This window comes from Amblyomma americanum, chromosome 2 (genome assembly GCF_052857255.1).
Source record: "Amblyomma americanum isolate KBUSLIRL-KWMA chromosome 2, ASM5285725v1, whole genome shotgun sequence".
In the NCBI taxonomy this organism is placed as follows: domain Eukaryota; kingdom Metazoa; phylum Arthropoda; class Arachnida; order Ixodida; family Ixodidae; genus Amblyomma; species Amblyomma americanum.
In genome coordinates, this window is record NC_135498.1 from 110,812,123 (window position 1) to 110,884,211 (window position 72,089).

Genomic DNA, 72,089 nt, shown 5'->3' on the forward strand with positions numbered 1-72,089 from the left:
TGCGCAGACCATACTTAGCCCTGTTCTAGCGGATATGTAGGATACAGGCGGCGATTATGTGGGAATTGCGAATGCGCCCATGCCCAGTCTATGTATTTCTATGAAGGACCCCAGTACGCTACAGGATGGAATACTGGTGTTAGCCCACAGACAGCCTAATTGGCTCCGTCAGGGTGCTGCACGGGCAGCATCTATTGGGCGTGCCCGGACTTTACCATCATGTAGCCCCATCTTTTATGCACACGAACTGCAGACGGCCTATGCTTAGCCCCTTTATATACCCGATTTAGAATGCAGGCAGAGACGACGTTGGAATCGCAAATGTGTCCATGCCCAGCCCATGCGGGACCGTCGCCGGTGTTGCTCAGCGTCACAAATTTCGGCGTATATTCGAAAAAAAAACGGCACTGCGCGTAAGCAATCCCGCCCGCGCGCTATAAAATAAAACAAAATTAGCGGAGAAGCAACCCCGGCGAGCGCGTAGCTTTGCGTGTGCTGCTGCCTTTTCCACTCAGCTCGCCGGCGCGGCACCAAGGGAAGCATGGCCACGCGCACCGTCAATTTCTCAAGAACGTCCGAGTAGCTTCTACTCGTCGACGGAGAGGGCGTAGCCTCGGCCGTGCTAAGTGATTCCCTCTTCTTTTTTCACCTCGCGTCGCCGACGGCGCATGACGAGAAAGCCCTCCATGATTCTGGAACCCGGTCCCAGAGCTTGACCAATGAGGCCGCGCGCCGGGTGCGAAGAGGAGAAGGAGCTTGTGCAGTTGATACAGCGTGTATGTGCGCGCTTGCCTTGGGGCAAAGAACGAACAGACGCGGAAACGCCTATAAATAAGGGCTTTAACCGCTGTCTGTTAGCCCGAGCTGCCGCTTAAGCTTCAGAGAAGCGCGCCCGCTCGACTCCCGGGAGAACACCACTCGACTATCCACGGAAATGTTAACAGAAGGCAGAAATGTTAAGAGAAGGCGTGCAGCCTCCCTTCTGCATGTCTGTTTCCACTCGCGTAGACAATGTCCTGAACTGTAGTGTGAAGGGTTCCTGCCTTCTTGAACGAAGCGAACATCACATACCTTTCCGCGTTGTACTCTGAGCAGTACATAATAAAATGTCAGATATCCTCACTCGCCCAACAAGTAACACTTCACGCACACACCACATAAACGACATAAAGGATGATTTCGAAGAAAAAATATAGATAATAGTAACCGCATTACTCCCCTTACGGTCTTTTGCTCGGCCAAGAGACCACTTGAGATGCTTTCTTGCAGCTTATTTGTTGTAATTATTAATTTGAGCGGAACCCGTTCAATATAGAAGTTTGACCACTGATGAGCCCTATAATATCGCTCCACTACAGGGCACAAAATTTTGAAAAATTCAGCTTGACAACGCGGCACTGCAGCGCAATCTTAGGTCCCTGAGATCCGCGCTCGGCGAACTAATGAATCCCCTTCCGCACTCGCCAAACGAATGAATACCCGTGGTTTATTATGCTAAGAAGAGGCGACGTCTATGAATGGTTGCGTACAAAAAAATGATAAATCTTTCGCCTTGGAATAGCTCAGAGTTCTTGCGCAACAAGCGCCCGGCTATAGGATTGTTGTCTAGCGTTCACGTTTTTCGTTGCGTGAGCAGTGTAGTCCACTTCAGAAAAATGATGGTCGATTTGAGTAGTTTGGGCGAATGAGAATTATGTGCGCGAGCTATTCGGTTTACACTTCGGTTTCAGTGTTCACATGCAGTTCTCACAAATGGCAGTTGTTCACATAGTGATACTGGGTAATGTCTATATACGTCATTCGCTCCTTCACATTCATAGATCACTTGTAGTCCTCATCCCACTCCTGGTGCTGTAGCGTAGCGCTCAGGCGATGCTCAAATGCGCGGCCACGGCAAGTGCTGCTGTCCGCGGTAGTTCGGTTGGGTAGCGACCGAGCTTTCTCTTGCCGAGCAGCCTCTGGCGATTAACTGAGCTGCCACCTTTCAGGGAAGAAAGCTTATTAGAATATATATCTATATATAAGCCTGGGCAGGCTGTCGACCACTCAGTGGGCAGGTGAGGAGCCTGCCATGAAATACGCATCAGACAAACACAACGCTGGTACATGCGTGGAATGCCCACCATAAGTGCTACCGCACTAAAGTTTCGTGGTCAGTGCATAAGCGTATGAAAACACAACCCTCAGGTGAGTGTACTCTCCAGAAAGTCTCCAACCCCACGTTCCCAGCAGGCTGTCCGACATTGTAACGAAAAGTCGATTGCGAAATGACGTTCAAAGACGCAGGAGAAATTATTTGCGGTTCATGAATACCTTCTTCCTCGAAAAGAACAACAGGAAGCAGACGTCCAGAACCCCAATGGTGTGCCTAATAATAAAATATACTTCAAACAGTTCCCTCACCCTGGCATTGTGCAGGATGTGAAGGTGCTCGAAAGGTGCGATGTAGCGAGCATAGGATGGTAAGGTCACGAATTAGCCGAGGCATAAAGAGGGAACGAAACAAACTGGTGAGGAAGAAGCCCATCAGCGAGTTTCCAGTAACAAGTAAACTTGAGAAATTCAGGATCTGTGCTGCAAGACAGATATTCGGCTTTAACAGAGCCCCACTACATTAATGTTGGAGCAGTGAGCATTAATCTACAGCAGTCATTGCGGAGTGCGAAGTGGAAACAGACGGTAGAATTTTTATACATGTTCACGAAAATCTCCGTCAGGAGACTGAACATTTTGTTAAGAAACGCCGAAGCATGAAATGTTCTTACGCTATAGGCAGAAGAGAACAGATAAAGCTATCAAAGCTTATCAATAAACTCGAGTTAATCGACTAAAGCTGGTATAATATGAAGAGAATTGAGCATGATGTATTGAATGAAGGTATTCAGATGAAATTGAGCGCAAAAAATTATCACATATATGCACTAAGAAACAAGGAGAGCAATATGATTACCAATATGAAGAACATAGAGGTGCCGAAGTTTTGTACACAAATCTAACCAGCGCCCAATGTAGACAGGCAGTAGCTCAAAGCTATTGAATATCCCGCCAGAAAACAAAGAGGAAGCAGGGAAAGCATTGGGAGAATTGCAAATGGGAAAAATACCTGATAAGAATCCCGTAGCAACAGTGGGTAGAGTGGACCAGTGAAGAAACGCAATGTGTGAGACCCTAGTCGAAATCACTAGAAGAAATAGGCTTGGGGAGGTCTTTCAATTCGAAGGCTAGATATTCGTCGGTCGTTTTTTGATAACGGACTGGTCTTCAAGATTAAGCAAGCGTTGCAAGAGGCGTAAGAATGTTAGGTGGGTGAAAGAGATTAAGAAGTCTTAGTGAAAAAGGTGGCCGCACAGGATATATTGAAAATATAAAGGAGGCCTTTGTCATGAAGTGGGAGTAGTCAGATTGATCATGATGTAATATTTCCTAAGTATAACAAACCCATCGTTATCAGCGTGGTAGAAGCGTCATTCGCGTCAGTAAATTGTTTCCCTGCAAACAATTTGCTATTCTCCTGCTCTGTAATTAATGGATGATTTTGCAAGACTCATATTATATGTTTAAAATAATCATTAGTTTCATTAACACGTTGGTCATAGAAATGAAGCTAAAAGACAGTACAGTGTTGTAGAGGTATTCGATATAGAAATGTCAGGCAGTAATGTGCTAACTTTTAAAATACAAACTTGCAAAAGAGAATATGTAGCATAATTTCGTCCTTATAACACAGAAAGATAATTAGTTCGACACGTGGATATATATTGGATGATACCGTGTAATGAGCTTCAACGTTTCTATACTGAGGCCAAATAACACCATCTATAAAAAGAGAGTTGTGCCTTTAGAAGCAATATATATGTATTCATGAAAGTATTTGGTAGCAGTTCTGCGCCTGCAAATAATGTTCTTTCCAAATGCTGAAAGAATAATGGAGAAAGTAACGTAAATGTGGTTTTGAATGTTGGAATTTTAAAGAATAAATGTGCAGATATGAAATAAAAAAATTTATGAAGCATGCGAGCATCTCACAATAAAAATCATTGATGGATATGCATCTGGTGGATAAGAAGTTACAAGTGAAAGTGGCTATATTAAGCGCAAAAAATACGTGTTTTTCTATGCAATGAGAGGGCCACAAAAATACCCTCATTGGCCAACGGCGAAGCTTCTTGAGTCAAAACGGCTCCTGAATTTTTTGGCACCATACATTCAAAAGCAATATACCGTAGAATGTAGTGCAATGCCTCCGCATGATATGGATGGGAAGTAGAAAACAACACGAGTAGGCGTAGCTCAACAACAGATGTAAGCGTAGGATCTGGACGATGCCCTTCTAAACTTGTAAAGCGTTGAATAAAACGCTTGTGAACAGGTGCCCTTTTTATTCAATAATTTGCTTTCTCATGAGGGCGAAGGCTGAGGATGAGCATCCTGGCATGAATATATATGTTGATCCAAGTTCATTTGCCCCTACTGTTGAAAAAGTTCAAATCATTGATCGATCTCACCATTAATGCACTTCACTTTAAAACGCCATTTCTTCAGTACACAACATTAGACGATGCATATTTTTCCTCAGGCTGAACTGCAGTTCATGAAAGAATGGTATCAACAGATCCTTAATACGTTATGTAGGCAAGTCAGTAACTGGTACAATTCAGCGAAGGTCCATCCCAGACTGCAGCCGGCACGAATTAACCACAAAACTACTCACAGCCGCAAACAGAAAATGAAGGCTCCCGGTGGACAGCAGTCTATGATCTCAGCAGACTCCTTAGTGTGATCATTATTGAGAGCAGAAGCAGCATTCTGTGTCCACTGCAAGACAGTTGCTTCTCCCTCATCTGTATAGTAAACCATGTACTGTGCCAGCTTCGGCCATCTCATCCCGGCAAACTTCCTAATATCATCCACCCACTTTACTTTCTGCCACACCCTTCTGCGCTTCAATCGCTTTGGAGTCGTTCTTTGTCTGATAAAACTATTGGTTATCTTCCATTTGAGTACATGCATGCTCATGGCCCTTTATTCTAGAATCCAACCAAGATGTCAACCACGACCGGTTCGAAAATCACACTCGAACCCAATTATCCTTCATCACCTGGAAATTCCCTAGTCAGCCTCTAAGATGTTTTAGAAGAAGAATACAAATCACACCGAAGCCATCTGCAAAAGGGCCTGCATATTGGCGAGTCTGAAATGACAGCTGAGAACAACTGTATTGTTTAAACAGAGGAGTGAAATGTTTGATTTTATTTTTGTCGTTAGTACTAGACGTTCGGGAATGATATATGGCAGCAAAATTATCCTATTTAGGCACAGAGACCAACTGGTTCGTGACCTCATGGAAGCTCCTTATATACGTTTAAATAGCACTAGTTCTATCAGTCAAACTTTCGTATGATTCACTGTCAGGTAACTTGAATGTTTATCCTCATCACTTAGGTTTCAATGATGATCTTGGTGCTTTCATTTCCACTCGTGGTGCCCACTGTGATGATTTCTGCCCTTGTTTTTTGTAGCGATAGCTACATTACGATAGCATTTCGAGCCTTCAGCGTGACGCCGCCATCGCGGTGGCGGCGCCGTCACCCTGTTACTGCGCCACCACCCCGCGGCTGCGCCGCCACGCTGTCACGTTGTTGGTCACGTGGTGCGAAGCAGCTGTCGGCTGCGCGGGACGAAAATTAAGAAGGAACGCCCAGCGACACGGAGCTGCGAAAGACTGACTTTGCAATTCAACTGAGCAAGTTTCACTCGGCCAGCTGTATCTATAGCGCCACTCATGGTTTAACCAGAGCTAAACCACCGCCGATTTTTTTTTGGTGTGTTAGCCTCAGCTTAATATGCTTTGGAAAGAGGCATCGCAGTCGGGGCTCAATGCCAGCAACCTTCGACAACATGTCTCTGACTTTTTCAACGTGTTCATCCCATGATAATTTTTTTTAAAAGCACTCCTAGGCTTTTGACCGTAGGAACTATTTGAATGAATGAGGAACCCGTTTTTAGACAAATTTGTGAGGCAGCAGAGCCCTGAATACGACGTCTCAAAAGTACAACTTTACTTTTTCCTGTGTTTATGATCAATGAATTCGACTCAGACCATTCGTGAAGTTTCTGCAAGCAATCTGTAGCTTGCTGTTCAAGATCTCGCGCATGTGCGGCTCGGAAGAATGGAGTGGTCTCATCTGCATATATGACAAAAGCTCGAAGTTTGCTTACACAGGCTATGCCATTTACATAAAGAAGGAAAAGCAGCGGTCCCAATGTACGGCCTCGCGGTATGCCAGAAGACCGATGTATAAAGTTTTTTTTTCTCCTTGTTTGCTGTTACTTGTTGCACACGACAACTAAGGCATCATGTAATTATTCGATGTAAATTTCCGCGAAAACCAGTGTTCCCGTTTCGCCAACATTGTGCTGATATTGACGCGATCGAACGCTTTCTAAAAGTCAATAAAAATGCCGACAGTGAAAAGTTTTTGTTCAAATGACTCTAGACATGGTTCGTTTTGGGTTAGAAGTGATTTCTGTTTAAAATGTTTCCTGAAGCCATGCTGGCTAGGCGTTAGTATGTTACATTTTCAGCAGAAACTGGACATTCGCTTGTATAGTATTTTTTTTTCAAAACACTTCGAGAAAATGGGGAGGATAGAAAATGGGCGATAATTCTACAGATAATTTTTGACTCCATCCTTATGAACAACGATTGCTTTGGCAATCTGCAATCGTCGAGGTAACATCGCCATAAGCATAAAGAGATTTTTCACTTCGGCAATATTTGTATGCAATAAAGAAAAAAGTGCCTGCGTGGCATAGCGTTAGCATTTATGACTCGGGTTCGATTTCCCAATCTACAAATTTTTTTTTCATTTACTTTATATACCTTTATATTCTAATCACGTTTTAGACGTTTTGCGAGTTTTTAATGTGACGATCTGTAGTGTTTTAAGGACTTTTTAAATCCGCCGCTCCAAGTCGGCCGTAGCCACATTTCCGACAGATGCGGATTCTTCGCTTACAACGATGTCGGCAATGGCGACAAAGGCTTTTCTTCAGAACGGGACCCTTACACCCTCGCCTAACATATTTGACACCCTTGTCGTCTCCGATCGCGCTTCCAATGCAACGGTACTGGCGTCCAGTTAGGCCTAGCATCGGGCGCTGTCCTGGATCTAATCTTCAAGGTGAACCTATTTTGTCGAAAAACCCTCTTTCATCAATCGAAATTCCGTAAAAAGAGACCTTCCGAACAATTCTTGAACTGTTACCGCGATCCGCCGCAAGCGTACGAAGGCGGATCGGACGTGAAGAGGACGGCTCTCACTTCGTTAAGAGCCGCTACGTTCCACGCCATGTTACTCCGAGAGGTTATTAACATGTCTCTTGAAACGAACTCCATGCTCTCACACATGTGTGCCAGACAAGTTCACATCTGACAGAACCATGTCTTCTCTCTGCGCTAGCGAATCTTGTTCCTATCCGAGACGGTTTATTAACTTCAGCTATTCGCCTCAGTACTGAACCGCCACTTCGAATTCTATTTACAGCCTCCAGCGAACCAGTTTAGGCGCTTCGCTGGTGGATAGTTTCGTGGATACCGTTCGCAAAGTGGGCAGCATAGTGTAATTACTCTTGATTCTCCGAGCTTTGTGGGCCCGATGCACGACGCCCAACCTCAATAAAGTTGAGAACGCCTGCAATGTACTGGGTCTGACGCACTCGCTAGCTTTGTTCAACATTTCTGCAGCATTCACAGACAACGGATTTTTTCAGCATATTATTGTCAGCGGCGTAGTATATCAGAAAGAGCTGAGACAGGCTGACTTGTATGCTGTTTAGGTAATAATGAATTGTTTACTTTTTGGCTTCTTTCTCAGTGACCTTAACTAGTAAGAGGCTTGTAGCCCACCGTAAGTAATATACAAAACATTTTTGGAATTCCGTAAACACCGCAAAACGAAGTTGTGGCTGCACAAATTGTGTCTATATCACATCAAAACACGTGGCCTTTCGAAAAGCTGGCAAGCAGAGCAACCCCACACGTGCCGCTGATATAGCCAAAATTTTTGGGCCACAGTGACAAGGATATCTGCGTTTTAAAAGTCTATAAACTGATAGGGATAAGATTCATGGTGGGCTGCACGCCTCTAAAAAATAACGTCACTAAGAGCAATATTTCAAGGATTATCTACACAATATTAGTTCACCAGAATAACACATAGCTGCTTTCGGATGTGGTACACCGCTGACTACGCTATGGCGAAAAAAGCGTTCTTCAAATTCTGCAAGCCTTTTTTTAATCGCTCAATGCTTTATGAAAAACCTATTATTTAACCACACAACCGATTGAATCGGAAAGGGCCGGTCTCACTGCAAGGAACTCGAGTCGGCGCTGTATTGACTCCTGCGGTCAGGACGCCTTAAAAATCCGGTTCACAGACCCCTCCGATGACATGTTCTTTAGAACAAAACACTGGACGGGACAAACGCGCTTGTCTCATCTAGTTTTCTTGTCCTTGTCTTTCCGAGCACTTTCAACATTTAGAATGCTGTAACAATTAGCCCAGCCGAGAATTTCATTAAACAGATGCGCCTTCGGTCCCTCTCTGATCAAGGAGTGAGAATTGAACCACTCGTTGGGAGTCTGCCCTGAACATCGTGCAACGCACGGCCGACACACACGCATTCAGAGCTACCACCCTAGCTGTTCACAAAACTCACGGGCGTGGAGAAACGAGCATAAGCACCTAGCCCTGTTAAAATTCGTTCAGAATATCCACCTTTACCATATAGATTAATACGATAGCAAGGCGGGCGAGTTGGTGATACATTATTGAAAAATTACAGCGCGGAAAACGGAGACTTCAAGGGTTTTAGAAAACACAGGACAAGCGCTGACTATCAACTAGAGTTTAATCACAGGAAACAGGAAAATATAAGCGAACAGGCAACAACCAAACATTAAAACCACAAGGCACGTGCACTGTGTTGGCTCAAGATAGGCAACCTCACTGACACGCAGGAGCAGCGATGGTTTGCTGACGCACAATATTGATTTCTTTCTCATCTTGTATGCTTCTACGATTTCTCTGGTCAAAATGATCAGGGTGTTTGTACAATATGTCACTGTAATACAAGGCAGGAGAACATGATTTACACTCTCGGCAATGATCAACTAAATTCATGGAGCGGTCAGAATCTAATGTGTATAGATGTTCTCTCAGACATGTGTTAATACACCGTCCTGTTTCAACAATGTAAATTTGACCATAGGACAGCGGTATATTGTACACCACGGCCTCAGAGCACGGTAAAAATTTCTTATCATGCTAAATGCCACAAGACGCTAGAGATTTGTAAGAATTGCGAGCCTTATTTTTAACAATTGAACAATTAATTATTTATCTTAAATGGCGAATTTGAGCAATAAAAACGAGCACTCCATTATTAGGTTCAGGAAGCTGCATGGCGATTGCAGCATTGCAAATGACAAGCTGCTTGATGAACCAGCAGTGCGCTTTGCTTGTGGCTGCGTCGGGAAGATGTGAAAGCAGCCCATGCAACAAAATGCACAAGACAGAGCCGAAGCGTGAAAGGTGACAACCTCTGAAACAGACATTCCTACCACAATGAAACATGCAAGAGTATCGAAAGCTCAAGTTGCAGCTAGTCTTCAGTAATTGGTTGAAACATATCACGGACGATTAATACATTCGCGGCAATAAAAGAGGGATTTGTTGTCTTATTGTCTGCATCCCTTTGGCAAGCTGATGGAAAAGCTTGCTCAAACAAACTATATTTAATTATACGACAATAGTTCACTACATTTTACATTCTTCGTGGCATGTTCTTAAATAATCATTCCACTTTTCTTGTTCTGATTCTGTATTTTCCTGGCATACGCTTCAATCTGGCCGTGTAATTTATGGTAGATCATGTCATCAACAGTGTGCCGCGTGGCGGGAATTACAAGGACGCTGACCTCCAGTGAGTGAACAATGAATCCCATCTTGGGCGCGTCATATATCAAACACGCCCGCCAACGCCGAGAATAGATGGCGGACGAGCACGCCGTCTGGGCTAACAAGGCTTACCCCGTTACAGAGCAAACAAATGTAGTAATGACCCGCCCGCGTCGTCTGGCTTGACACTCGTCGTGAAAGGGCTATGCATCTCGGCGGCCGCTGACAGGTGTGGGCATAGGAGGTTGGTCACCTTGAATAAAGACTGTGTGTCGCTATACTTCAGTTCTGCATCCAGTAAAAGCAGGCTAGCATTGCGGCCGCATGTGATGGCGCGCGAGCTTGCACTCAGGCGCCCTGCTCTACAGTTTTGGATGGCACTGATGGTTTGTTTTTCATGTTCCACAGCCGCTGAAAATGGTCAAGAAATGCGATGGTGTGGTGCGCCGCTAAGTGAGTATTATTGTAATCGCGTATTTATAATATATATTTTTTATGACTGCTGGGGCCTTCCAGCAGTGATTAAGGCGTATGCTGTAGCTTTCTCTTGAATTTTGCTCTTTGCGGTGGCGTAGCCTAGCCAAATGCACCGAAACATGTTTCGCAGCGCTTCTCGCTGTATGAGTCCTATAAATTTACAGATAATGCTCGCGTCGCTTTTGATACTCCAATCGATGCGGCGCCACTGACCCTGGGTCTCTTCGCACAGCACTCCTTCACACCGCTCTCTCAAATGAATTTCTCTTAGTGCACACAACACAAATCCGACATAGATGCAGTTGAAATAAGTCGATACTTGAAACACGTTGATACAAACACTGCAACGACGAGTCGCTTCAATTCTGCATATATAGTTTGCTTTTTAGTAATGCAACTGGTAAGGGCTTGATGGATACGAAATAACAGTACTACCGTGCTGGACAGGACACTTAAATGAAAGTGGAGGGCTGGCTTTATAATGATTCTACCGTTGCTTGCGTGTTAGTGCCCATTGCGAAGAAGAAGAATAAGGAACATGGCAGGACATCCACTACATGTCGTTTACAATACGGTACAGTAAAGTCAGGTTCTGAGGTTTTCAGCGCGCTGTCTTTCCCAGCGAAAAGCGATGGCGAACACACACTCGTCATCTCGGAACTAAAGTGGCAGCAAACAGCAAGAGCCAGAGTAGGCGCGTATGGTTTGTTTATTTGTTTATTATACTTTCAGAGCTGCGAACGTTACAAAGCTGAAAGGGCTAAATGTTTTAAATGATATTGTGTGGAATATTGCGTAACAGGAAAGAACACGCACACAGCAGAAACTAGCAAAACCCAAGAGCACACAGTACAGGCCCAGCCGAGGCACTTATGTTCATGTGGTTATCATTCACAACCGTTCTTGCATGGCACGTCCCTGCAACAACACTTTCCCGGGGTAGATTAGGTGTTTCAGCTCGCAGCGAGTTATTGTGTAAGCCGTGACACGTGTACTTTATCACGTTGGGCTGGATGTGAGGGCAGGCCAAAGTCATCTGATAAGACACCGCACTAACGTGACCAAGCACCTAGTAGGGGCTTCTTTACGGGAAAGTTTTTCGAAGAGTCCGATGCGGTCAGATGGCGACCAAAGCAAGACGATGGACGCAGGTAATAGGGAGGCCATGCGGTGGTGGCGGACGTTGCAGTTTTACTGTGCGCCATCAAAGATTAGTTCACAGGAGCATGCGAGACACAGATAAAAGAAGTTACCAGTACAAATACAACTAGGGCTCAGCACAGTACAAAAAGTATAACGGTGAACAGCCGCCACGGTCATAATATGATATGGTGCAAGCGAATATAGCATATGTGATGCCCTAGTCAGGATGTGTTCTGGTGAAACTTATAACTTATACAGCGAACATAACACCTGCAGTGAGATTTTGGCACTCGTTGACGTCGTTTATTAAGGTTGTGACACGCAGCGTTGACGTTATGTTTACTTATGCATAGTTTCGCAATTTTGTTTACAACGTTGGAATGTGGGTAAGAAGTCGCTGCGGAGTGCCCGGATATAGGAAGAGGTTCTTCAGAAGTCAACCACATTAGTAGCTCTGCGTATGGAGAGTGCCGGGGTGACTCTGTAATGCGTAGCATGAAACGTACAAATTGCCGCTCACCTATTTCAGAGGTCGGCTTCGAAAACGGACCCAGGTGTAATCCGACATGGCAATTGGTTCGGTTGAGACGTCAATAGGTTAGATGATACCCGCTAAGAGAGGGGTAGGGCAGTTCACGGAGCTGTCGTTTGCCGCAAACACCAACACAGTCGCGAACAGAACGATAAAGGTGTGGCCAGAATAATCGATAAGGCATGCTATCGATGATATGGGGACACCAGAAGAGCAGATAAGGTATGAGTTTTTAGGTTTCGAAAGAGAGCTGTTCGATGGTGCTTGGTCGCAATGACCCGGAGGCCAGAGCAAGCAGCGTAAACCTTCCTACGGTATAAAGTGTAACTATGGTGAACAAGTTTGGACACCGAGGTATGAGGTGAGGTTAAGTTGAGCCGGGCAATAATGTAGTGTAGCTAGGCCCCCGGCGCTGTTCGCAATGTCAGTAATGGCGGAAAGCTAGAACAGGCTGGACCGCTGTCACGAAAAGGGTTGTAGGTCAGTCCAATGACGGAGGCAGTGTATCCGGTCTGATTTGACAACAACTGCGTTGTTGTACTCAAGTAGACGTGAAGCTCGACGACTTCGCTGGTGAGGAGGGTTGTTCAGAGCAGGAAGCCAACTGAGGCAATCGTGGTCATTTACAATATTACTACATCGACCGTATAAATATAGCCGCAATTTTCGAAAAACCCCGCAATAGGGCTGACCGCCTGTGCTCAGTGCTTGAGCAATTGAATGCCGATATAGATATCAGCCGAGTGGCATAGCGCACTACACACTCGAGCCTGCAAGGCCAATGGGAAAAGACTGCCTTTGTTTCATGACAATTTACGTCCGTGTGTAGTACATTAACCGGGGTTTCCACAACGAACTTTGCCGAGTCTGGCATGGTCGTAAGCATATTGGCAATACCTTCAACGAATAAACAGAAGTACGAGCACACCCCAGCAAGCTCGGGACGTCGGTGCAGGAATGCGGCAGCGGAGGAGTCATACAGAGCACGGATCATACCCGAATAAAAATGAGCACCAGTTCACGAGAAACACGAGGGCCGAGTGCACCCCACACAAAGTACAGCACTACGATGCGAAGAAAAAGCCGGCAACAGACGCAGGAAGCCTCCCCCGTCGCCACTGCGCAGCGAAGTCTAAGAAACAAGGCCGCCTACTACAAATGTGTTCGCCGCCCGACAAGAGAACATCAGCGAACCCTCCGGAGAACACTAGGCCCGAGTGACGCCGATACAAAATGAAGCAGCAGAATGCGAAGCTACAGTGCCTGCAACAGATGCAGAAAGTGGAATGTCACTGATGCACATGGAAGGCTAATAAACAAAGCCGCCTACACGAACGGTGAATGCCGCCCTAGAAGAACAACTCAGCGCACCCACCGCGCAACACTAAGCACGCGCGCCGCCGATACGCAGTGAAGCAGGACAATACACATTAACAATGCCTGCAACATAAGCAGGAAGTCGAGCGTCGCCGATGAGCTGGGTACGCTGTGGAAGAAGGCCGCCTACAAGAGAAGAGATATGCCGTCCAAAAACAGCACGTCCGCAAACCCGCCAAAGAAAACTTGGCGCGTGCACCGCCGTTACGAAGTTAAGCAGGACAAGCCACCGTGCCTGCAACAGATCTAGGACGTCCTCCGTCGCCGATCCTCACGAAAGTCTGAGAAACAAGAGGGCGTCTGTGAACGCGCCGAGCGACTCTTGTGCTGAGCACCGCCGATACGAACTGAAGCCGCACAATTCCAAGAAGCAGTGCCTGAAACATATGCAGGATATCGATCTTCGCAGATCCACAGCGAACGCTCAGAAACAAGGCCGCCTACTACACATGGGGATGTCACACGACGAAGGCGCGTCCGCGAAGCCGCCGAAGTACACCAGCGTTCAGCGCCGCAGATACGATGTGGAATATCAGAATGCGGAGCGCCTGTGCCTTCAACATATGGAGGAAGTTGCATGTCGCCGATGCGCTGGGAAAGCTGAGAAACAATCTCTTAGAGCCGAGTATCACCATGGGATTTCGGTTGTCAACTCGGGTCCTTGTGACCTCATATTGGCTCGGCTAAACTTCCTGCTGAGCAGAAACGATTGACAGGACTCGCTAAACAAGTTGGAATTTAATGAACAGCAGCTCTCAAACAAACAGCTTGCTGATGCATTTAATAAATTCTTTACCAATATCGCTACAGCTAGTCCCTCATACGATGCCCTAGACTATGTCCACGCCAGAAACAGAAACTCAATCTTTTGGGAACCTGTAAATGAGGAGGAGGTATTGTCTATTACCACCAGTTTAAAAACACTGCTACTCATGACATCGAAGGTTTCCAGATCCCTCCCGTGCAATATGTGGCTCATATTATTGTGCCTGTTCTCCCAGACATTTTCAACAACGGCAAAGAGACGGCTGTCTTTCCAACAAAAATGCAGGTAGTTGGAGTTAGTGTCGGATATAAAAAAATGAACAAATAAAAAAATGAAATTAAGTTCAAATTATGAACCTTTCTCAATACTAAATGTCTTTTCGAAAGCCTTTGAAAAAGTGTTTCATTCCCGCATGTACAGAATTTTTGTTAAGCATAATTTATTGACCGAATCGCAGTTTGATTTCACTAAAAACAGATACACAGAATTATCTTTTGCTTCATGAAAAAGAATATATCCTACAGCAGCATCAACATAAATGCATTGTACTGGGTTCGTTTGTTGAGTTTTGCAAGGCGTTTGACTTAGTGAATCATAGTGTTCTGTTAAAAACACTAGACCACTATGGCATTCGCGGGCACGCATCAAACTTAATAAAATAATATTTATCACACACGACCCAAGTAATTCACATAAATGATGTGCGTTCAACATAAAAGCTTTGCATTGTTGTTTGCCTGAAGAAGGTATATTAGAACCCCTACTGTTTAATTTATATAAGCGATATTATAAATATTAACCCTGACTTAAAATTTACAATCTACGCAGATGACGCAACCATACTTTCACTGGTACTGACACCTCTCATGCGGTAACAGTATGCAATAGTACTATTCGACAACTGGAAAGATAGTCTCTATCGAATATCATGCCTATAAATCAAAATAAAACTTAAATAGTAATATTCAGGGCGAAACACAGTGCTGCCTCCACACGATGACCTCATGTTAAATTCCCGCAACATAGAGGTAGTGGATCACATTAAACGTCTTGGCGTTGTGTTTTCATTCAGTATGGCGTGGGAAGAGCACATCATTTTTTCGGCAAGGGAACTAGCTCAAGTAACAGGTGTGATAGGTAAAATTAGATATCTTCTTTCAAAACATGTCAAGCTTCTTCTGCACAACACAGAATTTATTCAAATCTTAATTTTGGTCAGACACATTTGGGGAACTTCACCTTTCTCTAACCTACAGCGCATTCATTTGGTCCAAAATAAATACATACATTCGACACATCTACAACAAATCATATGGATCTCCCAGCGCAATCCTCTTCCGCGAGTCCCACATATTTAAAGTTTTTACCCTTCATAAATATCGACTAACAATTAAATTTAAATCTGAGATAAAGAACAACAATCCCAGTCTACGAAATCTAGCACAGTTAAAAGAGAAAATAAGGCATTACTCAACACGATCTGCAGCACAATTGTTTGTGCCTGCCCCTCGCCTCAGTTCTAGTAAATAACAGTTATGCTATACACTGTCTTCGATTTTAAATAATTACGAACTCCGTAATATTGTACAAGCCTGCTCTTACTGTGACATTCAACTAATATATGGCTCACTATACGACATGTAACCGAAAAATACAGTTTTTGTAAGATTTTCTTCCTTCTTGCAACTCCAGTTTGTGTGTGTGCACATGCCATGTGTTAACTCCGCTGCGGTCAAAATGGCTGGGTTAGTCTGGCAGTCAAGTGGCCTTTGGGCAGCTTTTTTCCGCTGCCCTTTCATGTATTTAGTTAAACAAGAAATAAAGATTTGAATTTATTTCGCGGTAGCCTTCAAATTGGCTAGCACATATAAGCTATATGCAACGAGAAATCCCATGACACCGCCAGGAAAGCTGTACTGCAAACGGTTGCAAGGCATATATAGACTAAACAACATATAGTCTAGGGGCATAAGGCTTCATTTAGGCACAACACTTAGGCGTCAAAGTGTTGTGCCTAAATTAAGTCTCATACAAGTAGTACTACTATATGTCGTTTAGTCTTTGTTCCGGCGCAGCACTTAGGAGCCTAAGACGTCGATGGTCTCTTTCACGAGCAAGCACTTTTCCTCGCCTCCAGCTCCAAGCCACTACAGCCAGGCCCCGACAGAATGGGAGGGTGTGGGAAGGAAACCCAATTGCAGAGCAACTGGGACAGAGAATAAACAGTGTAAAAGGATGGTCTAAGGGGTAGGGCAGTTGGGTTGTGAAGGATCACGACGGAATTTCTACAGATAAAGCCGTGCAGCTGTGACAAGTGTGTTGAGTTGAATCTCTCGAAGGATGTTAGCCTCCCGCACACAGAGACTACGATGAGGATCGGGGTAGTTTACGGTCGAGGCGGAGAGCGTCGTATTGATCTTTGAAGATGGCGCGAAGGTACAGTCTCGACCCGGTTTCCGAAGGCCTTGGCCAGAGGATCGACGGTGCCCGGATAAGAGCTTCACGGGAGACCTGGTTAGCCAGCTCTTTGTAGTCATTGGCCGAGGGCCAAGGGATCCATCGCAGGAAGATCAGGCAAGGTTTCAGTGATGCAATTGCGCCTCGAGTTCCGTGGAGGGATGTGCTGGGAGGATTTTTTATTGATGGCATGAAAGGCTGCCTTGGAGTCAGTGTAGATGGTATAGTTAGCTACACGTGTGAGTGAATGAAAATGTTGAGTGGCGTAAAATGGAGAGCACCTCAACCGAAAGATTATCACGGGGTGTACAAACGGGCCGCTAGTGTGAGTAATACAGGTAAGAAGAAGAGGACGAAAGAGGGCTTGGCTACCGATGCCGCGAAGCGCCGCGTAAGAGGCGTCCATGTACGGAATGCAGTGAGTATTGAAGTGGGTACTGCGAAGATAGGCAGCATCATTTGGCTGCCAGCATGCGGGATTGGTGGCATGTTGGAGGCAACAGGAAGTATACGGAGGTTAATTGCCTCCGGAGGGGAGGAAAAAGAAAAAGGGGCCGAATGGCTGGGGGAATGGGAGCCTGTTTGAGAAGCCAGCGCCTGTGAGTTGTGCTTCATGGCGAAACATTTGCCGATCGCGGTGAAGGGAAAGCACAGTACCAAGGGGATGGAAGAGAGCAGTGGCATAAAGTTTGTCGGTGGAGATGGTCATGGGGAGGTGGAGAGATATAAGCCGTGAAGAACGGTGGCGAGAGCGTATAGCTAGGTCTGGGTGAAGGGTCATAAAGTACGTAGTAAACACATTTGTTAAGAACCAGCGCATGAGCCAGTCGGCACGCGTCCTCTTCCCGCAGGCCGGAAGACAGCCTAACGATTGGCGAAGTAGGTGCGTGACAGAGTGACAGGTAGAAACAGCTGTATGGAGATATTGAGTGTTCTTGACGGAATGCCGAGATATGCCAACACGCTGCACTGGGAAACTTTGGGGACTGCGAAACCTCCCAAAGTAAGGAAGACCAGTGAGTTGTGAGGTCGTTGATAAGCAGAATGGCTTAGAACGGCTAGATTGGACTTGTCTCGCGCGGGACAGAGGCCCGCCTGGTCGAGAAAAAAGGAGATGCCATCCAGAACTTGCTAAAAGGTGTCCTCCACATGACCAGGAGAGGCGCGCGAGCACCACGGTGTGATGTCATTAGCATAAAAATGGGATAAAGGTCAAGCACGGATGGCAATTGAACAGTGAGGGGTGCCATGGAAATATTAAAAAGGGTAGTCGAAAAACGCCACCGTGAGGGGCACACCGAGTGAGATGGTGAGACGTAAAAGTGAGGTCTGGTACCCGGAAACGTGCCTTACGGTTGGAAAGGAAAACTTGAACGTAGTTATACATACTGGAGCCATAGTTGGTATCAAAGAGGTAGGAAAGGTTGTCATGATGAGAGACAGTCGAATGCTTTGCGGTCATCGACTGTGACGAGGGCATGAATTTGAGAGCAGCAACAAAAAAAGAAAGTGTGGCGAAGGATGAGAAGGACTTCTTGGGCAGACACATTGAGACGAAAGCTGTGCAAGGTGTGAGAAAACGATTTAGAAGCCTCAAAATTCCGGCCAAGCCTAGTGATTGCGATAAGCTTCATTGTCTTGGCGACACAGGAAGTCAGATAATTGGGGCGCAGACTGGAAAGAGCGGGCGGTTTGCCGGATTTAGGAATCGGAGATGAGTGAAGTAGCCCAGCAAGAGGGTAGGAAACCTTCTCCCAAGCGGTGTTATAGAGGAAAATTAGGTGCTCTTTCGCGTTGTAAGAAAGGTTACGTTGCACGGAATAAGTGGTGCCGTCTTCGCCGGGAGTGTGATCGAGTGGCGTTAGTGAGGAGTGCCGCCTCAAGCTCGCGAAGTGCAAAAGGCCCGTCGAGGTCGCTTTCCTCAGAGCCTGCATATGCAGGGTAAGAGCGGAAGAGCGGGGGGGGGAGAGTAAAGATCCGCAAGGCTTGAGAAGACCTCGTCAGAGGACGGTGTAGCCAGGGCTTTAGCGAGGGTTGGAGCAGGGACGGGGTGGTACCGAGTTTAGCTCGAATGTCGATTTCTGATAAACCGCCCAGTCAAGATCGTTGTTTACGGCAGCCCATCGGGAATAAACAGATGGCGCATACCTCATACCACGGCTGCGCCAAGAACTCCACTTTTTGGTCTCCTACCACATGATCACGTATTTCCCCTTGTAAGTCACCACATCGAATTCCTGATGCTCCAAGGAATCCGCCTACTCCTTTCTTATCAAGGTTGGTCATCGCTAGGTTCACAAGGACCATCTAGTAAATCGAAGTGGCGCCTTGTTGCGCCAATCCTAGGGATGCCAGTGCATCTCACCCGAATCCCTGACAAAGCCCTGCCCCGGCCAGCTTTGTCTGCATCACATGCACCCAACGTCTCACCGCCGCCGCTCGCTCAAATGCTCTCACCGAAACTACCAACGATGCCGCCTGCCACGCCTCTGCTTTCTAGACAACCACCTCCTGCCCTCAAGGATATAAACTCCTTGAGAAATCCTGAGCTTCTGCCCCCTACACCCGATCTCAACCCTTTTATGGATTTGTTTCCTTACCCGGTCGATGGCTTGCAAACCTCCCGTGATTCCTGCAGGGCCGCCAACGCTGCTCGCTCCCGCCTGAAGATGACCTAAGTCGGTCTCCAGCTTCCACCTGGCGCTCTTGCCTCTACCACCCATCCTTCCAACTACTTAAGACAATCATGGCTGCCAGTGCCTCGGAACGCAAATGTACTGAACTCGCCCTTCAGACCAAGCCAGTCCAGAACCTGGTCTTTCTCTAGACCGTCTCAGATCTCACTTCCAACCGTCTCCTGAGCATCACCCACATCAACCTTGGCGGTAACCTCGTCAGCGTCCGCCCCTACCCTGTCAACCCTCCCCTCCCTGCCTTGGAATCATTCGTGGCATCGAACCCCGACTCTGCACCACCGATCTCATGAACGATCTCGAGACCTACACTGCCGCCGAAATAATCTCCGCGCGCATAATGCGGTCTACCGAAACGGTAGTCATTTACTTCGCCGGTACTGTCATCCCGCATATTGCCACTTAGTGGCAACTGCAGTCCGGATAGCAGAAAGGCTGTGAAAATGGTGTCTGAACAAAACTCTTTATTTGGGCTAACTTGAGCCCACAATGCACTGAATCTCTCGCCGGCGGCGTAGCAACATCCGTGCTCGGCGGTCGTCGAGCAGAATGCCCGCCGCTCTTGGCTGTGCTCAGCTTAAAGATGATAGCGAACTTTTGAGATAAAGCGTGCAAAGTTACTAGAACATTCTGGAAAAACGCAGAATCAGGTCTGCCTGGATGCGATCAATCGAGATAAATCCGGTCGCGTCTTGCATTCCACACACAGTGATAAAGCGGCGCGTCGGCAGCTTTGAAGAATAAACAAACACTGCAAAGATTCGCGGCAGTATTGCGTATTTTTGTCTCTCCGCGTTTTGCTGCCGCCTTCGCAAAGCAAGAGTTCCTGCATGCACCCGCTGTCTTGAGATGGACCAATGCGCAGATTAGGCTCACGTTCCACCGCTAAGTGCTTTAGGTGCATGTCGTCTATCCCACTGCCTGCCGCAGTTCATGAGTGCACGCAGGCCTGGTGCCAGCACTGTCGGACTAACGAACACGCTACCTTTTCCCTTACCTGTCCCTACCATAGGCAAAAAATTAGTGTACCAATAGCGCCCAACCCTGCACAATGCCCCTGTGCCGTGCCCCTATCCTCTTTTTACTGAGGAAAGAGTATACTCCCCTCCAGGCTCGTATGTTCTAGTAGCACAGACACACTCGCTGCCTCAAACCGACTTTTAACACCTCGTCAGTCTCCAGCCCTTCCAATTCCTACGCCGCGTTGCTCTCTCCAATCGACTCCACAGTCTCCCGTGTCCTGCGTTTCTCCACCTCCGCCCTCTTTTCAAGAACGCTTCCGTGACCTCGAGCTAAGTGTTTTTAGTCTCGAGCTGGCCATACCCCCCACCAAACAAGACCTCAAATATATCGATCGCAGCCTCGATGCTCTCGACGCTCGTATGGATCTCCTTATCAGCACCATTGATTCTAAATTTTCTAACATAGTTGCCATAGCTGCAGATTGTGACGACCATCTATCTGAACTTGACCGTCACCTCCGACATCATGAGGAGGCTAAGATTCAACTCGACACCGATATAAATCGCTTTGACGCTAACGTCAACAACAATCTCGAGCGCATCCTCACGTTGACTTCCATCTTTCAGTCTACTGTACAAGTAATAAAGGACTCTCTTGTCCCTCATGCCAAGAAACGCGATCGCTCGTTCCATCGCGAATCTCTACGTAAATCTCGCAATGCAGGTCGTTAATATCAATCAATGGAACTGGCGCAATCTCATTACTAACCGCACTCTACTGCACCGATATCTTCTTAGTCTTCCTTTCCCGCCCCACTTTCTCCTCCTCCCGGTGACTCGCTCTTACCCGACCGTGGCGGCAGCGTTTCAATGCAGGCGAAACGCAAAAGGCGCCCGCATGCTGTGCGATGTCAGTGCACGTTAACGAGTCCCACCTGGTCAAATTATTCCGCACGACCCTCCGCTACGGCACCTCTTTCTTCCTTTCTTCTTTCACTCCCTTACGGCCAGATTGTGGTGTCTACCAAGATAAGCAAGACAGTTACTGCGTCATTTCTTTTCCTCAAAACGAATTTTCATTGTTACTCGCTCCTGTAGCGATTTTCTTGGCTACTGGGTGTTTTACTTTAAACGTTCTGCCCCACTCTCTTCTATGTACGTCCGGCGCAATCTATCAGTTCAACCCCTAGACATTCCTTCCTTCCTTCAATGACGTCTATTTGGGGTTCTGTACTATGTTCTTCAAGCTAACCTCAGCCTGGAAGTCTTGTTCTATAACCCTCTCACCCTCACCACACATTTAACGGCCATGGATAAATTTCTTGCCACATTTCCCTCCCATACAGCCCTAATCCTCTGCTGTGACATTAATGCCCCCATGGTCTGCGCGGTTACCCACGACATATATCTGATTGAAATAGCGGAGCGCAGCTCCTATGCGTCCGGCGGTCGCTTGATGACGTGCCCATATTATAAGGATAAAGCCCATCCCAATAAATCCAAAACCTTAGGGGATTTTTCTGCGCACGAAAGATCACATATACCAGAAGCCCATACCGCGCAATATGAGCGCAAACCTCTATCAGGATAGGCGGCAGGCTCCAGAGAGCCATACACCAAAACGTACAGCAACCGCTTCGATAGAGTTTGTGGACGCGGCAGAAAATAGTAATGTACGTAGGATTTTTCATGGCAGTCGCAGCGAATGAAGATTGCACCTTGGGGTGCGCCGCCACTGTCCGAACTAAATCGCCTGCAGAGGCGGAAGGAGCCGCCATCGCACTTGCGCTGGCCCACTCTACCATTCACAAAAACATAACCGAAATTTGCAAAGATTTCCAGGCCGCATGCAGCCAATACCTGAAAGGCGTGGCAAAACCTGCCACTGATCATATTGTTGACAGAACCAGCTGTCTCGACCGAGCGGGTACTCTGTCGTGGATCCCTGGGCATGCCCCGATCCCCGGTAATGAACGCGTTCATGCGCTGGCCCGAGAACTCTGCTCCCGTATCCCGGATGATCAGGCACCCACCCCAACGCAAGAGGCAGCATCGTGCCTTTCTAAATATCATCAAATCGCCTAATTCTACAAACACAGCCGCATGACATTGCCACTACCCAACAGTACGTTGTCGCCCTTATCCGGCACAACAAGGCGGCAATTACAGACAGGCTGCTTTATTTCGCCCTACCGTCTCTCATGGTTTCACCCCAGCTTCCTCCCTCATTGTAACAACTGTAGCGTGCCCAAATCCACAATTGTTTACTAGCTGTTGGAATGTCCTTCCCTACAGGCAGTACCCCCCGTCCTTAATCTCACTCATTGCTCCTGGGAGGCTGCTTTACGGACCGCTCAGCCCACCGGCCAGAAATGGCTGGCCGATCGGGCTTTATGCGAAGATCAAGGTCGTGGACTCTTGGACCCGTACGGGACCACCCTAGAAGATTTCTTTTTCTTTAGTTTAATAGAGTTGTTTCCATCCATATAACCTTTTTTGTATCATGAGTCCGCCGGAAGTGTCCGTTCGCAGCATGTGTCTACCTCACCGGTCATCAAAACGGAAATAAATAAAATAAAGAAAACACAATAAAAAACGAAATCATTAAAATGAATGAAAATAAATGTACCAATAAAATACAAAGAAATAAATCGTGCAAAAAAAATAAAAATTAAACAAATGCAAAACTAAAGTCAATCAGAGATTTTTTCTTGTCATCGCTGTTACGTTTTTTTTCTGCCACTGCGAGTACACACACACACCCACATTAACATGGTAAGACTCTAACCGATGCCTCCGGCGATTGTCGTAATGGGGCTAGTAAGGCTTTCCTCTTAAGCATCGTAAGCAATGAATTGCCTTCCGAACATCCCTTTTTGTGTTGGCCGGTTGAAATGCGAAACTGATATCCTTGAAGTTGAGGAAACAATTTTTTTCTTTATTTCATTTCCGTCGTTTTTGTGGCTTTGCTCAGATCCATGGGAACATGCGAAGGCTACCAAGGTCGCAACGGATGCGCTTTACTCGTGCAAAGACGAAATAAAGATGCTCAACGTGGGGGCTGCAGTAATAAAGGTAAATGCCACACAGTACTATTGCACAAATCATTTGTATAAATGTCGAATAAGGACAACAGAAAGTGACGAAGGAACATAAAGCGAGAAGAGCTTATTTTATACTTCAGCTCTGCTTATATCCAGCCCCAAAGGAATGACACAAGTTTTCTACAAAAAAGTGACTGTTCTAGGTAAAAGACACAAACTTCAGCAATCATGTGGCCTACTCAGCTGTATAATTTCGTTCAAAAAGCTAGATGATCAGAAAAGGCTAATATAATGCTTCGTGATTATTGCATTCAGAAAAAGTGTCAGTTTGGAAGTGGTAGGTACTGGTAACAGTTGAAGATTGAAATGTTCATAACATTCTACCATATAGGGTTGTATTTTACCGGCCTAAAAAGAAAGCCCATCTATGGGCAAACATATGCTGGCGCACATCTTGCTCACACTGCAAATTCAAAGCCATGCCTGCGACATCGGCCCGCAGGTGGGCGGACTTTGTTTTCCGAAAGCGCGCCTTAGGGCACTAATATAGCACCGCTATCACGTGGTAGTCTTTATATATCGCGGCTTTTCGTTTTCAAGCCCAAAAAATTGTCGACATAAATATTATTTTGTTGTCAACATTTCTAACGGTTATTCCCCAACACGGTCTACAACTTCCGAAGAGACACGTGTTTCCGGAGGGTAGTGTTTAAAACTTAGCTAATTAGTCTTTGCAAATATAACTAACTTTGCAGGACGTAAGAAGAGCTACATATTTGGGCACACGACTGTCAGCAGGGCCCAACTAGTTTCACAGGCCGGGGGCACACGTTATCTTTTAAAGGGGCTCGGAAACACCCTCTGAGTACAGTAGATTAACTTCCTCAATCCCTGCATTGTGTTCTCATGAACACCTGAGCCAAATATTACACTTCACCACGCAGGGGAGAACCCACATCCATACCCATGTTTTGGCGAGCCCTTTTCGGCAACGTTTTCATGCACGCGCCCTCCTACGTTTCACTTTCGTGCGCATCTCTCTTAACAGATGGCCTTTGGTTAGATTCTCTCAGACGTCACATGGCTGTCCTGGCCGCTGCCAGTCAGCCATGTCTCTTCGGCGGGTCAGGACGCTCCGCCCCTCGGGGAGATCCCAGGCAGGTCGGCTGCGGTCGGTGTTGCATGGCGTAAGGTCCAAAGAAAAACTGCCGCCCTTTGAAGTTGCAAAAAATGACTCGAGAGAGAAAGGCGCGAACACACTGAGATTCAAATTTTCTCTATAGGTAACGGAGCTCAGTGCAAATGGCATACCATACAGCCAAAGCGAGTGTGAAACCCAACCGTTGCAAAGCGATGCCAGCTAAGCAGTTCTGAGCTTCGCACTTTTCTGTGTAGCAGCAACTCTTCGCGTGCTGTGCGTTCTTCGTCTCGAACCAAATCGTCGTTACGAATGCAGCAGAGTCTGAACATCACGACTAGAACTGCGACTGGTACGGCGTAAAAACTAGCCCGCAGACGTAGCCGACGAGAACGTACCACAAGAGAAAAAGTAACCAATCGATTGAAACCAACGCTGATAAACAGCGAGCAGTCGCACCCAACGATGTGAAGGGATGACAAGATACGCCGGCGCTGGAGGCAGCCGCTGAATAGTTAAGGTATATGGCAAAGGAGCCGCTACTGTGAGATAACGCGTACGTGCATATTGTTTTATTAACAAAGCTGTACTTACAAAATGCGCATAATTTCTGCTTTACAAAATGCACATGATTAAAACATTTTTAAACGAAACCTAAAATGCTTTTAAATCGTTAGAAATAGACAATATGGAAAGAATTTTTTTCTAATTTGTGTTTGTGCGCACACTTCATATTTGTGCTTCAGTTCCGCAACCTAAATTGTGTCGCTGGCGCTTGGATCTAAACCGCATTCGAACTCCTGCATCGCGACTTTTGTAAATTCACCATTACCTAATCATTTAGTGAATTTTTCGTATTTGTGTAGCTTAACTTCAAAGATGATAAGAATAACAATCACGGGAGTTACGGCGGGACAATGAGCTCAGAATTGAAATAGGATTAGAATAGATTTGTGAGTGACAGAAGTATGCTACCGCGTTTCCTCTGCATGAATTCAGTTGATCGCTGTAATCCTTTTTTTTAAATGGTTACATTTACCTGGGACCTTTGATGTATTTCATAGTCCTGGATCTAAACGTCTTCCGCAGTAAATATCCTTTCCATCCCCAGTAATCCTGCTTTCAGTTATTAAGACTTATTTGATGATCCAGGCAAATTCTAACGCTACATGCGCTTGCTTTAATAGTTGTCGTTCCTGCCGTGGCGGCGCTCTGTGGCAGGGGACCCCACAGAGTACCGCCACGTCGTCCTCGCTGCATATCCTCCTGATGCGAAGAAGTAGTCCCAGAGAGGCCTAATGATACTTGCCTGCCAAACAGTTCGACAAAGCTTAGGCAGTTTATACTTTGTTGAGATGCCGGACAGAAAAAGGTAGGCATATTACTTACACTTTTACACGCATTCGCTGTGCATCTATATACAGCGTATTCAAAATTAGACTTTACTGATGGTTGTTTAATGCGAAACGCCGTACTCTAACGTTGCTTTTGCCGTTCATAATGTGCCAGGCGGACACTAATTGGGGCAATAATTGTCTCCGTAATTTCACTAATTAAGTAATATTCAATAATTAACTTTTATTGGCTGGCGTTAGCGCGCATATTTATATTGAGAACTTAGTGCCTATTGCACATGAGGCCTATTCTAATTTGTATAATTTTAGTAACACGCCTGTGTCCTGAGATGCGCACATCTAAAATTTCGTCTCAGTTCGTCTAATTACGCATGCGAGACAGCGGCTGTAGGCGTGAAGCACCTACCGAATGTGACGCAGCTGTTGCGTATGGCACTCCGTCTTGCAAGAGTGTGCAGCGAGCGGCACCGTGTCTTTCTACCGGCTGTAGAAGCGATCGCGTAAAGAATTAGCTCTTCCTTCTCACCGACCGAACAGTGGTTCATCGGTTTCGATCCTCAAGAAGGAAAACGCTGGCCCAGAACGAAGTCATCCGCGTCGGCACTCTCTGCGCCCCCTTACAAGGCGGAGTGCCTTACGCAACACCTGCGTCACATGAGGGAGGTGCTTCACGCCGAAAGCCGCTGTCTTGCATGCGTAGTTAGACGAACTGAGACGAACGTTTAGACATGCGCAACTCAGCACACAGGCGCGCTACTAAAATGGTACAGAATGGAATAGCCTCCAAAGTAAATGGCTATAAGTTCTCAATGTATATACGCACGCTAAGTTCAGCCAATAAAAAGGAAATTAATGAATGTTAGTTAATTACTGAATTCACGGGGACAATTATTACCGTGATTTGCGTCCGCCTGTCCGCATTATCAAAATGCAAACGCGGCATTAGCGTACGACGTTTGAGGTTTAAAACAAAAATCGGTAAACTCTAATTTTGAGCAAGCGGTATACTATGTGTTTCACCTAAGAGCATGCTAAGCCTTTAAAGTAAGCATGTGCTTAAGTGAAACAAGGATTCGAAGTAAGTATGCTAAAGTAAGCTTGCGAAGTTATAAAACCGCCTTCTTCAGTATAATATTGTTCATGCTCGTTGTCATGTGAGTACAGCTCAAACATGCTAATTAAATGAATAGTTTATAATGGCTAATAACTAAATTTCGCCTACAGCAGCAACGCCCGCTGTTTGTGGAGGTTTGTAGCATACGGCAGGTGATATCGAGATCAGTTTCGAGACTATCCAAAACACGACAGAGTCGCCTCTGCAACGAAGTGAAATATCTTAAGAGTTCACCGGCGGAAGCAAAACTGCCCGGCCGTAGGAGGCCTACATACCCACGCCTACATGCCCACGCCTTAAAATTCCTTGCATGGCAGCGGCAACCAGGATTGCAATTTTATACATCTAAAAACTAATACGTATATATCATTAACCGTGAGCTACAAACGTATTAAACACTATGCGCCCAGCAGCCGCAGATAGACGGTTAATTATAAGATATAATTAGCAGAGAGATAATTACCATGCGCAACATGTTTTGTGATTCGCACTACCCGTGACAAGGCTAGGCGGAGGAAAGAGCCTAACTCGAAAACGGTGTATTAAATTGCTAACTTTTGAAAGTGATTCATCGTGTACAGCAGTTTGCATCTAATTAATAAAAATTAGTCCTACTCGTATCAAATCAGTTTCTTCAAAGCAGAGTCTATTTATAAACATGGTTGTCAGGCAGCATTTTTCTCTTCTCTCCTTTCAGGAAGCCAAACGAGCCTGTCAAGGAATTAGGCTCTGCTACGCCTTCGTCGAAGAAACCAAAAACGTAAGGCTGCTCAAGTTCAAAAACAGCAACAAAAGACATTACTGCCTCCCCCGTAGTCGTGAGCAGATATAAGCAAGGAATCGTTACGGCCATAGGAAGGGGGAAGCAGTCGTATGCTGTGGAAAGACGATCGCGTTCCGCAGGACGCTTCCTGCTGTTCCTGTCATGACGCACCATTGGTCAGGTTAATAGCTGTGACGGTCACGGCTTTGAAATGCAGAACAAAGCAGAAGCGTACGCGGCCACGATGCGACGCATGGCTGACAAAAATGTACGAGAAGCGGCGGGCGTGAATGCTCCCCGAGAGTGTTTGGACGCTTTAGAGCGCCCTAATATGGGGGCTGCCATCCTTTATCACGTGATCACGCCACCATTACACGCCTCCTGACCGCTCGGCGCGCGCCTCGTCGCGACGGCTGCTGCATCTGGTCGTTTTGTTCCGGCAGCCGGTGTTTCGGCTGATATGGTCGTAGAGAAGTGGGAAGACGATACTATGGTTGCGCCAAAGCTTCGAAGGACCTGTGAGAACCCTAATTTGATCCCATGAGGCATTAAAACGTGATCCTGCTTCATGTAGCGGGGAGCCGCTCAGCTCTCCCTCTTCGAGCCAATAGCGTGACCGCCTCAATGCTTGTGTTTGCATCCACTGAAGGCTTTGCTGAATGTTTTCTGTTATTGTTATTATCTGAAACGGCAAGGTTTAGAGCTCCGGAGTCAGCGCGGGTCGTTGCCGTATTGTGTATAATTATCGAGACACCTATCTAAACCGCTCACACGCACGTCGTACGCATTCGTTTACTATCTGCTAACGGTGCATAGGAAAGATAAAATATTTTTCGTTGCATAAGCACAGAAAGGCACAAAAATAAACAGGCACACAAATGATCACTCACGTGGTAACCATGCACCAAGGAGCCTTCACGAGCTGGTGTGTAATCGTTTCGAAGGATTCTACGAACAAATGTTATAACGCATGCATGGAAACGTGTTCATGCTATTCGAAGTTCACTGTTATGTCAGCCTCACATATAAAATTGTGGTACGCTCCACGCTCGATATGCGGGCATTGTTCGAGGTCTCGTTGGTGGTAAGTAATCAGCCTCATTCTGAGCGATGACCTGTGGATTCCCTTTAGTGATTGTCATGCATGGACAGCGAGGAAGTGAGAACCCCCAGCACTGCAGCCGTAACGCAAATGCTTTATTCTGAATATTATCAACGAAAACCGCGTTATATGGAGCGAATTTCAACAGTAGCAACAAGACGGCATGTAATACACAGTCTGACGGTAAGCGTTGTCCGTTCGCACGTCTGTTCACTGCACAACCTACAGTAGAGTGATGTAGGAGCGTATGCCGTCCTTTTCCGTTCCGAATTCGGCTTCGGGGACTCACGTTACTAACGGCCGTACACCTTAACTTACGAGCAACGGAGTCTTGCTACACACGCAGACACATCTGCAAATCAATTGAGAGCACGAAGTGACAGTTTCGGTGGAGGAACAGCTGTTCATGCGGCTATGCTGTGCATTCAACCCTCGCAAACTTTGTAAGATGAAAACCTTTCTTTCTATATTGGCTATCTGGCGCTGGGGAACGTGTTGCCTTCACCTGTTCAGAAAGCGTGCATGGCGAACAGGCGCGCCCCCGCCGCGGTGGCTCCGTGGTTAGGGCGCTCGACTACTGATCCGGAGTTCCCGGGTTCGAACCCGACCGCGGCGGCTGCGTTTTTATGGAGGAAAAACGCTAAGGCGCCCGTGTGCTGTGCAATGTCAGTGCACGTTAAAGATCCCCAGGTGGTCGAAATTATTCCGGAGCCCTCCACTACGGCACCTCTTCTTCCTTTCTTCTTTCACTCCCTCCTTTATTCCTTCCCTTACGGCGCGGTTCAGGAGTCCAACGATATATGAGACAGATACTGCGCCATTTCCTTTCCTCCCAAAAACCAATTATTATTATTATTATTAACAGGCGCGAACAGGGCCACTCCGTGCTTGTGCAGTTCGGTTCCGTGAAGCTCGCAAAATATTGCATCCCGCACCTTCAACTCTCTGTCACAATTCTTGCAAACCTCTACACAACATCTATTTCCTCTGCCTTTCTTCATATTCGTACAAAGAACACACGGCAGCCATCCGCGATATTTCCACTGCTGCGTCGAGCCACAGCCGCCGGCGACTTACGAGGCCCGTAATGGCGCCGCGTTCTGAGTAAGGCTGTGGCGCCATCTGGTTTCAAACCTAAGAAATGTGCTCTGTAAATGGTCTATATATATCCGCCTGCCAAAGGGGGAAACGTCATGAGCGCACGCCACAGCACATGCTTGCCAGACTTGATTCGAAATGCCTGAACGCTCTTCAAACGGCTGCGCCACTCTACGTGCGTGAGTGTGGGACTATTTCGCGATCCTTGGGGAAGGCGCGGAAGCCAAACAAGGACTTAGAATCTCGTTTGGTGCTCCAGTGATCCCGTTTCGGCCCCCTAGTGAGGGAAAATCGGTGCCTCGATGTTGGTTCTCGACTTTGGCTTGACGTCACTTCAAGGTCGCGGACAACGGGAGCAAAAAGCATTTTATCTTTAAACAATTACTTGTTTGTAGCATTGCTGAGCACGAAATATTTAAACATGGTGCGAAAGCGCGCGCTTGCACGTGGACACCACCGCCACGTGCCTGAGGTGTCCACTGAGACCCAGGGAACCAGGTACGCACGCTGAATTTCCTCAGAATAGACGGACACTACAACGTTCCCAGCGCCAGCGCCAGTGCACCCAATAAACATCGGCAGCCTATTCCTTGAGTGCCTTGTTTCAGCCAAAACAATTTCAACGCAACCGCAACCAGTGTTCATCTCTTACTACCCCCAGGCAGTCGATGAACATGACAACATGCAATGCACAACGCGAGTGTGTGGCAGCTTAACACGAGGTCTGATCGGCGGTGGCGAAAGTGTAGTGCTGTCGTGCAGTGGCCAGCGGAGCTGATCTTTTCGCGCAAAGGCGGTTCCGAAACCTAGACACGGCAAAATTTATTTCATTTTTTCAGATATCTAAGAAGCTTGAGACAAATCTCGGTTTTTTCATGATTGGTAGTGGAATTGTGTTTTGGCACTTAAATTGCTTAACTAATTAATCCCACCGATGTTGCCCTGAGAGATACACTACTTTATTAGAATAGTGGGAGAGGCAGAGCTTCTCATACAACTCAGCTACTCAGCTCCTCAGGCAGCAGGTCAACCCCACCAGATGGCCAACAGCATATGCACATCGGCGACCTACAGCCACTGCGTTGAACGATTCGAGCCTGAAGGCTTGGATAAAAGCTGCGCTGCGCGTACTCCCATTGGTCCTCGGTAGTGGTAGTAGTAGAGGGTGATAGTAGGGGGTTATAGGGCAGGCCCACATGATGTGGGATAGGGCAGTTTGGCCATCGCAGAACCTGCAGTTGGGAGAGTAGAGGATCATGTAGATATGAAAGAACTGCGGAATTAAGGACTGCGTGCGCTTGAACACAATTCTCGACATTTTGAGGGCTACTAGTGAAATAGTGCTTTAGCAATAAAATTCCTAACCACATTAGTCCGACTGCATTGGTTTTATGGTTGGAAACAGCTTTATTACACAAAAGAAAAACAAATCTTCCATGGTGGTCCCCCACTGGTCCAGGAGTCAACGGGCTTGAGCTTTACATAAACCCCGATCCACCAGCCATTTCTGGCCGGCGGGCTTAGCGCTCCTTAAAGCAGCCTGCCAGGAAGGAAGAGCGGGATTGGGGATAGTGGTACTGTCTGTGGGGAAGTACGTTCCCACAGGTAGTGGAAAAGTCTCGGTTTCGGCACACCAGAGGTTATACAAGAGGGGGAAAGCTGGGGTGACAGCATGAGAGTCTCTAGGGTGAAATAAAGCTGCCCGTCTGTATTTGTCGCCATATGGAGCTTAATAAGGGCAACAATATACTATGGAGTTATGGCAATGTCGTGCTGCTAGTTTGTAGAATGTGGTGATTCGATGTTATGTAAAAAGGACCGGTGGGGCCTCTTGCGTGGCGTAAGGTGCCTGATCGTCCGGGGTCCGGGAGGATAGTTGTCGGGCCAGCGCACGAACGCGCTCATTACCGGGGATCGAGGCGTGCCCTGGTATCCACGACCGATTACCGGTTCGGACAATAGAGGTGGCTGTGGCAAGAACAGGGTGTACGGCCGGCGTCGCCACGCTCTTTAGGTGGTGGCGGTATTCGGCCTGGGAACCTGTGCAAATTTCGGTTATTTATGTTGCAATGATGGAGTGGGCCAGCGGAAGTGCGCAGCGGCCCCTTCTGCCTCTGCAGACGAAATAGTTCGGATAGTGGCGGCGGCCACCACTGTGCCACCCTAATATGCTACCAGTGTCGTGAGAATAATTGCAATGTCCTGCCGTGTCATCATAAAGTATCTCGGAGCGGTTGCTGCATGCTTTGGTGCGATAGCTCGCTCGGGCCTGCCGCCTTCCCTGATGAAGCCTAGCGCTCACATTGCGCGTAATCGGAGCCGACCACGTAGCCGGAGCCGACCATTTGTGCTCCCCTCAGAAGTCCGAGCTGCTGCTCATCTGAGGTCAACCCGTCCTCCACGGTCATCCTGCCGCCTGCGCTACTGCTCGTGGCCAAACCATACGCAGAGTATCCACCATTATAGTAATGGTGCTTCTCATCCAGAGTAATCAGAAAAACACCGACACTCTGACTAAACTCACAGTCTCTGTCTCGCAGACCATTCCTCTAATTCGTCGCATTGCTAACAAATATAAAGCGATGCAACAGGATGACCTCCAACATCTTGTTGGCGCGTTTGCTATCAGTCGCCTCACATATATCCTCCCCTACCTCTACTTCAGGTGCCAGGAACGGGACAGCAATGACTACCTTAATAGACAGACAAGCAAGGCGGCTCTTCATCTCTCCCACAGGACGCCCACCTGTGAACTACTGGCATTAGGAACCCAACACTGTGACGGAGCTTTTTTTTATTCGAGAAGTTTCCATCAGGCATAGGTTGAAAAAAAGGAAGGGGGAAGGAATGCACGGGATTGAAATTTAAAAGAAGGAGTGAAGACCCGTTGCGTTGAGGTAGTCGCAGAGGTTGCTAATGAAATGGTTGTTCATAGCCCACTTCACGTAGTCACTTTCGCGGTTTTATCGCAGGCCCACCTCCCTGAGGAGCCGTTTTCTTACAGCAGCCGTTGCTGGGCACGTCCACAACAAGTGCCGCACATCGCAAATGTCCGGTGCAGCGCTATAGTTAGGGCACCTGTCAGGTGCTGGCAGATCTTTGGCATGCCACCCATGATAGACAGATGGTGTCAGAGCCGCCTCTGCCCGAATCCTGCGCACGGATACCTCCTCCTGCCAAGTAAGACTACGGGTGAGAGGGTGCGAACACGGAGGAATTAGAGCGCGTGTATGCTGGCGCAGGACTTCGGGATCAGAAACATGAGACTGGAACTGATCTGGGGGAAGAGGGGAAGGTGGCGGATCGTCTGATGTATCACGATGAGTCATAGCATCCGCTTGAAGGCTATGTGGATCCTGGGTATGGCCGAGAATCCAGTGTATGCGCACAGGACATGGATACTTTGCGTAGAGCACATGAATTGATTGTGAAATCTGGATGGTCCGTCGAACAGCCTTAAGCTGTTTAAGGGCGGTGCGGGAGTCTGTGTAAATACGAACTGTATTGAATCTTGGAACGAGCTGAAGGGAAGCAATGGCTTTATAAGTGGCTTGATGTTCCAATGCCAGGAGAGTGCGCGTGTCCGCATTATACGTCGCGCGAGAGTTGAAATGCGGATGAGATGGACTATACACAGCAGTAACTCCGCTCTCTGCAGAATGTGATGCATCCGGGTGTAATATGCACCCTTCAGGCAGATACGCTGCTGAAACCGACGGGGAAACATTAGGGCGATTGCCAGTGAGCTGGCAATATGACCACAGAGGAAGTTTCTTTCAACAATGAAGTTGGAAAGTCTCTTTTCGAGCTCTATTTGCCACCCGTTGGTCGATGAGTTCACTGAGTGTATTAAGTTGGGCGAACTCCTGTAGCACAGGTATGGGTGTTAAACGAGGCATATATGTTATGACGCGCATAGCCTCACGATTGATATCTTCAAGGGAGTCCCACTGTCTGCGGGTGAGACGTTGAAATAGTGCCTGATATACTATCCGTGACTGAAGTATAGAGCGCACAAGCTGGCGGGCCGTATGAGCACGAGCGTCACCAGAGCGCATAGCTATGCGACGAATCAGACCTAGAGTAGCGTGAGCCGATTTACGGGTGGCCGTCAGCCACGGGGTGCCAGTCCTAGATGTAGGGAGAAGACCAAGAATAGGGACAGTTTCTACCTGAGCAATCAGAGAATTATGTACCGTAAAATTTAAAGGGGTAGTTTTCCGTAAGCCGGCTTTGTTTCCAATGCGAATGAAACATTATTTAGTTGGAGTGTTAGACCCAGAGGTGGGAGGCGAGATTTCAACATATCCAGCGCGTTCTGAAGGACCGACTGATGAATAGTCGCATCTGCATGACAGCACCACAAGGTCATAACAACGGCATACGCAAGCACGCGGATAGAAGGGATGGTCTCTAGGGCTCGAACAAGAGGAATTAAAGCCACATTAAATTATGGGGGGGGGGGGGGGGCGAGAACGGAACCCTGCGGCACTGCTCTGTTGGAAGTGAAGTTACCAAAGGGATTTCCGTGGACACGCACGGTGAAGGTTCGTTTTCCTAAAAGGGCGTGAATGGGGAGGAGGAACCGGTGACGGAGACCAAGAGTTTGAAGGGAGGCGAGAATGGCAGAGTGAAGGATGTTATCATATGCCTTTGTTATGTCTTTAGCGATTACGGTTCGTATCAGGTGACTCTGTGGAGAGTGGTCAAGCACGTCAGCAGCCAAAGTAGCAAGGCCGTCCTTCGTTTCAATTTTTGGGCGGAAACCAATTTGGGAATCTGGGTAACAATCATTGGATTCCTGCCACCAAAACAAGCGTGCGGCTAGAATGTTTTCATAAAGCTTGCAGATGGTAGGCGTAAGGAAAATTGGACGAAGGGCCGAGAGAGATACTGGAAGCTGACCTTATTTGGGTATTGGAACCACAATATAAAGCTTCCAGTCTCCCGGCATGACGCAGAAAGCCACACTTCGTTAAGTGTCAAGTAGGATTTGCAAAGCCCTCCCTTCCAAGTTACGGAATAAGGAGTTAGATATGCTGTTGTGCCCGGGAGTAGTAGTAGTTTTTAAACGTTCAATAGAGGCCAGCAGCTCTGCCATGGTGAGGTCAGAAGTAAACCCATCGGAGGGCTCTGTAACCGATAAGTCAGGTGGAGACGTAAAGGTGCAGTCATGCTTTGTAAAAAATTGACGGGCCGTATGTTGTGCAAATGTGTCCCAATCCACATTTAGCGCGAGGCGAATGCTCTCTCTGTAATCTGCAACCTGAGAAGGGCACTCCATGGCGTGAAACACTCTCCAAAGATGTCGATTGCCCGGCGTATACGACAGGCGGGCACACCATGCAGCCCAGCGTTGCCTGCCTAGCCGCTTTGCATAGCGCCGCGCACGCGTGCGGTAGCGCGGTGAAGAGTAGGAAGAGCCGATGGGCCATAGGGGTGGCGAGTAGCGTAAAGATTCGCCTGGCGACGAAGAGCCCACAGATTAAAAAAATGCATGTGCGGGTTCGGGTCGTCTTGATTTACAGTAGTGATAATATTGTGAGTAGCGAGAAAAGCGGAGAGAGTAGACAGTGCTGAAGATGGGTTGAATGAATATAAATGATTGTCTGCATGTACAGAGTCCCATGATGTTATTCGTACAGTGCGGCGTATTTTCCGCAGACGCGTAAGCGTGCGGGAGATAAAAATAGGGCTGTGATCGCTATCCCAAGTAAGAATCAACAGCCCAACGAGGGTTACCGGGGCCTAACCACCAAGTAAAATCAGGTGAATACGGGCCACCTCATGGGCGGGTTGGAAGTATTCGGGTGGTTTAAAAGTTTAAAGGAATGATCCGATAAGCTCCCTGGGATTTGTGCACCCCTTGAGGAATCTGGTGGGTAACCCCACGCAGTGTGTGCGCCGTTGAAGTCACCACCAACTAGATTAGGAATACCCGACTTGGTAGAACGTAGAAAACGAACCCATCCCCGATTGGCAGATGCGAAGCCAGGACGGCTATGAAAAGAAACTAGGACAAGGGGTGTGTGTGCAGGATTTACGAGAAGGGCGACAACCTCTTGACATGTTTTCCACCACCGTGAAAGGTGCAGTGGTGTGTGCGGAACTGAACTGTGAATGTAAATTGCAGATTTACCTGGGCTGTGGGAGGAGGCGGTGCAACGGCGATCAGGAATAGAGGGTGAATGGTATGCGCAGAAAGCTGAAAGGCGTGGAAGTGCATTATGCTCTTGCAGTAGGAACGCCCATGCCTACAGCTTTCCGTCGCAAAGGCGGATATTCACTTCAGATGCCTTAATAGCGAATCCTCGACAGTTCCTCTGCACCACCATAAATAATGATGTGCTATCTATGACGAGGCCAAAGAGGTTCCACGATGAGGCATGTCACCTGCTTCATCAGCGCTAATATCTTATCCACTGTCGGGGTAGTCACGGCTAACAGGTGGTCGGCACCTGATTTTGGCCCAGTGCTTACCCTAGGTGATTCCTCTGATGATTGCTCCCGAGTTATTAGGATTCTTCGAGAGGATTGAGAACGACGCTGTTCCCGGCGCTGGGTGAGCTCGTCTAGTCGGCGGCGAGCCTCCGCGATTGCATTGTCTAAAGCTTTGTCTTCATCTGTGGTATCCACATGTGATGGATGAATTGGACGATTTGAAGTAACATTTGATCCGGGAAGGTGAGCCGCTTGTGCATATGTACGCTGGTGAGGAGACGGATGGTGAGCAGCGGGCTCAGAAAAAGGAAGTTCAGGGGAGTCGTTGTCGTCACATGCGAGAGCTGCAAAGCGATTAACTGTAGGAGGTCTCGGAAGCTAACCTCACTTCTCGTTACGAGCGTCTCACCCAAACCCCAAGTGACGTCACATACTCGACGAGCTTAGAATAAGCTTTGAAACGACCGTCGCTGACAAGGCCCCGCTTCTGAATCATTACCACGGTAACCTTATCGTTACCGCGTTCCCTAAAAACTTACCGCCAGGGTATCATGTCACTCACTGCATGACCGGGCTAAGTCCCCGCCCAAAAAGTATTTTACAGATTGGACAGCAGTCCACGTCGACGCCACTGAATGCCCTGATAGCGATGTGTTTCGCGTCTGGTAATAAACTACTGTCAACGACCGTTAGTTGCGTGCTCCATTCAGGTCAGACTGTCTGAAGAAGCCAGAAAGACAGCCATAGTCTTGGCAATGGTCTCCACCTCTGCAGAAACCATCTTGAGCGACTTTAAATCTTCGATTCTTAATTTCGCCAAAGGCCAAGCCTCCTCTGCCACCTTATCTCACCTCCACTCCAACAATATCCAGCTCCACCAGATGTAATTGATCTCGTCCAAGGAACGAAGCGGCCCACAATCATGCCAGAGGAATTGTCTTCCAGTGATGTGGTGTCGCCCGTCCTGCGAACAGCGAGAGCTCGTATGGTTATATTTCATTACATCACCATGGTGGGCTTCAATGGCTTAGGTGGGCTTCTATTTCACCCCACACATATTTCTCTCACAAAACCCCCAAGGGGTTCCGTGGAGGCAACTCCAAACGAACACCATCCCCAACACTGCTATATATGCCCGCATATAGCCAGGGGTCTGCACCCGTTCCTGCAAACTATGTGGCCAACATGCCTCTCTATCGCACATACTCTGGGATTGCCCTCGACACACCCCTCCTCGAGGCTTGCAGCTCGCGAATCCAGGCCAGTGGGAAGCCGCATTGCTCAGTTCCGACTCAGACACACAGATCCGGGTTGTGAGAAGAGCATTAAATCTCGCCGAGCGCCACGGGATCATGACCACTTGATAGAGCTATACAGCACACCATCTGATACTTTTGTCGATGGAAGTAAAGTTTATCTCCCTCCTGCTGACCACACAGTTTAAAATTGAAAATTGTTTTTGAGAAAAGGAAATGACATAGTAACTGCCTGAGATATCTCGGTGGACGCCCGAACAGCGCCGTAAGGGAAGGGGTAGAGGACGCAGTGGAATAAAATTTCTCATCCACGACTGAAGCTATATTTGTTAAGGGGCCACCAACAGTGAATCGCGAAATATAAACATCGCATTTCTGTCGGAGGTAAAACCATTCAATGACCAATCTAGCCTGTTTTCATATCAGTTCAAACGGGAATTTCGCATTAAAGGCAACAAACCATAATTGGTTATAATGTTTTCATGGGCGCCCAAGCTTAGTTCATCTCGTGTACTGGGAAGAAACCCCAGCACAGATTCTGCAAGACCCCATCACGGACAACCCTGGCGTACCCATTATTGATGCATGCCGCACAGGACCGACCAGTTCGATCCTTATCACCTTCCGGGCGTATCCGGTGCCCCGAACCATCTACGGAGGCGGACTCCACAGCTGCACTTCATATAGAGGACGCTTATACGCTTGCACAAACTGCAGAAAACCAGGGCATCGCGCGGATGTGTGTACCCTCCAGCGTACGCACAACTGTTCAAGATGCGACATCCCACACCCCCGAGAGGACACCCCGATATACACCCCAGCCTGCATGCTCTGTGGAGGCGCCCACGTGACGGGTACTAAAGGTTGCAAAGCCAGGGGACGCCGCTCACCGCCCGCTTCACCGCAACAGAACATCTCCCGCACTCCGAAGCGAGACGCGGACCGCGCCAGCGTTCATCGCCCCAACAAAGTCTCGCTCATTGTCTCGTTAACGCCCGGACCAACAACAGTCCCCACAACTTTCCTGAGCCGACAGAGTAGCTGGCAACAGACTCAAAGCTCCTAGCAAGCCCTCAGCCACCCCGCCCACACAGGTTGACTCCCGTCACCGGGAGCTCCAGGCCTTGCGAGAGGAGGTGAGTCGTCTTACCTCTCTCATCAAGACTCCCATCTCCACCCCTCTACCGCTTCCGCCAATCGTCCCTTCCACGCAACCCACGCCGCTACCTCGAACACCCGCTGAAAACAGAACAATCGGTCTCCCAAACCCCTATCTCGCCCCCATTCAAGACAAAACGCACAACAGGGCACCCAACCGTCACCCAGACCGACCTTCAATCCCTAGAGGCCCTCATGGACGCTAAACGCAACGAAATGGACGCGCGTATAGAGGCAAAGTTCGGTCACCTCCTCGAACACCTGTCCCAACGTTTCGAGCAACAAATTGAAGCGGCATTTACGCGCATGGTGCACACCTTTGAGATGAGCCTTCTACGGTACGACACCCGCCTCCAAAAAATAATGCAGGCCCTTCCCTCGCTGCACCTACCCAATCCCCCGCACCAATCCCGCCCACCTACCCCACAGAACTCTATACCCAAACCACCTACCATCACCTCACCCAAGCTACAGTATGGTGGGGTGACCACCTAATTCCTTATAAATTCTGCAATGAAACTGCCGCCGCTTCCGGCACAAGCGCGCACCCCTCCAACTTCTCCCCATACTTCCCACGCCCCGCATCCTCCTCCTGCAGGACACACATGCCCCTGCCACACTTTCCAGCTACACATCCGCTCACTCGGACGCAACGATACACCCAAGGCTTCCACACTCATACATCACTCCATTACACACCAAACGCATCAGATGAACTCTGAGACGCCCTGCGTGATCACAGAAATCGTAGAAGATGCACACTCCACACCATCTATTTTTATTGCAAATATATACCACCCACCGTCTCATCCAATAGCTTCATTGGAAACGCTACTGTGAGATCTACATCGTATTGCAGGCAAGCATCCATTGATTATCCGAGGGTACTTCAACAGTCAGCACACTGTGTGGGGCTACCGCACCACCACGGGGCGAGGAAGGCGACTCTGGTCCTTGACACAAGAGCTCCGCCTCACAGTACACTACTTTAACACTCCCTCGAGAATTAGGCAACAGTGTCAGCGCGGACACCAGCCCGGACTTGACACTGAGCCGCAACCTTGCGGGTATTACGTGGAACAGAACATATCACACATTAGAGAGCGATCATTACATCCTCTTCGTTAGAGTACGATACAAACAAAGAACGACCCTTCACCTAACAGAAACTCACCAACTGGAATGCAGTCCACACCGCACGGGTGGCCCTTCCTGACGTTCCCATTACAGACATCAACAAGCGGGTGGCATCACTCATGAATGATGTCTCCGCATGAACTAGAACCCTTGACGCCACACCAGATACGCCCCCTCTCGGCACTCACCTGGCCCACCTATAGGAGGCCCACCATAGCATCCTAGAGCGCTGGAAAGTGCAAAAGCCCAACCGGACCCTTAAAAAGCGGCTAGCCGCGCTGCAAACACAAAATACTGAGCACTCTGAGGAGCTCTCCCGATCCAACTGGGGACAGATTTACGATGGTATGGCTAGCAATCTCTCCTCCAAACGCAGTTGACAACTCCTCCTTCCATTAATTGACCCCACGCAATCTAAACCAGCCACACAACACCAAGTCACACGCCTCATACACCCGACCGACCTTTCTCCCGACGCACCCATCGACCTACTTAGGACAAACATACAACTCCTGGTACCTCAAACTTCCTGCCCCCTATGCAGGCACCCGGAATGCCAATCTTGACGCGGAGACTACGGAAGCAGATGTCAGAGCGGCCTTCCTTACTCTCCTCTCTGACTCTACTCCAGGAGTCGACCGTATCTCCCATAGCATGCTCCGCAATTTGGACGATCAGTCGAATGCCCAACTTATGGAATACTACAACACATGCTGGCAGGAGGGCACCCTTCCGCAAGCCTGGCGTCACGCCAAAATCTCATTCATACCCAAGCTACACAAGCGCCGTACACCTGTAAATCTTCGTCCCATCTCACAACCATCATGCCTGGGCAAGCTTTTGGAGCATGTCGCACTCGCCCTACAAACCCAACACATGATGGAGCAAGACCCGTACAACATGGCAGGCTTCCGTCCACACCTGTCGGCACAGGACGCCTTGCCCCAGCTCACACAGGATATTTTCGACCCCCCCATACCGGCCCACACAAAAGCTGTCCTCGTCTTGGATCTCTCCAAGGCCTTAGATCGCCCACACCATCAAGCGATCATCAAGGCGCTCTCCCGCTTGAACTTAAGTGAACTGTATACACCTGCATTCAAGCATTCTTTCCTAACTTCACGGCCGAAATTCGCCTCGGTCCCCACACATCCCGCCCATACACCCTTAGTGGGGTTGGCATCCCCTAGGGATCTGTCCTCTCCCCTTTTCTCTTCAATGTAACTCTCATCCCCCTTGCCATCAAACTACAAACCTTCCCTCACCTTCGGCATGCACTCTATGCTGATGATCTCACGCTATGGACAACCCATGGCATGGATGGAGACATAGAGAATACTTCGCAGTCGGCAGCTATTCTCACCCAAGCACATGCGTGGAATATCGGGCTCTCATGCTCTCCGGAGAACTCGAGCTCCTCATACTCGGCCCCACAACCCTAAACTGCCCCACAGCCCCCCTGACCGCGACACTGGAAAACCAGTACATCCCGGAGGTACACACTCTCTGGGTACTGGACCTCCACAATGAGAACAACGAGAAAAATACTCTCACCATCCACAAACTCAAGCAGACGGCGGTGTCGATATTTCACTTAATCCCCGGAGTTTCTCGACACCACCGGGGCATGAAGGAGCATCACTTATATTGTCTCATTCATGCCTCCGTCCTCAGCGGCTTTCTATTCACGCTTCTCTACCTGAAACTCCAGACACAGAAATCTCTAACCTAGATTCCATGATCCGAACAGCGTTTAAGACAGCACTACACCTACCCCTAAATGCCTCAACCGAAAAACTCCTCCAGCTAGGCCTACACAACACGATAGGTGAGCTTATCCAGGCCCACCGACTGACACAATACATACGTCTCGTATGAACCACCTCCGGCAGACACATCCTACACACCCTCGGTGTCAAGATACCAGCCACGGATAAAACAACTCCAGGTCCCCCATCACATTCAACGCGAACTACTTATTAAACCGCTCCCCAAAAACATGCACCCCACCTACCATGAACACCGCCGCAGAGCTCGCGTACGGGCGCTCCATAAACACTAACGTCACGGACGCGGATGTCATGTGGGTGGATGCCGTATGCACAGGCGTTGACGGGGTTGTAGCCATCACGAACCCCTCCCTACAACCGATTGCCACCCTTCACATAACTCCCACTGCAACTTCGGAGGAAGCTGAAGAGGCCACCATTGTCCATGTCATCACGCGCGCGGACGCCCGGTTTATACTATCGGACTCTAAAACTGCCATACTAAATTTTGCTCGCGGGAGAGCTCACGTCCCTGCATTTCCCATACTGAACTCCCTCGTCGCACACCCGCCCCGCCACATGCAGCCCATTTGGCAGCCTGCTCACACTGGTAATCGCGTAAACGAGGCGGCCAACGCTTTAGCCCGAGGTTCTCTCAACCGGACGTCGGCGGCCTCCGATCTGGTGTGCTCACGGGACCACATGCATTCATTAAGTGATCTGACGCAGGCCTGCAAAGCCAAGCGTCAGCTCTACCCCCCACCCCATCCCTCCCTCGACAATTATCAAAAGACACTTTGGAGGCGGTTCCCAACACGCACCTTACCCCTCTTATATAAATTCGCGCTATCACCAAGTCTACACAAACCCCTCCTGTACCCTCTGCCACCACCCCAAAACTACTCTCGGTCATATCCTTTTCCTCTGCCCGGCGGATGCTCCTCCGCGGGGCCTGGAGCACCTTTCCACTTTCGAGGCGGCTTGGGAGACCCTACAGCGCTCCGAGGACCCGGCCAAGCAAGCCGTCGTCACAGGCCGGGCTGCCATAGTCATGAGCCTCCAGGACATGAACGTTCGAGTGCAATGGGGCCGTGCGGGGACCAAAGAACCTGCGTGTCGTAAACTTTCCTATGTAAATAATGTTTCCACCACAACCTTGTGTACCGTTACGTCTTAATAACGCAATTTCTGACAATCTGCAGCAGATTAGTAAATCAATGAATGTCTGCAGGAGACTGCATTGCATTAAATGAAGCTACGCAATGAAAAGGTGCTCATGTCTCAGTTATTTGCCCAAGAATATATCGCTCATGTGCAGCAGCACCTACACAAGGTTGCTGCAGTGCACAAAATGCTTACGGGAATTGTTCACTGCGTTGGTCTAACCCGAACTTGAAGACAACGTGCGATGACTATCTTGTGGCTCATTTTAAACATAGGTACTATACAGCAATTGAACCATCCTGCCTACAAAAAGTTTCGAACCTGAAATGCTTCAGGACCTGTTCTCTGTAGAGTCGCGAACGCTGGCCAACCTGCGGGCGAACTGACGCCGAACCGCAATGCGAATATAACGGCGATTGTTTAGTTGAACAAGACACCGAGCTTTAGAGTGAACATGATGCCCAGCCTACACCCGAGTACGAAAAATAATTTCCCATAGCCTATCTGTATCAATCCCATGCAGCTTGTCGCTCGCTGAACAGAATAAATAACGAAGAAGAAGCGTAGGCACAGACTTTAGAAGGTTTACATGCGGCGACAAAAAATTAGGTTACCAGTTGCAGCGTGTAACAGTTGGTGTGTTGCGCTGGCTCCGACTCTGCATTGCTACGAAGCACAGGTAGCTGAGTGCATAGAAGTGACTCAAATGCTGCATTTATGTAAGTGTAATACTCTACTTAGTGCTTAGAAAGAACAGAGTTGGCGAGTCCTTAAAACATGGGTGTTAAGCTTTGGTATAACCCCTGTCACAGATTCATCTCTCATTGTGTTAATACAAATTCCGTGGCTAGGCTTCATGATCAATTCCACTACCGCTGAACCCATCGAACAAGGGAGGAATACCCGCTACCCTGGATGTTAACGTCGTTGAGACCAATGTGTCCTACAATGTGCGACACATATTGCCTAAGAAATAAGGGCAAACTTTTAAACCAATGACAAAAAACAACCATTCAGCCGATCTACTACTGGGGCTAGTAATAGTGATGTGCATTTTTGACCCACATTTCTTCCTAACAATAAATGGCTATTACTGCTTCGTCGTGTATGTCTCCTTTGTATGCAGCTAGTGCTTTCCAAAGCGTAGAAATAATTAACCACTGCACTACTGCCCTTAAAAGTACCTAGCATGGCGCATATCCGGCGAGGCTCTGACATATGGAATGACTGATTGCTAACCTAATTTCTTTTTTTCTTACACCCTAACATACTACAGGTCACTGGTGTTTTCAAGAAACGGATCATGGATTGTTTGGAAAAATTTATCCGGACATGGGCAACTCTATATCCTGTGAGTACTGATAGCGCTCTTTAAAAAGAGAAGTATGTATTTGCAGCCCCCTGCAGCCCTTGGTGCATGCAGGCTGACAGGCCCGTTGTGATCCGACCTTATCTAAAAAGAATTTAATCCCTTCGGGAGGCCAATGGTGCCTTGTTATTAGCAGATGTGCAATGGTGCTTTGCTGCCACTTCCCAGCTTCACGAGAAAGCCAAAGGGCTTTCTCTTTTAACCTGAGCTTAACCATTCTCCCTAGCGTGTTTAAACTCTTTGTGGCCCACTGCTTTATGATTCTTCGACACAAAGTTACCTCGCGGCTCGTCGTTCAGCTGAAGGTTGCTGTGTAAGTATGATTACACCAGGAAGAGCAGCAGGACATCCGCCAATATTTTGCATGATCGTTTCGGCAAAACCCTACAAGTAGTGCCGCAACGTTCGTAGCAAGTAAGTAATAATGCATATTGAGTATCCTCATACGCTAGGTACAGGTGCGGACATAAGTAATCGGAGCATCCAATGTCGTTTTAAGTGGCAGTAAGCCTTCGCCATTCGACATGAAGGAACAAAATTTCTCCAGGAGAAATCAAACTAGCTGTCACTGCCAGTATGCACATACCAGTGCTAGCAATTCTAATTACGCAGTGGTTGAGAAATATCAGAAGCCTATAGCACACTCCGTTCACTTTTAAAACGAAAGCTTCACTACGCTAGGTAAAGATGTTATCGCCGTCTGTTGCCGGTTCACCTTCAATTGAGCCACTGGTGAAGTGTGGCTATAGGCCTTACCATATGTGGTCCACCATGTTGCCGCACCTCATTACCTTTGATATTTCGATTCCCCTGTAGAAGGCGGTAGAATAGGAAACAGCGTTTGTTTGGGGACCAACCTCTCGCGATCAACTTTCAAGTGCCACCTGTCAGTGCGGAACGCACTCAACCTTAAAGATGCCAAGCCGTGCCTGCTTTCCCGATACACCACACCATTCGCTTTCCATACAAATTCAGCAGTACTTAAACAGCAGCTAATCTTTTCCCGCGCCAGTACATATTTATTCTTTTATATACTTTCGGCTGAAAATGTTTCATTCTTCTTACAAAGCAGGCGTTGGTCAGTGGTCTGAAGTGGGTTACACGTTCGACGACTTCAGGTCTGGCATTGATTCCGTATCGTTTTATTCATGCAGAAAACTGTGGAGATTTATAACATTGACGCTAACAAGTTTACCCAGTCTATAAAGGTAAGTATGGTCAGAGGGTAGACAAGCGCTTTTTGCTATTAGTGGTGGTTGTGGTGGTTTCATTAGTGTTATATTCGAAAAGATGAGGCATTACTTTGAATATGTTGGCGATTTCTTCGTTGGTATCGCCCATTAAAAATGTTGTATACCTGCTACTACAACGAAAGAATGAAAGTATCCTCTGAGAATTTCAAAAGTAGCCCTTCAACGGCGCACGTGATGATTCGTAGACCTTTAGAGAACATGAAGGTCTTTTTGTTTGCATTGAAAGACATATTAGGCATATTTATCTCGTTACGCCCTTCTGGTGCGGATCTGCCGCCACTTTGGAATAAAAGAAAACGAAGCTGCTCGTGCCGTAATTGTAGACACGGTTCCCAGCCACCCTTTCCCGTGGCTGAAATAATACAACCCCAAGAATGAGAATGCTCTGCATAACAAAGAACCGCGATACTCCGGTCGTCATTTGCCTCCCCGTCCCCCTTACGTTAGTCACCGCGAAGTTAGTTAATTTGGGATCCTCGACTCCTCATTAAGTTCTCAACTACTCTCGCCACTCCTGCTGTCAAATATGTGTCGCCTATCTTGACAATACTCAAAGATATTACATATGCATTCAACACAAGTTCACACATCCCCGCGCATACATTTGCTGGAACAGGTGGGCAGCTCCTCGTGCTGAATTACACCCAAGGGTAAGGCTATATTGTTGTTTTATGTTCCACAGGAGCTGCAGCGTCAACCTACCAACTTTAAGAAGCTTCCCGCATCTAAATCACGAAATAAAGCATCTTGCACGTTAGTAAAGGTCTAAGGTACTGCTCGCGTATTTGTAAGCGCGAGCAGAAGAGGAACAGTTACTGCTTCAACCAAATATTTCACAACAAAGTACTGTATAGCTTGTGAATCGTTGATCTGTTAAAAATGCTAGACACCGTAGAGGAATTATTTATCTTGGAGGGTAAAAGAAAGCAACGGGAAAAAGAGTTCCTGTAACCTGTGCAATGGCACAGCCGGTGAGATCACACCTTCATTCGTGAAATGTACATAGATACGTAGCCTACGCAGTTTTTAAGATGTTTTCCTTGAAATTCCAGAAATGTGTGACGCCAGTTGTTCCCAAAGATATGCGCTATGCTCTGAGGACCGTTGTGTACTCCAAAGACTTTGTATCAGGCTGAAGATGGAGAGGCCCGTGCAGTATGCATTGCATAATCAAGAAACAGGAAAGGTTTCAAGAACCCCTACCACCTTTCCCTAAAACATTGTACTCCTTTATTACCATACATCAACGGTATAAAATTAGAAATGAACTATGCCAATCCCTAAACTGCGTCTTGCTACATCGAATGCTGTGCCTTTGAGAAACATACACCAGCCAATCATGGTTGACCAGCAGGAATTGTTCCGGCGATGAGGAGTGCATTGCCGTAAGTAGGAAAAGCAATCAGCGTATCACACTGGTAAACGTGCAATAAGAATGAATTGTAGACTTGGGGGCCCTTCAACTGGCCTCTCAGACAGAGAGGTGGCCTATGTGCACATCCATAGGGAATAACCTTGTCTAGGAGAGCACGTCAATATGTGAAGTGGTCACAATCAAACTTCTCGGAAGGTCGGCGCTCGATTTAGCCTCCGACAATTGCCCTGCTTTGGGTGCTGCTTTTAACTTTTCATAAGAATGCACCCATATCCCCAATTCGCAGCAATAATCTCAACCAAGATTCCAAGGCACACGTTTTCGCTAGATCAAAAGGCGAAGTCAAGGAGTCAAGGATCCATGTGTATTATTTTCCTAAGAGCGTAACAAAAATTACAAAATCTGACAGCTTCTAGCCGAGCGCAAAAGTTTTAGCCTTTAATCGTATCTAAGATACGATTAAAGGTTAGGTTCCCTGAGACTGCTTCTAATGTGAGCGCTAAACTGACTATACTCTGCAAGGTAAGAGGAAATGCTCATTTGATTCTTTTCCCGGGCTAAAACTTTTGCGCTCGGCTAGAAGCTGTCAGATTTTGTAATTTTTGTTACGCGCCATTTTGAAAAGAAATGGGTGAAAATCAGAAGGAATTGTAGGAGTGCGGCATTTATCACTACATTATGACCTAACACACGACACAGCTCGTTTAATAAATGTGTCAGGACAATATAATAGTTCGACAGGGGTTCTCACCAACATATGATAGTCAGAGGATGCACATGACACGGACATCCTTGGAGATTGTCGATGGCATCTGCTCCGGTCAGAAACGGGAGATGCTAGAGGAGCGAGTGATTCGGAGGCCATGGAGCTTCATCAGTTTTTTCTCATTCGCTTTGCCTGTATAGTGGCGTCGAAGCCTTTCTATGCCTCCTTCACTGATCACACTGAACGATGAAACTAAAAATTTTTACACCCATCCCAACTGAAACATTCCATATGACGGGTTCTATATTTCTGTGCGCCTCCACAAGAAATTTTTTGTTGCCAGCATGGAGCATGTGGAGTCGGTATAAACACTGCGGAAACACGTACTGAAACTTATGGACTAAATATGGCATCATGTACAACCTTTGTCCTGGAAGTATCCAGACTGATTTATTATCTTCTCTAGAAATGATTCCCCAAAGCAAATGTTGCGGTGTATGTGTAGCGCCATCGCTTCGGGCTAACCTGAGCTATTTATGTTATTTGCTGTGGCAGCCGCTAGATGGCACTACATGTAGAAAAAATACGTTCTTACTTGTCTGCACATTCTACCGTGAGTGAATGTGGAAATATGGACGTCCACCTCGAACAGCGTGTGAACATAAAATTCTGTGTGGAGCATGGAAAGACAGCCACACAGACGTATGAGCTCTTTCGTGACTCTTACGGCAACAAGACATTATCGCGGGCGCGAATTTCCGAGTGGTACAAGAGGTTCGTTTCGAGGAGAACGTCGGTGAAAGACGACACAAGGCAGCGGCGCCCTTCAACATCACGGAATGAAAACAACGTGGCCCGCATCAGGAAAATCATACAGCAAGACTGCACAATTACAGTTCGCATGCTATCATCTGCTCTCGACATTACTGAGGCACCATGCCACCAAATTTTTCGGGAGAACTTGGGGAAACGAATTCTGAATTCCAGACTTGTGCTGTCATCGCTCACACAGCACCAGAAGGACACGCGGGCATCAGTGAGCGCAGATTTGCTATCCGAAGCAGAGAAGAGTGCTGCATTCGTCTACAGCATCATTGTTGAAGGCGAAACATGCTGTTTTCAATACGATCTTCAAACAAAGAGGGAAAGCACCGAATGGCGGTCCACAATCCCTCCGGCTTCGAGAAAGGTGCGGCGACAGAAGACCAAAACAAAGACGATGCTGATAGTTTTTTTTTTTATGCCAGAGATGTCATACACCACGAATTCGTCCCACAAGGGCAGATGGTGAATCAGGAGTTTTATATCCGCGTGCTCTAACACATGCGTGATAGACTGCATCGCCGTCGCCCTAACTTATGTGCGTCTGGACAATGGAGCCTTCACGATAACGCAAGGCCGCGCACTGGTCTCAGCTTGACAGAATTTCGCGTCAATAGAGAATTACTGTAATTCCCCTTCCGTCATACTCGCCCACATCTCCCCATGCGATTTTGTCCTGTTTCATCGTGTGAAGAGAGCCCAAAAAGGTCGCAGGATGGGGAGCGTGGAGGCCATTCAAGACGCCACGACAAAGGACCTGACCTGAAAAGAAGCGTTTTCCAGCTGTTTCCAAGACGTGCACAAGCGTTGGAAACTGTGTACAGACTGCGAGTGAGACTATGTCGAAGGGGTGCTGCACTCATCATTTCAATGTTAAACGCATTTTTTTAATGAACTAAGTCATGCAACTTTAAGGACAGAGGTTGTACATTGTATATGAACTGTATGGAAATATTGTGGAATGATTCAGTACTCCGTACAGACAAGATTTGGATTTCTATGTGTTTTCCATGTCTTATGCACACTACAGTTTCAAAAGTTTATTCGAGCGGCTCATATGGAGCATTTCAGTTGGGATTAGAGTAGAAGTGGGCAGCTCGCACGCCAAGCATCCTGTGGGTGCATTCAGGAGCATCCTTAAGGCTTTGTTTTGACTCAGCCTCCTCCAGGAAGGGTGTGCGTGACCAATGTCATCTGGACAGGTGAGGCTCGGAAAATTTCTTCTCCCCGCATGACCGATGTCGGAGGGGTAGTCTGTGTTTCCCCTGCGGCTCGAGCGTGAGCGTAACTAGCAAATTATTACTATCGCGGATGGTCACCGGGTATCAGAAGCTAATACTATCAACAACCGCTTTTTTAGTTTTGCCATGCTAAAAAAAGCTAATCATTGCTTTCATCGGTACATCTCGACGCTCTTAATAAAGTAAAATGCCGGACTGCTCCTTTTCTCGCGAGATGCCGAACAAGAACGCAGTTGCGGGTTCTTCAGACGTGCATGACTATGAGATCTCTGACAGATTTCTTTCTGGCAAACGGAACAGCACGAAGTGGCTAAGCCAAAATAAAGAATGTGAAGCAACAGTTCTATTCCTTTGAACCGAATTGCCCTGAAGAACATTTCGGATGGTGAAAGGGTGCAGCGGGCAACGAACAAAGAAGGCACAACAAAGGATACACAAGGAGCTGACTTCCAACTGACAGAATACAACAATAACGAACAGTTAAATGAACGCTAGGATATACCTTGCAGAAAGGAGAAAAAAGGCAACCCAAACCACGGAAAACAGACCTCTAACTACAAATACGCACTGGCAATCGCTCAACATCAACAAGACAAACGTGAGTGAACGTAAAAACCATTTTCTTTATAAGTAATAGCGGTATACGGCGCTCTAAAGTAAATACGCTGACGAAAAGTAAGGTAGCTGCAGTAAAGCAACAAATTCCTTTTTTGAGCTCAAGCGTACCCAAAGACTGTCTAATCGTAAGTATCTGTAGCTTTTGAAGTACTTTATTTCAGTAATACAAAATACCTCTTCAAACTAAGCAGCTGCAACAAATATTTGCCGTTCTTGGACATGCAACCCTCTACTCCACTGTCTGCGGCTTCTGTGTCGTTATAGAGTTGATTCGTAGCAACCCGTCGAATCTTCTCTTACGAGCTTTACCTTGACAAAATTAGGTTTGAAAAAGTGCTTAATTCCTGTAACATGGGAGCACGTCTTCTAGCCGTTCAGTTCAATTCAGAAGCTGCACGACTAGTTTGCAACACTCGAGACTGCACGAGAAATACATAAACTCGTAAATGAACATAGATTAAGGTTTGGTTTGGTTTATGGGGGTTTAACGCACCACAGAGACTCAGACTATGAGGAACGCCGTTGTGAAGGGCTCCCAAAATTTTTACTACTTGGCGCTCTTTAACGTGCACTGATATCTCACAGTACACGCGCCTCCAGAATTTCGCCTCAATCGAAATTCAACCGCCGCGGCTGGGATCGATCCGCGTCTTTCTGGTCAGCAGCCGAGCGCCATAACCACTCAGCGACCGCGGCGGCCATATATTGAAGTATTCTTGAAGCTTGCGCAGCGCGGTGTGGCTGAAGGACCAATAAACACGCAAACAGACACGCCTTGTGTATCAATACTTTTCACTTGTTCTTCTTCGTGTTTGCGCTTTTCAGTCTTCACTGTTGTAAACACACCAACTGCCTCTCGTGTCCATCTTTTTGCTACTTTTTTTTTTAGATCAAAGTACATAATCGATGGAAGTGCAGAGAAACGACATTCTCTACCTAGTCTGAATTATAGAAGAAACTCCAGCCAGGCGAACCGTTCGCTTCACATTTCTTGTCAGTACGGGTGCATAAAGCCATCACCCTGCACGCTATGACTTTTGCGTATTTTTATTATATTTGCTTTGTTCACTCGCTGTTCGGAGCACGACGCACGTTGCGTCTCTTCTCGCCGCTTCAGCGGACAACAGTACAGGTACATAGCTGCTTTCGTTTTCGTTGAGCGAGGGGTGAGGATGTGTCTGCTTAAACGGTACTGTTATTGTGAGCGCTCATCGTTCTAACATTAACAAAAAGCACACACAGGAAAAAACACAGTGCTTTTGATTTCGGCAGTGTGAAATATTGGATCAGAAAATTAATTCGTGGCTGTACGGCGCAACAGGGTCCGGCCCCACTTCTGTATCTTTCCTGTAGTCCTCCCGAAATTCCTTGGTAAGTTCGCGCATATTTTGGAACGATGCAGCTTTGGGAAGTGGATAAAGCAGCATTATTTGGTGTATCCTAGATGGCGTAAAAACTTCTGGATCAATTGAATACGGCAAAAGCAGCACTAAACATTTGCAGACCACTGGAATGCCGATTTCGCCAGTGTCTATGACCGGCCCCTGTGTTTGTAAACATGATGGTGGACCATAGGTAACTCCATTGTAGTTCCTTCGCTACATGTTCAGAAAGAATAACTGCTGTTTTTTTTTTCCTTTTCTGATACATTTATACTTGCGTACGCTTCATTTTGACGGTGTAATATATGATAGATCATTTCATGAACAGGGTGCCACGCGCCAGCGATTACAAGCACGCTGACCTCCAGTGAGTGAACAATGAAACCCATCTTGGGCGCGTCATATATCATACGCGATGAGAACTGACGGCCGACGAGCACGCCGTCTGGGCTCACAGGGGTTAGCCCATTAAAGAAGAAACAAATGCAGTATTGACCCGCCCAGGGACAGGGCTATGCATCTCCGCGGGCGCTGATAGGTGTGAACATAGCAGGTTACCTAGAGTAAGAACTGTGTGTCGCCTTACTTTCGTTCTGCGCTCCAGTAGAAGCAGGCTACTGATGCGGCCGCATGAGATGGCGCGCAAGCGAGTACGGAGGCGCCCCCCCCCCCCCCCCTCTACAGTTTTGGATGGCAGTGATGGTTGGTTTTTCATGTTCGATATCCACTGAAAATGGTCAAGAAATGCGATATTGGGATGGGCTAATGATTGAGTATTATTTTAATCGCGTTTTTTTTATTTAGAACAAGCAACTCCTGAGGATATTCCAGTAGGGAGTAGGGCGTATGTTGTTTCTGTCTCTTGAATTTTACTCTTTTCAAAAGGTATCGAAAAGGTAATATTTAAACGTCTCTTCCAGCGTTTTTTTTTCATAACTGCCCCTTAAATCACTGTCACTATGTGTTCCATAAACACCTGTCTACTCAGCTCAGGATCAAAAATAATTAATCCTCAGGAACATTGAGCAACATCTGCTATTACTTGCAGTGCTAATAAATTTTACAAAAGCCTTCGAGTGCATTAATCAGGAACATCTGCTCAAGAAATTAACCAACTATGGTATTCGCAGCGTTGGCCTTGAAATATTTAGACGTATATAAGCTCTAGAGCTCAATTTAAGTATCTTCTTTATCTCTTCTGAAGTTAAAAACACAAGAGTAGTAGTGCCACAAAGTCGCATACTTGCACGCCTCCACTTCATATATTTATATTATTGACATTACTGATATTGATCTTGATACCAAATACAAAATTATGATAACACCACACTCCTATTTTTTTTCTCAACATGCCTCAAACTTAATGTAACAGAGCTTCCACATGCGTTGTACATCAAAAACGGTATCATAATAAACGCAACTAAATCAAATGTCGTGTTATTCTAAGACAAAAACAAAAACCCCTCACTGTCTGCAGACATCACAATTAATATGGCTACCATTTAACTACTGAATTCAGTCAAAAGCTTAAGAATCACTTTTGACTATTATATGTTATGAAACGCTCATACACTTTCACCTTTCAGTAAGCTATATAAAGGTTTTTGGACGACTATATTTCCTTGGGTAACATCCACCTAATGTAAAATTACTCATCTATAACTCACTCATTATGAGTCATCCAACTACGGCTTCTTTGTCTGGGGTGCCTTATCTGCTGCAAATATAGGTCTGCAACTTCTCCTTCAGAAAAAGTTTCCCCGCGCGATCTGTGATGTGCCATGGGATGCCCAAGTGAACCTTTGTTCCAAGGATTCATTATAGAAAGCGGCAGCGCGAAGCAACAAGGTCAAAAGGCTGTCCTGCTAATCTTACAGATGTTGTCCTGTGTGGTCGTGTCTCTTATTCGTCCTTGTCGCTTCGTGCTGCCGCTTATTATGATGATTCACCAACGAGCCCTATCCAAGATTTTAATCTTTGTTCCAAGAGATGAACATAAAGAAATTGCCTAATTTATACCATTACTGGTTAGTATACGCATACATTAAACAGTGCAAATCAAAAAAATTTAATGTCCGTTCAACAGCTCACCTTGAACAAACAATACTTCACTAGCAAACGCGCTGTCCAGAATACTGGTATGTGGCGCACCCGAAGTATAACTGTGGTAAGCAAACGATTGCTTATATTCTGCCTGCCTTGCTTACCCTAGTGATCTCCGAGAATGGCGATGTTTCACGTTCTTCGTTAACCAGTCTTTTGCAGCTAATATTGATTGTGCACCTACTGCGCTCGTTAGTCATTATTAGTGATACTATATGATCTCTTCCTATTATCCTTCTATATCTACATGTATTGTAATTGATATCGGCTTATTATTTTGTCCATGCTGCCTAATTTGTGATATGACGTAGCCTATGTAGATTGTTTAACAAGTTTTTTGCTTGCTGTTTGGTTCTTTTTTTTGCGTGTGCTTTGTCATTGTTTTCAATGCATATTCATTCTGCACTACTGCTTCTCCCAATATGCAGGTTTCTGTACTTGTCAAGCTGCCTCTGCAGCTTTTTCTCCAAACCCGTACGTGCGAACCAGTGTGCGGTATAAAATCAGGGTGCAGTCCGGCGGATTTTCTCTTGTTCAAAGCTACGGCCATCCTAAACGATACTGTCCAATGTAGTGCAGCCTTCGCAGAAACGAAAATGGCAATCATCGTCTGCAATTCCTTTAAGCACTTGGCACGCCTTAGCGATCTCACAGCACCGACTTTTTAGCAAAGAACATGGACGCCTCGAACGTAGGGGATGGAGCTTTTCGTCAAATACTGGTAGAATGACGTAAAGTGTTTCTTCGTAGAGAGCTTCCAATCATCGGGTCTTCCTAACGGATTCTGAAATTTCTCTTTAAAATTGTTAAATTTCGTTAGTGGATCCTCATATCTTTCGTGCCATACGCTTTCCGTGAGGTTAAGGTAAGAGATGACGTTCGCCAGCGTCAAGTTAGGATCCTAGATGTTACTGGTCCTCACTGGTTCGCATAAGCTGAGTACGTTGCCTACATCGACGCCATCGATGATATAGCAGGTGCCGTGGTCGCACGAAGGCCACATTACCAAGAAAGTAGTTACAGTATTGATCTTGTGCTACGCGGGTTGTGACATGGTTATCGTCCATAGGTGAGAACCGCTGCGGAGCTCCAAACTATAACTTCATTTCATTTGATTTGGAAGGCATGTCAAACGTACCGCGCGTACACCAGAAAATATATTTCGTTTTGGAGGGTGTACTAAGAAAGGGCAAAAGCTGAACAGCACAGGCACAGAGCGCGCGAACAAGAGTGAAACCGTTCTCAACGTCACCATTCGTATATCCGTTGCAGCATCAAGACTTCGAAGAGCAGCTAGAAAATGCTATAATAATTGGGTGGATGTGCAGTAAAGAATATCAAGTGCGCAAAATATCCTCAGAACATTTCGTCTAGGTATCTATATGTCAAAATTATTTTCTACATAATGACACCTTTTAAGAGTTTTCTAGTCCTGTTACAGATATATACTATATTCGATTAATAAACCGCGTTACGGGGCTTGTTGGCGCTTCATTTTTGTTTCTTACAATTTAACAGTGCTACATATTTCGACGAATAAACAAGAAGATTTTAGCATTTTTTGAAGAAAACTACCTTGGTGTTTGTGAGGAAAAGGCGATGAGTATTTTAAAATGGTTTGGACAACTTGGGAAAGGTTATCATTTCCGTGCGAGTCACCCGTGCTTAACAGCCTCCAGTTTCTAGACCTCAACATCATGTTCAGAGAAAGGTGTGTATGCTGGTGCTACCGCCCTAGAGCGAAGAAAAAATTTTTGCCTTTTGATTCGGTCCAATCAAACAGTGTTAACAGGGCTATAGCAACCATTTCTCTAAAATCCCTATTCATCAAGTCCTGCATGAGAGATTTCGGGGCGAGGTAGCCAGACTGCGCAAAGCAGGGTTCCCTGCACACATTTTGACAGCTGTAACCGACGCACTGCTAAAGAAATTCAAGCGAAGGCCAAAGAAGAGACGGAGACCAGAAAGACTCGAAAATGCTAAACCAGTGGTTGAAAATTGGTTGTTGGGGAGAGGAAATGGCGCATTATCTATCTCACATCCTGGCAGACACCTGAACCGCACCATAAGGGGAGGGATAACGGAGGGACTGAAAGAAGAAAGAAAGAGGTGCCGTAATGGAGGACTCCGGAGTAATTTCGACCACCTGGGGTTCCTTAACGTGCATTGACCTCGCACAGCTCACGAGCGGCTTTGCGTTTCGTCTCTATCGAAACGCAGCCGTCGCGGTCGGGTTTGAACCCGGGTACTCCGGATCAGTGGCCGTTATGCCGTACATCCAAAAGGTATTTCACAACCTGAAAACGGTGGACAACAAGCATGGCGTCCCGATAGGGTTCTCTGCGCCATGTAAATTGGCTAAGATGTGTCCTAAGGTCAGCAGTAGCGGCCCTGCAGCTTCCTCCTGTGGGAAAAAACACGCAAAGCCTTTCGTTCGGTGTGCCACGGCTGCGTTTATTGAGGTCCCACTTTCTTGTGGCAAAGTGTATGTTGGCCAACTGATCGTTATCTTCATAAGCGTTCCAGGGAACATGAAATCAAGTTTGAAAATGCATCAGACTCATGCAGGAATCTACTCGCTCATTGCTGTCCATGGAAGGATAGAAACGATCAAAACTGTGAGCCCCGACATGACAAAATCAAAATTCTAAGGAGGAGCAAAGATAGATTAGCTCAAAAATATTGGAAGCTTTTTCTATAAAGGTGAGATGTTGCATGTGTGCCAGCGTATTCACATTCCTGGACACTAGAACACTAAATGCGGTCAGCTCTCCTTGATCTACAGTGTTATTTTTGTTATCTGCTCTCTTTGATCTGCAATGCTTTTTTTCGCGGTCATCTTGAAAAAAAATTATTCTGGGAACATAAACCTACATTCTACATTCTTCATTCTACAAGCTCTTTCTTTCAATGCGTAGCCAGAATGCGGATGGCGACCAACTATTTCCTCAGTGAAAAAAAAGTTGCTCAGACTGGAAGCGAAAATACAAATAAAAATCGGGACGCACTAACCCTGGAATAATTAATGAAAATATGAGATTTTTCAAATTCCTGCGCAAAAAAATAAATAAAGTAACATCTCTGCAGCGACCACCACCCTTTACGGGCCATCCGAGATTGTGCAATGCTTTGCCTGCCAGGGATTGGATTACATCCGCTCTTCACTATTATTTTATTTATTTTCTTACTTTTTTAAGCGACATTTCTTGCTTCGGGGCATCAAATGGCTGTCATCATTGATATCACCAAATCTCACTACCGCTAACTGTCATCATCACAATCATCATCATCACTATCACCAACATACCTATTGCCATCATCATCCCTATCCCTATAACTACCATCACTACCACTATGTATCTGTAGCAGGAACTGTCACTATCAGTAGCCATCGTTATCACTATTTTCACTATCTATTTACTATAACTACTACACTTACATACATATTGCTAAAACTACTACACTTACATACATATTGCTTAGCAGTGGTTTGTTACTCAACTTTGACATTTTATTTCAATTACCGTACTTCGTATGGTTCAGATTTCGTGCGGAAAGTTTTGGGAAAATTTCCGTCTACAGCTTCTATCTACAACTCCCATCCACGCTACTCATGGGCCAAGAAAGGCTTAAGGTTTAATAGTGTGATTATTTTAGTGCTTGAATATTATTTATTATCAATCATGCCGCCTGTGGGACCCGACCACCCTCCTCTCAATTTCGCCTCCGGTGCTCTACCAAAGTACCTACGGTGACGGCTCTCCAATCGTCTGCTTTCGGTGGCAGGGGTTCGTGCACCAACGCCCACTGGAGGCCGGCGGTGGTGGTGTGGCGTTATACGGCCCGGGACCACGATCAGGGCACTGCATCACAATGGGCAGCATGTCTGGCATCGACGATCCAAGGGAGGCCTAAACAGCATGGACCCGCCGTCCCACAGCTGCCACCTCCACGTATGAATGGTACTTCCGCTGCTGCTCTGCCTTCCTCAATGCCTCATTTTCTGGACACATCATCATTCTAGTCCTCGTGTCATACCGCATTTGCGGATGTCTTGTACAGGCCACATTTCTGCGTGCACTGTTTCCGGTAGTTTGGCTGGCAGACGCGACACTCCGATGTTGGCGCCCCAAACACATTTTGTCTGCCCGCGCACGTCACATCAGATATCCCCCCTCCCTTTTGCAAAGCTTTTTTTTACAAAATAATTACAGGATTGCACTTAAGTCTGCTTAAGAGCTCAAATGCGAAAGCCTTTTCCTGTCCTCATTCTACCATCAATTTTCGTTTCAGCTATTTTCTGTAATTTGTGTTTTTTTGTTCTTGTTGTTTCTTACGCGGCAGCGTATACAGCTCGTTCGGTCGTAAAGCCGTCGGCATCGTAGTAGTAGCAGTTGCCGGTTTTGGTGGTTACAACTTTATTGCCACAAAATTGAAGGGCTTAGTTAGGGCTAGGGCGAGTCCAGGGTGGCCTCCAGTCGGGGGCGACCTCTTCAGCTCGTGTTAAGAGCCAACTCTTCACCAGAGCTCACAGGCTGCGTTGTTTCTCTCGAACTGGCCAAGAGCTTGTCCCATTCCTCCGCCGAGGGAGCTGGAAAGAGTATCGTCGGAGGGTGTTTGCTAGCGCATTTCCCTAATACAACCCTTGTCTGTAAAGTCTCTAGACTCATTTATTTTCTTCTCTAGAGATAATTCTCCAAAACAAAAGTTGGCGCGTATGTGTAGCGCTATCTTTTCAGGCTAAGCCGAGCTATTTTTGTTATGCTGTGGCAGCCGCTTGATGGCACTACATGTAGAAAAATAAGTCTTCACTATTTGTCTCCTCATTCTAGTGTAAGTGAATGTGAAGAGGTGGACGTCCACTTCGAACAGAGTGTAAAAATAAAATTTTGTGTAAAGCTTTGCAAGACAGCCACACAGACGTATGAGATCCTTCGTGATGCTTATGACAAGGAGACAGTATTGTGGGGGCGAGTTTTCGAGTGGCATAAGAGGTCCGTTTCGGGGACAACGTCAATAGAAAACGACACAATTGAGGGGCGCCTTCCAACGTCACGGAATGAATAAAACGTGGCTCGGATCATTAAAATCGTACAGCCAGACCGCACCATTACAGACCTCATGCTATCAGATGATCTCGACATTAGTATGACAGCATGCCACCAAATTTTACTTGAGAACTTGAGGAAACCAAAGCTGAATGCCAGACTTGTGCCGCACTCCCGCACACAGGACCACAAGGACATGTGGGCTTCAGTGAGCGCAGATTTGCTCTTCGAGGCAGAGAAGGCTGCTGCTTTCATCGACCGCATCATTGCTGCAGACGAAACACGATGTATTCAATACGATCCTCAAACAAGGAGGCAGAGCGCCGAATGGCAGCCCACAAGCTTTCCGACTTCGAGAAAGGTGCGGCGACAGAAGTCCAAAACGAAGACGACGCTGATAGTGTTTTTCAAAGCTACAGAAGTCATACACCACGACTTCGTCCCACTAGGCTAGACGATGAATCAAGAGTTTTATATCCGCGTGCTCCAGCACATACGTGATGCGCTACGACGCCGTCGCCCTAACTTGTGGGCATCAGAACAATGGAGCCTTCTCCACGAAACGCAAGTCCGCACACTCCACTCAGCTTGATGCAATTTCTCGTCAAGCACAGCATTGCTGTATTTCCCTATCCGCCATACTCGCCTGGCCTCTCCCCTTGTATTTTTTTCAGTTTCCTCGTCTGAAGAGAGCCCTGAAAGGTCGCTGGATGGGGAGCGTGGAGGCCATTCCGGACGCCACGACAAAGGAGCTGACAGCCGTCCCCAAAAAACTGTTTTCCAACTGTTTCCAAGGGCTCAAGAAGCGTTGGAAGCTGTGTATAGATTGCAAGGGAAACTACTTTGAAAGGGCTGCACACAAATGATTTCAATGTTAAACGAATTTTTTTAATGGACTCAGTCTCGGAACTTTAAGGAAAAATGTTGTATATGGTCTTCGTTGACTTGCGTCTCGTCATCGCAATGCGGGCATGCAGGGTCATATTCAGCATATATGAAGGATCATGTGCAGCCCAGTTGGTTAAATCTCCGGCTAGACGGCCGACCCCCTCGTTTCCGGAGTTACCCGCGTGAGCCGGAACCCATGCGAGATTAATGTTGTGATCGAGAGCTCGGTTGCACAGAACTTGCATTGCGAGCGCGCTTACTGTGTTTTTGCGAAATTTTGAATGGCGCTCTTAGAGTAGCTTAGAATTGATTTGGTGTGGGGATCAGCGATGGCTAGTGCGATAGCTACTTCCTCTGCCTCAAGTACAGAGCCTGCGTTAAAGGTTGTTGTGTTAATTAACCAAGGCTGACGTTGGAGAGGCCACACATGCCACGTTTGTTCTGCCTTTGATATGTTGAGCTGCATCCACGTACACTGCTCTTGGTTGGTTCAGTACTTAGCCTACAAGTAATGCTGACCGATAAATGTGATGTTGCACATACCTCCTCCACGGGGAGGATGCGGAGTTTGTCGAGAATTCCGCGCCCCGCAACAGTGCGCGACAAGCGGGTCATTTCTGCCATCAATTGGCTTCGATTAGCTTAGCTAGCGTGTTAAAAATTCCCAACTGCAGCAGTCGATGTAAGTTGGCGTATGCAGGCAGGCCAAAGATCGCCTTGTATGCTGTTCTAATGATAATATTAAGTGCCTCTTTTTCCCTGCGAAGCAGATGATACTAAGGACAGGCGTACATGATTCGACTATCATGAATGAAAGCAAGATCCTGCATAGGTCAGCTTCTCTCATGCCCCGGCGACAAGTGGCAATGCGCCTCACCAGCCCGCCTCTCTGGAGCGCCGTGACTTGTAGCCGGTGGATCGCTTCCGAGTTCTGAGTATTATTCTTAATCAGTATGCCAATAACCCTCATCGTGGCTTCCGGAGGTATTGGATGGTTATCAATGTTCAAACCGATGGGTTCCCGACGATGCCTGTGAGGGCTGTTTGTTCCTGATAACTAAGTGTTCGCATTTAGCCAGTGAACACGTAAGGCCGTTCCCCTGCACGAATCAGTGAACCGTATCTACAGCTCGTTGTAATGACTCGGCACTCTCTCCATCGCATCCAGAGTTGCTCTATATTGTGATGCCGTGGGTGTATATAGGATGATATATATGTGGGACGGCATCTAACGAATTCGGGAGGCCACGCACAGTAATGTTGAAGAGAGAAGGTGAAAGTGCAGCGCCTTGCCGGAGTTCCTTGGGTGCCTATAGTGTATATAATTTTGTCGCAACATTTGTCCCCGAAGTGCAGTGTAGCCGTGCACTCGTTCAGAATGATGGCGATGTAGTCGTATGTCCGTTTGTCTACGTACATCAGTGACAAGTGAGAGAAGATGGAAGCGTGCGACACATTGTCAGAGCCCTTACTCACATGGAGTCCCAGGATGGTACACGTGGCTATTATGCAATTTGGATCGCGAATGTAATGGTGTATATGCCACGTGATGTTCTGAGCCGAGAGACTTCCTCGAAACCTAGTTATGGATGGGTGAAACGTGACTTCCGAGTCTGCGTGCATTTGAATCCTGTTTAAGACAATGGGCTCCGTTACCTTTCTTGGACATGACGTTACCGAAATTGGGTGGAGGTTCCCAATCCCGAGTCTTTTTCCAGGTTTAGGAATGAAAGTGATTTAGCGTGCTTCCATTCGTTGGGAATGCTGCCTTCTGTCCAGTATATGTTGAAGAGGTTCATAAGAACTTTTAATTATTTCTCCTGTAAGTTGCGCAACATCTTATTGGAGATGCGATCGTCCCTGGCTGCCGAGGTGGTGTTAATTTGATTAAGAGCAGCTCTGACTGTACTACGGCAAAAACCCTATCCATGCATGCATAATCCGAGCCTGAATACGCATCTGGCGTCGGTATATCCTGGGAGGTGTTTACGTACAGATTTTTTAATGTGATCATGAGCTCTTCGTCGTTGCCCTGGAAACCTTCCGCGATCCTCTGCAAGGTCTTGTGAGATTCGGCCTTAGTTTTCGTCCGATCGAGTAAATGCTTGTGTGGAAAACACGTGTTCATATTGCCCTGTTGACCATTAAGGCGGTCGCAAGTCATGCTACTGCTCTCGGCTAAGCTCCCACGTATATGCCTGATATCTTTTTCAAGTCGGGTTAGTCCACCGCGCATCGGAAATATTCTTTCTTTTAAAGCGTGACTTCGAGTGTCCATCGAGATATGTGCGGCAGGCGTCTCCTCCCTTCCTTGACACCAATTTTCATTTTCCTTCCCCTTAAGGTATGGTTCGGGTGTCCACCGAAATACGTGAGACAGGCGTCATTTCCTTTTCTTAATTTGTCGAACGGCCAACGCGTCGCGCCGAACGAGCGATGGCGTTCCGTGGACTTCTTGGCAACGCTGCAACACGCTGTCGCGTCCCACTCTTTAAAGACGAAGATTAATCGTCTTTAAAGAGTGGAATGTGACAGCGTGTTGCAGCGTTGCCAAGAAGTCCACGTAATGCCATCGCCCTTTCGGCACAACGCTTTGCCCGTTGGGCAATTTGTGGCTTTCTCAGTGGGCATAGGTCACTAACCACCGCGGGTTCGGCCTTCGCGCAAGCCAACGGATCCGATCAGCCGTCAACACACGCACCCTGGGACACCGCTGCGGTGCACTCAACCTCTGCAGAGAGGAGAGCGAGTCGCCGCAAAAACACACGCCTCTAAGTTCAAGGAGGAGACGTTTATTCACGCTGTCCTCCAGCGGTACACACACTCAACAGTCACCCCGTCCGGGGGCGTGCGAGGAGCAAGGCTCCCCTGCGCACTCAGAGCGACAAGAGTAAAGCGCATCGCTAGCACGCCGCTGCAGGAGATTGTCACCGCGGCAGTGCTGTGATCTCTCTCGTGTCAGCCGTCGGGCCGTTTGCGAGAAAGAGTCGGCAGTCAACGCAAGGTGTGCCTGTTGGAGGTCGCTGGACCCCTGGACAGGCTCAAGCCGCTGCAGGTACAGGACCCGTGCTGGCGAGCTCGAGTATGCACTGCTCTGAACGGCAAAGGACGGCCCGGACAGACAGTAGCGTACGCACCATACGCTGATTCGGAGGAGTCTCTCTCTGGCCTCAGCTCGAACGGTCGCGCGGCGCGCGGCCGCCCAAGCGGGTCCCGAATTCCCGCCAGCAGGCACCAATGGCTAAAGCACATAGGAAGCCGGGGCGGAGCTGCCGCTGAATGACAGTGATTAGTCACCGAGCCGCCGCTCCGTCGCCTCAGACAGGAGAAAGGGAAAGAGAAGAACGCTGGATGCCGCCAACAGCAGTGCAAAGGCAACGGCGGGAAAACCGGATTTACACATCCTCCTCTCCTTAAATGCCCTCCTACTCATCGGTGGAAGCGTGCAGCAAAATTGTCTTTTTGAGTTTATAGGTGGTACTGGAGTGCAGCTAGTTTTATTTTACGTGGACTGTTTCTTTTATTTAGCGTGCAGCAAAATAAAAGAAACAGTCCACGTAAAATAAAACTAGCTGCACTCCAGTACCACCTATAAACTCAAAAAGACACACAATCAAGAAAAGGAACCAAACAACACTTGCATATGCTTCAAGGAAACAAAACTAGCAATATGCAGACTAGATAGACTGTACACTGTACACAAGGCGATGAGAATGCAACTGTAGAACTGTATTTCACATTTACACCGACTCCCGCGCCGCCCTTAAACAGCTGAAGGCTGTTCGACGAACGTTCCAGATTTCACAATCTATTCATGTGCTCTGCGCAAAGTATCCATGTCCTGTGCGCATACACTGGATTCGCGGCCATGCCCAGGATCCACATAACATTCAAGCGGATGCTATGACTCATCTTCATACATTAGACGATCCGCCACCTTCCCCTCTTCCCCCAGATCCGTTCCTGTCCCACGTTTCCGATTCCGAAGTTCTGCGCCAGCGAACACGCGCTCTAATTCCTCCGTGTTCGCACCCTCTCCCCCGTAGTCTTACTCGGCAGGAGGAGGTATCCGTGCGCCGGATTCGGGCAGGGGCGGCTCTGACGCCATCTGTCCGTCATCGGTGGCGTGCCAAAGATCTGCCACTACCTGACAGGTGCCCTCACTGTGGCGCTGCACCGGACATATGTGATGTGCGGCACTTGTTGTGGACGTGCCCAGCGACGGCTGCTATCAGAAAACGGCTCCTCAGGGAGGTGGGCCTGCGGTGGAACCGCGAAAGTGACTTCGTGAAGTGGACAATGGACAACCGTTTCATTAGCAACCTCGGCGACTACCTCAGCGCAACGGTTCTTCACTCCTTCTTTTAACTTTCAATCCCGTGCATTCCTTCCCCCCTTTCCTTTTTCAACTTATGCCTCATGGCACACTTCTCGAATAAAAAAAAAACTGTAGAACTATCTGACAGGTGTATGGCAGCCTCAAAGTTCAGTGGCGCGGCCCGTTGGGCCTGTCGTTGACTCACCGCTCGCAGACTTCAACTTGGAGCGGTAGGAAGGACCGACGACCGACGTTGATCTTTCCTCCGTTGATGACGGCCGGGCCGTGGGAGAACGTTAACCGCGCGCACTCGGACAAAACGTCATGTTCGGGCATAAGATAACCAGTGCACCCCTTTGGCGCCGGCTGAAACAGGCGCGGGCGCTCCGCTGCGTCTTGAGGTGTAAGCAGCGAGGGGTCCTTTTTGTCCCCCGCCTCCACCCCCCCCCCCCCCGCTCACGGAAAGGCACACAATGGCACAGAAGGATACGTTGATCGGCGGCAACGACCCACACATTGGTCTGAAATATGGTTAAATAAATGAATATCTAAAAATCAAGATTGTGAGAGAAAGTAGGAGCAGCTTTGTGCACATGCATCTTGCTCTTCGAAACTTTCTGGGATGAAGCAGCGGCAGCCAGTTTACTCTTGCGCCATGCATTCAAGTGCCATCAAGGGACATTCTACATTGTTTACGGTTCGGCTTGTAATTCTAGGAATGCAGCAGGCACCAACGCATGCACGTTTCCAAAATCTCGCAGAAATAATATCTCGTATTCTACACCGCATGTCAGCTGCTTTCAAACTTCAACATAGACGCAAAAGCCGGTCGTGGTGCGCAGCACGAGCATCTAGCTCTCCGTTCCAAATTATTTGCAGATCAGTGGCAGCGGTTCGAGCACAAAAATATCAGAAATTCCACGGCACACAACTGTTAAAAATACAAAACAAATCCCCTTAGAAAGCAGGTTGAACTTGGGTGGGCATTGCTGTTTGTGTGATAACTTAGTGTAGCAAGACTTTCTTGTTTAGCTCTAACTGATCACTTCTGATTCTATAATGCTTCCTTGGAATCACTTGATACGAATGGATTTGCGTCCTTAACCCAATCTAAGTTCAGGGCGGTTGATTCTTTAATCTCATAAAACTTGTGTTGCCATGCGTTGTCGGCGGCGACGATTACACATGCCTGCTGGGCAGCAATCGAGAGACAGAAGTCGTGAAAAAATATTCTACATAAATATAAGAGAGACAAGTGTTTATAACGAACTATCAAGCAATCAAAAAATAATGAGCTTAGTTGCTTACCTGCACTGCCGGCTAGCAATTCGCGTCAGCACCTTGTTCTTCCGGCGTACAGTCGACGCAAACTTTGCATACCAGTTCTTCTACCGACTGAACGATAATTATGCTTCAGAAACATAATTCAATTGACTCTCGTGACTAGTTTCTAGCGCAACCTAGTTTGTTTCTTGTTTTTCTCGATCCATCTGTAATTGCTTCTTCCGCCTTTCTCAAGGTGTTACCTTCACCCTGTGGTAAGCTAACCCTGATACCAAAATGTATGCATAATCTAATCAACGTAATATTTCTCCTTCTCAGTGGTCTAGTAGAGCGCGAAACAGGAATTGGGTGTCTTTTCTCGCCAGCATTCGAGCAGTTAAAGTAATTTTCTCTATCAGTTTTGAAACTAACGCAAGAAACGCCTAAGGTACCGAGTGCGAGATCTTCATATCAAAGCCTACAAACAACAGGCACGAAACCGTTATGGGCGCTGAATGGCACTGGAGCTTTTGAGTCTCTCAAAAAGTGAATGGCAGTTTAGCAACCTCCTGCAAGCGAAAATATATAACAGCAGTATCCTACTGGTATTCACCATTGGGGCAGAAATGTGGAGACTAACGAAAAGGGTTCCACTTAAAGTGAGCACAACGCAGCGAGCTAAAGAAAGGAAAGTGGTAGGTGTAAAGTTAATATAAAGAGAACAGAGTGGGTGAGAGAGCAAACTCTGGTTAATGACGCCGTAATCTAAATCCAGAAGATGAAATGGGATTGGGCAGGGCTTGCAATACAAAGGCAAGATAATCGTTGGTCCTTAAGGCTAACCGAGTGGGTTTCAAGAGATGGCAACTGTAGCAGACGACGGAATAAAGCTATATTGGGTGGATGACACAACGACATTTGCGGTGATAACTAGGTGGCAGCTGGCGTCGGACAGGGTTTACTGGAGAAACATAAGAGAGGCTTTTGTTATTGCTGATGACGGCGATAATTTTACACATAGCCTTAAGAGTAAGGTCTCAACATTAAACTGCTTTTGACAAGCAATGCTCTAAACAGCAATATTGAATGGCTTTTAAGACTGAAACACTAAACCTCTGAGCAATGAAGCCAGCAGAGCTTGAAACTAAGAAAACACAGAGCTATATGTTCCTTTCTGCGGGGACAAAACTTCGCTACCACATTTTTCATTGTTAGCTTGCCCCCAACCTTCCGCTCAATACCTCGGTGAAAGAAAACGATTATGAAAAGTGCTTTCTTTCGCCAGTTTTATATGATCCAAGTAAAACACTACTGCTGCCAGAACATCGCTGCGCATGGTAGGCGACTGTAAAAAAGCGTCCAACAGCGAGGAGTGTCGCTGTGAGATAAGCTAAAGTACGCATTTAAGTGTATTCGCTGCACCAGGCCGAGAAACTGTCGTTAGTGATCACCTACCTGGCTCCCATATGTCTCGTACTTATGAAGTATGTCAACAGAATTCAGCGCAACGTGGCACATACAATTCGATTGCTTTATTTTCTTCAGTATGTCTTCCAATAAGTCGTCTCCAACCACGTTGCCATGTTGATTATTTCACCAGGTAAGCGAGGCGTCCGTCCTTCCTTGTTCAACCTGATACGAAATCCTTGGCGTACGCAAGCGTCTTTAGTGCATGACGCACATCTTTCGGAAGGTGAGGACGTGCGCAGCGCTAGAAAAAAAGAAGAACTTTCATTGCGATAGTAGACGCCACGGTTCAAGGTGGTTTGTGGCCACCCAGGCTGTTACCTCTGTTGAATCTAACATGCCATCCCTATTACCACGCCAGTGAAGCCGAGAGCAGTTAGTTGGGGGTCCGCGCTCCCGAGCTGATATTCGAGACGCGATTTTCCGCCTCTACAACTCGGATAAGGATAAAGGTCCTTTTTTTAGCTCCCGTATTTTACTTCAGTTGTCATCCGCCGACTCGCAGCCAAGTTCAGGATTCCTTATACAACAGCAATGGAGAGCGGTCCTAGGCCATCTTCTGGCCACATCTTGCAAGAATAGGCCAGAACACACGAAGAAACGTGTGGTCTTCACCGGTAGGGCATGCGTTCCTGAAAGGATTTAAATTCGGCATTCAACCTACGGTACCCGCCCATAAACTCCTCGCCATCAACAAGACTATTGCCTCAAAGGCAAAAAGCGAAGACCAGGAACGTTGCCTACTGGACGGAGTGGACTGCCTAAAAAGGTGTGCTAAGTATCCCATGTCCTGTAAGGCTAGTTCCATCGATGTCTTCTCCGTTGTAAAATATTTTAAGGACAATGGTCTAAGCTTACTTCAGTCTGATAAAGAAGGCGTTTGTTGTCATGATTAATGGCCTCTTTAATGAAAAAGCTCTTCAAGCTGATCATAAAAATTTTGTGCGCGTAAAACGAAGCCAAGCCAGGGTGAAAACAAAATTCATTGCCTTTTGCAGCAGCCTACATTTGTCGTCTTTGGCAACTGCCATCAATGCCAGCTCAAAGAATTTCCAGGATGTTTTCTTTTTGGAAAAAACGCACAAACCGGATATGCCATTCAGGACTATTGTTTGCGAGAAGGGCTCGCGGCAACACAACGTCAGCCGTTTCTTGCTCAGCAAGCTTAAACACATTCATTCCCCTTGATGACCCCTTTCTAATTAAGAAGTCACAAGAAGTTGCCGAGTTTGTGCACACGAACGATCGGATGGATTTAGCCTTTTCCATTGATATACAAGACTGGTTTTATTCTGTTCCACATGCTGAGCTGTTAGCTTCGGTCAGAGAAAGCATTGAAGGCTCGGGGGCTGTGGCCTTCCAAAACACAGCTGGAATTTCGGTAGGTAATTTTTTAAGGTTACTAGAATACTACTTGCAGGTAACTTTTATCTCTCATGACCACCAGTTTTTTCTGCAGCGTAAAGGTATCTGTATAGGCTCATGTGTAGCTCCGATTTTATGTGACATATTTTTATCTTCAATTGACCGCCTTCTTGCACAGACATTTCAAGGGGGGCCAGTTTTTAAAGTTTTTAGATATGTTGATAACTTTTTAATTAGTTTAAGACCAGGGAACTCTACATCCCTTGACCATACTGTTTAACTTGTTTTAAATACTTTTAATCGACTCTGGAAAGGTTTAGTTTTTACCCATGAACTACCTGAAAGTCAGGCGTTGCGTTTTTTAGACATCAAGCTTATGTTCTGCCGAGACCATATTTGCTGGATGTACTCCCCCCGAGCCAACAAAGAGCTTCTCAGATACGACTCGGCTTATTCCAAGGTGGTAAAACGAGGTATTGCGTCGCTTTGCCTGGAGTCTGCGCTTCAAAAATCTTGACCTCATAAAATGCAACAGAGTGTCAATGATCAGGTTGAGCGACATTTATCAGCAGGCTTCCCTGGCCCGGTCATTTCAGCTGTCGCTGAAACCGTCCTGCAGAAGCACAAAGGCGCCCAAAAAAGGTCTGAGCCCCCTTCTTCGACGCCGGTGGTGGTCCCTTATGTACACCAACTCACGCACAACCTAAAAAAGTGGCTGGCAGGCACTCAGCACCCAACACGCTATCTAAGCTATGCCCACGCATCACGGGTTGTGCCGGCAGGGGCTGCAACGAAAAACATGGTATCGCCTGCACCAAATGTGCAATAGGAGTGGTGTACTGCAATACCCTCTCATGTGGGGCTGCATAGGTTGGCCAAACTGGCCGCTGTATTAATGACCGGCTACGGGAGCATACCAAAAACATAGAAAACAAGGACACTAGTGCAAATCTCGTGCGTCACATTGCTTCGTGCCCCGCCGCGGTGGCTCAGTGGTTAGGGCGCTCGACTACTGATCCGGAGTTCCCGGGTTCGAACCCGACCGCGGCGGCTGCGTTTTTATGGAGGAAAAACGCTAAGGCGCCCGTGTGCTGTGCGATGTCAGTGCACGTTAAAGATCCCCAGGTGGTCGAACTTATTCCGGAGCCCTCCACTACGGCACCTATTCTTCTTTTCTTCTTTCACTCCCTCCTTTATCCCTTCCCTTACGGCGCGGTTCAGGTGTCCAAAGATATATGAGACAGATACTGCGCCATTTCCTTTCCCCCAAAAACCAATTAATATTTTTATTACATTGCTTCGTGCACGCGTAGGGCAAGGTTGGAGAAAACCACGGTTCTAGGCAAGAGCGGCAATGATAAGGCTAGGCTCGTTCTAGAGGCTTATTATATCCGAAAGCTGTCTGATCGCTGTGTGAGTGACACGTCTGTACACGTTTATTCATCGGAATGTGCCTTTTCAGATTCTTTTTTGATTAACTTGTGCGCATGTCTGATGTGCGGTTTGTGTGCCTTTTCCACGCGCATGCTCGACAATTCTGTTCCTATGTAACCCCTGTACCACAGCATGAATAAACAGTTGGTAGTAGCGCTCGTGAACCCGTTTTTTGCGTTCCCTTTCTCTGTCCTCCGTTGTCCGGTATTTTGCGCTTCCAAGTTTACAACATCGTAGCCAAGTTTCAACGTGTTGCAGCTACAACAAACTAGCCTGAACTTCTACCCATGCCTGCTTCGGCTGTTTGAAATTGCATACTTCCGGCCGCGAATTACAGTTGCGTGTGTTTTCAGCACCAAGGAAAGCGCATTCTGAGTCGCAATGGTGGTGACCAATTCATGCAGTAGTTTAGTCTTGTGTTCCCAGAACGCATGAGTCGCATGTTACACTTGTATCCACCAAAGATGTAAGCTTACACAGTGGCCATGATCAAGTTTTAATTTCTACGAAAATGTAACCAACGTTAACTTTGCGGGTCTTTCCATTTTTGATGCGCAGAACAAAGTCGCAAGATATACCTTCTTCCATCACATCCAGAGGTCTTCTGGGTCTTCCATATTTTATTTTCAAACGGCTTCTTTTCGTGTTATGTCCTCGAAGCTATAGCATCCCTTAATCAGTGGAACCTTTACGGTCCTTAATCGTCGCTTAGATCGCCTTCCCCATCTCGGGGCACTGGCGAAAAGAACTTCCACCAGGAGCCGGTATTGCAAAGATGCCTGGTTGCTTCCTCGTTGGACGGTATTTCATAGAGACAATGGAGATGGACAGAAGCCTCGTTGATAGCCTTTTCGTTGTCGCATCCGACGGAGACCCTGCTGATACGGCTGATGTAAACAGTAATATGTAACATTTCGTTTCTTCATTAGTCGATATTACGAAGAGCGGTCCTGCAAAACCAATTCCAACAATCTAGACGGGTTTTGCTTACGCACGCAGGCACTTCGGAATAAATGTGGCTGGAGCGCTTCCTGAGCTCTTCCTGAATCGCTGGCATTAACAGCAGTCACGGGTCACTCGTCTGACCAAACTACGTGCTCGGGATATCTAGTAGCGCCCGAGCACCTGTGTAAAAGTGTGCTTGGTGTCGTTGTACAGCGCTCCGAAGCAAAATTATAAAGTCATGCTATATTTCAAGGATAGCAGCATGCTGTCGCAGTTTGGAGGATTTCAAGCGGAACAAAGTCCACCGACTCGAAGAATGTCGTCGTTTTCTTAGACGGATTATGAGATCATATATATAGGCATATCTGTCAATGGGACTGCCCAATGCTAAGCTCATAATTGCCGCTGCAGAATATTTCTTTGCGCGTAGTCAAATTGACAAATGCTTGATATACAAAAGCTCATCGGCTGTCGAAGCCACAGCTCCAGTGCCACTGTACCGTCGGCCGAGAGATCATAATGTTCATTCCGTGCCTGTGACGAACCTCTGTATCCTGTTGTGCTTTACACCATTTATCCGGCTCAGTGCCTCAGTGACAAAATCTCTGTGAACTACAAGTGTTTCCCTTCTCATTCAGTCTTCGCTGTAAAGAGAGTTCGACGGTTTGCGATGGCTACAGCTCTACAATGCCTTGTAGACAGTGGGGCCCATGTCACTGTGTCACAGTACGTTTTCAATGGTCGCGAAAAGTGAGAGGAGATCCGCAAAATCGCCCGGTCCAGCAGAGCGCCTGCACTTCGGAGGATCACTGCTGTCTTAGATATCACTCGGTCTCAGTGCCGACGAACGACGCATTTCCAAGAGGACACACCGGTGTAATCCGATCCCCACTTTAGACCGATGCTTCCCAAAGGGCACGCATACGGTCGTGTGGTCATCACACGGACCGCGCATTAATGATGCTTTTAGCACACATCGAAGTTACACGTACTAGAAGCATGAGAACCACTATATATGTAGCAGGTGTCGTCGATGGCACTGTCGGGCTCAATGGCCCATTGTGGCCGAGCGGAAACACCTCACGCGCTTCAGCAAAAATGTCTCGTCTCCTGTAAAGGAAGCTCGGCATGGCATCACCCGGTGAAATCTCCAATTGGCTTGCAGAACGAAGAGCTCTCGGGAACCCTTGCAGGGCTGCCCAGACGTACTAAAGCTATGGGTCGTGGGTCATTTGCCAGCAATGCGAGCAAAACCTGAAGCTCTGATGAAGTCCCCATGGAGCCTCGGTCAACAGCTGCACCACGAGTTTCACTGAAGCTGTGGTAGCATCCGGAAATGACGTCACAGATCATAGCAAAAAATAGCTTGCCCCCAGCGAAACCATTCAGCTCCCGGATGTTGATGACGTGGTCGAGGAGCTTGTGAAAGGTTGTGTTGAGTCTCGTCAAACGAAGGAGCGACCATAAGCCTTGCCGGGCGAAGTACTGACATTCACTCATGTTTTGCCTCAAAACCTTCTCCGCAACATCTCAATAACGTTGCCCACGTAACAGTGGTTTGTTGTAGGAAAGCCAGCGACGAAT

The 72,089-nt window shown here is 47.3% G+C and overlaps 1 protein-coding gene across 1 annotated transcript; it reads left to right on the top strand.

The window, feature by feature from the left end:
- The first annotated feature begins 10,271 nt into the window (after window positions 1-10,271).
- Window positions 10,272-46,712, top strand: LOC144118963 (uncharacterized). Its single transcript, XM_077651721.1, has 6 exons — window positions 10,272-10,415; window positions 23,344-23,444; window positions 27,718-27,780; window positions 44,185-44,259; window positions 45,432-45,485; window positions 46,583-46,712. The coding sequence occupies exons 1-6, from the start codon at window positions 10,292-10,294 to the stop codon at window positions 46,664-46,666; spliced, it is 501 nt and encodes a 166-aa protein (XP_077507847.1). The 5' UTR covers window positions 10,272-10,291; the 3' UTR covers window positions 46,667-46,712.
- The last annotated feature ends 25,377 nt before the right edge of the window (window positions 46,713-72,089 follow it).

Excerpts from the sequence above, each read along its gene's own strand:
- LOC144118963 (XM_077651721.1), top strand. The coding sequence starts at position 10,292 with ATGGCGCGCGAGCTTGCACTCAGGCGCCCTGCTCTACAGTTTTGGATG. Across the intron at positions 10,416-23,343 it reads ATGGTGTGGTGCGCCGCTAA|ATCCATGGGAACATGCGAAG; the intron begins GTGAGTATTATT and ends GGCTTTGCTCAG. Across the intron at positions 23,445-27,717 it reads TGGGGGCTGCAGTAATAAAG|GAAGCCAAACGAGCCTGTCA; the intron begins GTAAATGCCACA and ends CTCTCCTTTCAG.